At 30.1% G+C, this 72,089-nt stretch overlaps 1 protein-coding gene and 1 long non-coding RNA gene across 3 annotated transcripts; both read right to left on the reverse strand.

Moving 5' to 3' along the window:
* Positions 1 to 6,633: 6,633 nt before the first annotated feature.
* On the reverse strand, positions 6,634 to 19,268 carry LOC125077867 (transcriptional regulator ovo-like). 2 transcript variants are annotated; one of them, XM_047689963.1, is made up of 4 exons: positions 18,928 to 19,268; positions 9,235 to 10,901; positions 8,404 to 8,829; positions 6,634 to 8,294 (listed from the first exon to the last, which is right to left on the reverse strand). In XM_047689963.1, the coding sequence occupies exons 1-4, from the start codon at positions 19,085 to 19,087 to the stop codon at positions 8,109 to 8,111; spliced, it is 2,439 nt and encodes an 812-aa protein (XP_047545919.1). In that variant the 5' UTR covers positions 19,088 to 19,268; the 3' UTR covers positions 6,634 to 8,108. The 2 variants fall into 2 exon arrangements, with proteins under 2 accessions (XP_047545919.1, XP_047545918.1); XM_047689962.1 differs by having other exon boundaries at positions 9,178 to 10,901.
* Positions 6,634 to 33,621, reverse strand: LOC125077868. Its single transcript, XR_007120780.1, has 3 exons — positions 33,611 to 33,621; positions 29,261 to 29,265; positions 6,634 to 7,974 (listed from the first exon to the last, which is right to left on the reverse strand). It is a non-coding gene; the product is annotated as an uncharacterized LOC125077868 (long non-coding RNA).
* Between the last annotated feature and the right edge of the window lie 38,468 nt (positions 33,622 to 72,089).

Here is a 72,089-nt window from a genome sequence, read left to right on the forward strand (position 1 = left end):
TCTTTTAGCTTCGACTTTATACATAACAAAAACAAAATTGATCTCAGATTAAATTATTTGTAGTTTTTAGTTGTTTATGTGATCTCTGATTATTAAGTGTTTTTCTTTATAGTTTTTAATATGTTTAGTAAGATTTATTTTCTAAGTACGACTAAGGCGGTACAGGTGGTACGATTAAGGCAACTAGGTCCCTTAATCGTACCGAAGACATGTTTTTGAAAAACGTTAAGTACTTATTTTTATTAAAGATATTAAAATTTCTATGGTTGTTAATTAAAAGCCAATTAAATAAATGTTAAGTTTATATAGAAGATTTCATTTTATTTCAATTACAGTGAATTTTACAGTGTAATTTCCTTAGGGGGTACGACTTAAGCAACCTTCCCCTATTTGGCTTGTTTGCCTATCAACGCTATACCTATTTATAGTCTGTTACTCACTACTGATTTATGAAAATAAACAATCATATAACAATGTACAAATATTATATTTAACAATTATTAGGTAAGAGGTCATCACCTTCTATAGATATAGGCACGAATATACCTACTAACTATTTTTACATCAACCTTGAAACTAAGATGCTGGAGTCCCAGGTGCTTTTATTTAGTTGCACAGATCGTAAGGAATTGTCAAGTTATAATAAATACGAGTATATCTAACGTCACTTTGTGAATTCTTCCGTCGTAAAACCTATTATTTTATGTTTTTAATAAATTTTTATTAACAATGATCAAAACTTGTTATTGAACCGTAAAAACTTAAAAATAATCTAAACTTTTTAAATAAAATATTGACAGAATAGTTTATATTTAACTTGTATCTAGATAACCCATGTAAAATCAAGTCAAATATAAGAAATTTAGCATTAAATCTTAACGTTACGTAATAATCCCATTACGTTAATACCATTCCCACATCGTCGGTCTTTCTTTTAGCCACTGATATATTGAACAATCGTTATTGCTTGATCTAGTCTCACGGGAAATTCTTACAACTCCCTCGGGTATCATTATAAATGTCGAATTATGTACCTAATCAAACAATTAAATCGTCGTTTAAAGTCATGTTTAATTGCCCGTTTGTAGATACACGTTCATTACATCCATCTACAAACGGGAATCTATCATATGATAACGAAAGTCCAATTATTGTAATACAAGATCAACGATTTCTGATAGTTATTACTGATAACATTTAATGGAATATCTATATAATTATGAAAATATTATTTTTTATCCATATTTATTTTTTCTAAGTAAGGCTAGAAACGAGCGATGGTACAAATCTGAAAATCTCAGTCCTGTATTTATTCGTATTATATTGCCAGTATTGTAGAACCTACAAACTTCTTTGACTAATCTGTCATTTGACTTGGTTGCCTACTGTCTGCCTAATATCCTTTGGACAATGCTGGAACAGATATACATATCACCTGAAGTAACAAGAATATTAAATTTTTAAATGTGCTGTTATTTACATTACGAAACGACTATGAGTCAGCTAAGGCTTCACAGTTTCGGCGTGACGCATATTTGCAGGAGCGACCATCTATTTTTTTAATGTTAATTTCTCTATTTTTATTTAGTAGCAGTAACATTGTAATTGAGTAACTGTTACTTGGAGAAATAAGTTATTATTAAGAACACAAAAAACATCTCTTCATTTATTTCTATATCTTTTATATTCATATAAATCAATAATATTATTGTGTACATTTAATGTTAGCTTAGTTGTTCATATGTACGTATATTAGAATTTTAAGTAGTAGATGAAGTACCGTGTGTAGTTTTTTCTAAATATCTTTCTAGTCTATATTATATACTATGTAATCATGTATATGCTTTTACTCGTCTTTGAAAAGAATAATTGCTGTTTCATTTAAACTTTCGAATCTACAAAGGGTTTGGACACTTAGTGTATCTTTATCTTATTAAGACGAAGTTTGATGTCTTATTTCAAAACAGCTTTACAATCAATATTTAAGTATTATCCTATTTGAACCACCTTCTGTGGTGTTTCGTTTGTTATTTCTTTATTGTTTTGTGCAAGATAAAAATAATAGAAAAAAATAATTTTAGACACGAGTATTTAAAAAATAAAGAACATTATTAAACTATACAATAAAGGGAAAATTATTTATTAAACCAACAAGCATACAATAGTGTCCCAAATAGGTGTACCATTTAGCTTCCAAGTTGTGTATCAAAACTCAACACTGATTTTTCATTACTACCCTTTTTTAGTTGTGACGGGCTGCGTCAATTTAACTTTATTACACACATATATATATACATAACATTAATATATATACATTTACTTAAATATTAAAAAAGATCAAATAAATATAAAAAAAAATAAAAATATTTAAGGATCAAATAAAAACAGATGTCTTAGCCAATTATTTAATGAAATAGTTAGTTCGTAGTTTCACGATTAAATTCGTAAATGTGCACGCAGAGATCGCATTAGAGAATATAAGCGACTTTTGTAAATGCTAATGTTTATATTTAAGTTTTAGTTTCTGAGTGCAATAAAGACTACAAATAAATAATAGTGCAGCCGTTCAGTAGTTATAAGTAATAACTAAAAAATAAACGTCTGATTTGTTGTACTAATATTAAAGGTTAGCGGGTTATTTTTCGACGTAGATACTGAAATATGCAACTGTATGATAATGTAGATCATCATTGCTGTTATAAGTTTAATAAACATTCCGGCCGTGGCTTCGAACATTCCATATACAGAAATAATGGGACTTCTTGTTCTTATTGTCATGAGAATGCTTTCAGCAAGCTGTATAACATTCGCTGCAAACAATAATATATTAATTTATGAATAAGGTGTAAGGTAAACGATAGCAAAATATCAATTCATATTATTTGGACAGATTGTATTTAAAGAAATAAGGGGAGAGTCCACAGAGGTAAATGTAAACGAGGTTTAATGGTATGTATACTTTAAAACTTACGAGGTATCGAATTTTTTAATAATATGTATGTACATATAAGTTTAGTTCTCTCTATCTCTTCATAAAATATGTCTAATTGTATAAATCCAAAAGACGCATATAGCCAGCAAGTTATGACCCAGTACGGGGAGTATACATTGGATCCGTTTATCTCATTATCATTCTGCAATGTAAAAGTAAGAGTATAATTATTTGTTAAACTAACACATTGTATTTAAAAAATACACACACACACGCACAAAACATAAAACTAGTCTAAAACGATTTTTTTTGCATTTTATTGTTTTTTAATTCACAAATTAAAGATTAAATTAATTCAAAGTCCAAAATACTTTCAAAGTTACTTCAAACTATAATTCCAGGTTAAAAAGTCATATTGACAACAGATGATTGTTTTAGATGTTAGCATTTATTATATATTATTAAAATAAACTGATGAAGCATCTTAAAGCTTAAATCCTAACTTACCGTATACAAATAATGTTCAATTAAAGCCTGCACCATTATCAATGTAATTGTTATAATTGCCAATATACTTGCAAGTAACTATAAAAAACAGATTATTATAAATAAATATATATTAATTTATTAAATATATTATTTCCAGAAGCTGAAAACAGAATATCGAGCAAAATTATAATGCACAGAGCTTGAGTTTTGGAAAATAAAAATTAGGCAAGCGAAATTTGTATCGATCTTTTCTGGGCAATCATTTTACGGGCACTTGGCTTCTTGTTTTATATTACATTCTTTAATATTATTATTGGATAAATATATTACTAAAGTTATTTCGTGTAATGAATTTTACTAATAAGATTAACTCTACAAATAATCGTCAATCTCACATAGTATTATAAATGCGAAATTGAGTTATGAGAGACCGATTATCACCTAACCTCGGCCCCTCCTCATCTGTTGAATCTGAGGCCGGAAGTATTTTACATAACTGAATTACTAAAAATAAAAAAAAATCATGAAAGCAGTAAAAATACTCACAGGAAATCTCAAATATATTTCCGCAATGCGTAGTTGAATGAAAATTTTTTTTAAAGCGTCTGTGTAATATTTGTTTTCAACTCTTTTCTGAAATCTCACCCTCTTGTCTAACTTCTCAAACCAATATAATCCATCAAAGAAATTGTGCTTTGGAAAGTAACCAGGGTCTAATTTAGCTAATTTTATTATAGCAACATTGAGATACCGCACTCTCATCGATAGAGATATAATGATCAAAATAATTATACTGAAGTAGTGAAAAATTGAGGTTAAACTGATAAAACAAAATGCGGCAAACTTATTGAGCCAATCTATTATTAAAAACCAGACAAGAGTAGTAAATGTTGCACTCTGAACAAACACTGATAGAAAACAAGTGGCAATGTATGCTTTCGCTACAATGTCTCTCATAAATTTTGTTTCCTCTACGCTCAGAATAACATCAATATCAATTAAATGATCAAACATTTTTATTGCAATCTTTCGGTTTCGCACAGAAGTATTTATCAAAACCGAGTTCTGCGTTAGTATCAATACTAGTATTATCAAAGACTCAGAGACTTTGTAAGGCTGTAAGTTTAATGTATTAAAGTACAAATAAAAACCGACGAAGTTCCATACAATTAAGTATGAGGCGGTCCAAGATATGCTTGATATCTTTGTTGGAATTATTTTTCCATTTTCTGCGTGAAATCTTAATAATCCCGATATCTTCAACGGTGTTAAATATACGCTATTCATTTTATCTTTGTACTCCCTTTTAAGTTTTTCTTTTTGTTGGTTCATATTTTCGTATGTACTGATGGACTTGAACGATACATTAATACTACTCGGTATAATTATAAGGTTCTAGATAGGTATCAATATTAATGAATCCATAAAAGCCCCTTGGGACACAACTATTTCCATGAATATTATATTGTAATCGAATAAACCTTATGGTTCAAAATTAATCATAATTTTTTTTCTCACAAAAACGCTTTTGGTTTGGTCATTTATTAAATTTAAATGTAAAGTTACTACAAGTCCGAAATGTAAATTATAGTTAGGAGTACTATCAAGAAATTCAGTTGTAATTTTTTAATTTACTTAAGTATATTAATTATTAAATACTATTTATCTTGTATCAGATGTCGCTCCCGGTTTCGGTCACGTTTTAGGGTTTGGTCGTTAGGTGTTAGGTATAAAATAATAGGTTATGGGCTTGAAGTTTAAGCTTGCATCATACCAAATTCGATTCACAGTGGTTTGTCCGTTGTGAATTTAGCCTTTTTTACGTATCTAATAGTTAAACAAAAAATACTGTACAAAAGTTTAGTCTTTATTTAACAGAATCCTAAACAAACATCATCAATAATATTTGACATATTATTTGTTGAAAATACATGTTTTCTAAAATTTCTATATTTCAGTGTAAACTGAACTCTATTTTACAAAAAAAAAATAGTTGTAATTTATTTCTGTAAACTCTACATAAACGAGCAGATTACCTTCTATAGATGGTTTTAAAACAAAAAAAAAATATTCCTATATAATTTTTGAAAAAATGGAATGAAAACCTAGCTAAATGCACAACATTAAGCTTCAAACTTCATGTAATTTCTACAAAACTACTTCATGAACCGAATAAATACTTTGCCATTATAAAGTTTGAGTTGTAGTATGCACAATATAGTCGAGAAACAGAGATAATTTCGAGGTTTCTAAAGTGATGTCGTAAATAAACATTTTTTCGCCCTTACGTTGCAAGCGCTGCCTGAACCTTACAAGATAGATCAAAATAATGTACTATAGTATTATACACCTTATAAAGGTCTTCAAAGTGATGGTATCTGTCTATCTCTTAGGGATAACACACAATAACCATTTTTTATCCTTTACTTTTTACGAGAAATAAGAGCTTATTTTCGAAGCGATTTTAAGCAATATAGTATTAATCCTTATCAAATTAAGTACATTACGTACATTGTGCATTTAATATAGCTATGGCTGACTATGGCTTAATATAGTCTTTTACTGCATGTAATTTAAGTTAATATTTTCGAAGATATTACAGATTCAAAATGCAGGGCATAGCGGCTTGTATTGCCTTACGATCGAAAAATTGGACGTTGTAAGACATTCTGTAGTACATTTAGTATCAGTATTGCACCCGTGCAAAGTCGGGGCGACTCGCTAGTTATGATATAAAATATAACGTATCATCATAAATATGTTTAATACCTTTATTAAGTAGTTTGGTAATTAGTGTTATCTGGTTTATTTAGATTGTTACTGTTTTTGTAATAAGTGAATAAAAATGAAAAATTCAAATAAAACTGTTGAATATAAAATATTTTTCATATTACTTAGAATATGAATATCGCTTCATAAATATGGTGAAAAATGCATTGAAGCACCCCAGATGATAAATGACATTTTTAAATTAAGGTGTGTTTTATTATTTGATAAGTTTATTTGTTAACAGCAAAACTTATTAGACGAACGAACAAAGCATAATTCATCAAGAGATAGGGTTCTTCCTGCTCGGCCTAGGCCAAGCGGGGTACGGGCCTCGAGGCATGCCTTTAACATTAATTCTTTTTCATAAATTTTACATTAATTCTTTTTCATAAATGACATTAATCAGATTTATTTTGATTTAATGATGAAATAAAACAAAAAAAAATGTTTTAATTTGTATATATTGCTTATCAGTACAGAATAACAAGAGAGTTTCCAAAAAACATGAAACTACAACTTGAGATTGGACTCAAAATGCTAATAAATGCAAAAGACGTGTAGGTTAAACCAAGGCATTGCGCTATCACAATATCATGGAACAAAATCATACGATAAGCCGATATATTAAATAAACGTTCAGATCTCTCAATTCCTATCCAATCGTAAAAAATACTATAACAATTTTAACTTTTTTTAAAATCTCATATACACTAATTAGGTACTACTAAAGTATTTAGATAAAATTATTTTTACTAATTTTACTTCTATTCACTAATTTAGACATATTTACAATTTCTCATTGTACCCACAAGCTTCGCTGTGAAAGCGCAATTTAATCAAAAAATTGAGCATAGTAGTATTACACAAAATAAAAATTACTTTCAGAATAAAAGCGATTCACAATATTTACCTCGATGTTTAGTTATGCTGTAACAATCAACGCACATAATAACTTAATTAAACAATTATATAATTCTCAAACACACTCACAGCACAGACTGTATCCAAACAATTCTATAATTTAAATTATATAAATAAATCTAAAAATGCATTTAAACTTGGTACGACTTTTGGTTGCAACTCCTTGGAGGATATCGCAAAGTTTACAAAAAAATATCATCGTAAGTACCAACAAAGACAAAATATAACATTAAGTACATAACACATAAAACTTGTGACATGATTTGTGTTATTATTTTGAGAGACGATTAGAAGCTAATATCACTAAACGAGGAAAGAGATTCCTTATTCCTTATGTTGAGTTATTTCAAGACCTTATTGGCATTGATTTATTTATGATTTGGACAAAAACAGTCATCCGAATCATAATCGTTTCGTTTCAAGTCAGTGAAAATTTGAATACATATATTTAGCACCATCCGACAAGCCAATTAAATAAAATTAACGCTGATTTGAAATGAAACTCACAATAATTTTATTAACATTACAAATGTTTATCAACTTAAGTTAATCGTTACTACTAATATTATAACTAAACTTAAAATAAATCCCGTACCATCACCAAAGATTGCACATAATACCCGATACTTTGATTTCTACTTGCAGTCGCGCCTCCTTATTAAGGCTAGTGGATTTTCTTGACTGATAAAAAAAAGGTATTCTATTATGGAACGTAAGATCGGTGTTCCTCATTTGAACCTAAATCGCAGATGGGTTACAAATTGAGTTAATACCTACATTAAGTTTGGAAGACAGCGTATTCGATAAATAATAAAAATTATTTGTGTGAGTTAAAATTTCACACACACTGGGATTTTTAAATCCTTTCAAAATTGCTTTTTATGCGGACGGAATAAATTATTTTCTTTCCAAATTTTGTACCGAAGGTCAGTTTATAGTAATAGGTTAGTGAATACTCTTTCAAACGGTACAAAATAGGTTACAATAACCGATATTCTTAATTATGAACTGGCATAGGCAACTGGCCCAAAAGCTGATTGGCGAAGGATGCGTTTGTAAATTTGAAGTGTCTTTTATCGTAAAATTTTAGCAAAGCTGGAGAATAAGGGTGTTGCTTTTTAAGATGCATGTAGTGTTCTTCAGGTTCTGATGTAGTGTGACCGCATTCTTCACACACGTACATCTGAAAAACAAAATTACCATGTTACATGTGAATTTAATACGTAGTAGTGCGTCATTACATAACACAAATATATGCTTGAATTACTTTAAATAATACATATTGTAGTTACCTTAGTTCTTCTTTCTTTGTACGCATAGGTATGTTGAACTCCGTGCACTTTCAAACAGTGGGATTCTAAAGAACATCTTTGGGTAAAAGATTTTTCACACAAGTTGCATTTATATGGTCGGACTCCTGTATGTGTTCTAGTGTGCCTCTTAAGATCAAAAGTATCATTGAAACCTTTGCCACAAAAAGTGCATAGGTATCGTTTCACGTCAGAGTGGCATTTCATATGTCTATTTAAAAGTCTTTGCAGGCTGAAGTTCTTTGAGCATACTCGACAAACAAATTTGGTCGGGTCGTCTTCGCTAACTAGTACTTGCTTATTCTTTTCTTCTTCTCTTTGCCTAGCATTTGCTTCAGTTGCTAAAGGATTCTTAACACCATGCCCGCCATTAATAAATTCTAATGGCAGTTCAGCTGGCAGTCCTAACTGTAAAGAAAAAAAGAAATAAGTATTTTTTTTTCTCATAAAGGACAGCCAAGTTGAAAAACATAATAATATTAGCAGCAAAAACTAAATATTTTATGTGACAAGCTGAGCTTAATCAAAGGTAGCTGTCCTCTTCGACATTTGTATATTATTTATATATATATATTTAATTTTAAGTACAAGAACATGAAATTGCAATAGGTGAAAGCAAAAGTTGATTCAGGCTCAGCGTTATATGATAACGTTGTAAGTTTTATCTTCAGTGTCATCAATATTCTATAGTTCTTTATTAATGACAATGAAGGCAAATTGAATTGAAGCTTCGCCTTAAAATCAAATAATGCTTACCCGTTGCTGCAAGATTTGAATTTTGCTATCGTTGACAGAGCCATTCTTGAGACTTACAGCAGCAGCAGGGCTGAGAGCGGAGTTCTCGATGTGATTGTTGCCATCCAAAGAATTGTTTCCTCCCGGTGACGGCAGTGAAACTCCTGTTGGCGAATCCAGATCCAAAGCATGATTTGAGAATGGAAAGCCAGGCGAAATTATTTGTTGTCTTTGTTGAAGCTGAACATGAATTTGAAGCTGTTGCATTTGACCTTCATTGTGTTGAAGAAGAGCTGGATTTAACTGCATTAATAAGTCTGGTCGTTCCTTAGCGAAATTGTATGTAGAGCTTTGATCTTGGCTTGCAAATGCTAAGTAATTCGCTTTTTCATAATACTGTCTGCTAAGACTAACATGTTCTGCCAGCGATTCAATATCGACAGCATTATGAACGGAGTCGGGTGTTATTGAAGATGATTCTCTTAGCTCAGAATCCGTTATTGATTCCACATGATTATTAAGTAAACTCGCAAAATCTTCCGTTGAATCGGAAAGATTTCCCAATATTCCTTCATTTGGTGCAAAAGTCAATGTAGTGTAAAATTGATTATTATCTATAACATCTTCCCCCATATCTACAACCATAGAATCGTCAAAGTTACTACCATAATTGCCAATTGCACCAAGATTTTCTATTTTATTTTCATAATCAATCTCTTCATCTTTAAGGGCCAATCCATAATGAGCATTCTGCATTAAGGAATATTGCTTACTCTGTTCAGGGAAAGTGGTGTTTGTATTTTCAGTGTTTTCACAATCCATATTAAAACCATTGATAATATTAAATTCATTAGAGAAGTTACCATTAGCATTGTATGTGTTTTGACCATTTTTAGAGGAAGGTCCTAGGGTTTCATAAAATGGAGGAAGACTACCAGTTGGAGGACTGTTCGGACCGTAATTAGATCTACCGTCACGGCCATTGCCACCACTACCTGAACCGCCTCCTAAAGCTCCACCTCCGCCTGATGATGGGGCTGCACTACCTGTACCAGAACTGAAACTCCCTGAACCTCCACTGTTTTGTGAGTTGCCATTTGAACCATTTCCACCAGTAGATCGCCCGTGACCAGCAGCTGCATTAATAATTCCTGGTACTTTGTTCCCAGGACGATTTCGTAAAACTAATACGGGCCTAGCTAAAATGCCGTTTGCAATTTTAGAACTGCTTGTTCGTCTTTGCTCTCTAATTTTTTTTTCAGTTTCTTCATCTTCAGTTTCTCCTCTTTTTTTTGCAATAGCATAATCGATTGGTTGATCTTGTTCAGGTTCTGTAGTGGGTAATGTGGCTGGTAGTGTAACATTCGATAAATCTTTTTTATTATCACGAAATTGTGATTGTGACGGTGTCCTTTGTATAACAGAAACTTTTTGGCAGGTGACATTATTGTCAATACCAGGAGAAGGTGTTGATTCCGGGGACGGCGAGTTTCTGGAAGGAAGGACTACGGGTTCGCTCTCTAATAAATCTTTTTCCTCCTTAATTAAAGGTTTGCCATCAGATTTTTTATCATCGAGAAATACTGGTAAGTATTGCTTCCGTTCTGCTTGCGTAAGTACATGTCCCCTGTGGCTACCATATGGGATTTCTCCCCCTAAGATTGACGATATAAATCGCCTAGGTTCTTTTGTACGTCGTTCTTGAGCATTTTTTTCGCTATGATTTTCACCAAATACGTCACGATCTGAAACAGAAAATAAGCCACACGTTAATATAATATAATTGATGTATATTAACAAAATATTTAAGATATTCATGATTATTTTATATAAAACAAGTAACTGAGCAATGTCTATTCTTGTTCGTTTGTAACGTATTCGTGTAGCGTCGCAGGCGTAAGGCCTCGTTGACGTCACTGGTATGTGCCTCCATAACGGTAATACTCGCCTCCGCTTACACACCCACAACACTAATATATGTATGTGTGTGTAAGTGTCGCATTATTATAATTGACGCCCTAGTAGCTAATTCAAACTTCAGATTGATGGCTATTCATCACAAAGAGGAAAAATAGTTTATTTCGTTTTAAGTTAAACGCAACATTATTTGAATTCAGACTAAACGTATTTTTTAAAGTAAAAGCATAAATGGAACTTCAAATATTCGATTAGCGATTTATTTAGAATTGAACAAATCAGGAAGGAAGTCATCGAATATATTTTTTTCTAGTTACACCTAAATATGCGTAGGTAGCCAGTGAAAGTCCCAAGGTTGGTCAAAACGAGTTCCTTTGCCCTTTCTCGGCTTTTGTTAGGGATCCAAGGACGACGCCTGCATTGTTGCGCCTTCTTTTTTGTTTAATTCTCGTAATTGTATGCGTCTGAGCAGACGGGTGTGACAACATAAACTTCTATTATAGGACGTGCATACCAAGTGTTTACAACAATTTTAAAATAATCTTTAAAATGTAACTTAAGGTAATTAACAAGGTTGTAATCAATAAAATGTGTTTATTAAAAATTGCATTTAAATTAATACCCGTAAACGAAGAGAGTACTACGTTTATACAATGCTTGCATTAAATATAATCGAAAAATGCAAATTCATTGTACGACAAACACTGTTTCAGTTTGAATAGGTCGAGTAGATATATATATATGAAATTACTAATTATTTATAACGCGCGTCTTCGTAACCGTATGAAATATTTAATTAGCGGTTAATAATGTTAAATATTTATTTCAACAAGCATGACCTTTAAAATTAATCAGTTGTAGGTTCGATCGAATTCATAATAGAAGAAAAAGGCATTTAATGGATTCATACGTCCCTTTAGTCAGACAGACGACGCTAAGTCGCTCTTTTAGTATTAAAAATTTAAGATCGCTGTTTTTATATCACATTGGATTTTTGTTATTGGTGGCATTTGAATTTAAAATTATAATTATATTAGATCACTATATAAATAAAGAAATCTTAACCACATTTTAAATTGAATAATCAAAACAAAAACTACGTAAGTTATATATGAACAAATGTTAAAAAAAATAGATTGCCATAGGAGATACTTTATAAACATAGCATTGAAATCATTGTTCACGAGGCCTATTTAAATAGTGCTGTTTTTGTTCTAAAACGGTAAGTCAAGGCCCCGTAATTATCATGTCCATATCTATTCAGTTACTTGCCGTTTCCTGTAGAGAAACTGTATGGGCAACCTTGAATGCGAGCAGTCATTATTCGGCCATTACAGAACTAGCCTTCTTCGCTCACCACATTGGTTTTGGGAAATAATTATTCATACACGATTTGAAACACTTTAATTATTCTATGTATATGTTATTTTGAGCTGTATCACGCTTGGAATAAGGAATAAATTGTTATGACCTTATCTGCACAGTATACTATAATATGCATAAGAAAAGAAGCTATTTATATTTTTTTACTATTCAATTATATCTAAAATTTTAATTTTATATCAAACAGGTGAAGTTAACGTTAATTGAAAATGATTGAGTAATTTAGAAATTTAACATTATGTATTATTATGTATGTATATCACAATTTTACCGACAAATTAAAATATGAGTAATATGAGTAACCGCAGACATATCGATCACTGCTAATTAAAAGACTTTTTTATGTGAGAAAATGTTTCTTGTTCTGCTAATTGATGTTATATTGATATAATTGGCTAATTACTAATGAGATTTTAAGGATTGTGTTGTTGTCATACCTAAACGTGCCTATTATTAAAGTTATATTTTGGCTTTTAACATAAAACATTTATATTGATTCTTTTATTTGAATTCAAAGTGTACATACAAGCAGACTGTAAAACAGGTCATATAGGATAAAAAAACTAACGAGAAACAGCGGGCGGACTAGTATGTCCTTGCGCTCGGGGTTATCGGACGCTAGTAGCATTTAAAGTATTAAAAACGTAAGACAGCTATGAAGAACCGCTTCGGACGGAGCACATAAAATTCCGTTGAAGCCTTTTTTTCATAAACATAAGTACCGATAGCACACGGTACACCGGGAGCGCACTGGCCGCTAAGGATCGGTTGAAAGGTCGTTTGGAAGGACATTTTTTTTTGCTGTATTATTGATAACTAAACACAGCTACTTGACATCAGAATGTTTAATTTACTCGATGGTACGTGCTTATTTCTTGTATTAATAAATATTTTGAATTTTTTAAATATTATTTTACATGTAAAAAATATTTTTAATCATTAGATTTTTATTAGGTACATAAATCTTATGAACACCAAAATTGTACCTATGATTATATAGTGAACGAGCCTTCCGGATATTATCAACAGAGAACTGTACAAAAAACATCGCAGTATTACTTTTTGTCTCTAAACGAACGGCTACAAAAACTGTTCAACGTTTTATTATTACTTTGATCACAGCGTGAATCACAACCAGATTTGGCAAGGGTTAATGACCCAAATATGTTTGCCGAAGTGTTCAAGGCTAAAACCGACTAATTTGGTTTGCTAAACGAAAAAAATTCCAACATCTAAGACTGCCATCTATTATTTTAATACGTATATTCGTTAAACATTTAAGCTTGTAATAACTGTTATTTCAAGTAATACTTTAATTTATTACTCTACAATCCTATAGAATTTGTTATTTAGAAATGTTTTGATAGTGTTTTTAAACTTGTTTGTTGTAATATGTTACTTTACATGTTTTAAGTAGTGATAACGGCGAAAATAATTATGTTCTACGAATAATACATACTTTGAATTTGTTAAACAGGTTCTGTGTTTTGATACTATTCAATTGTTATGTAGAACGCCTGTACAATGTCCTCAAATCTAAGAGATCGTGGGTGGCGTTCAGTAAATCGCTCCGAAATACCTACACGGAATGATTATCTTTTTAAACATAATACAATAGTAGATATGACCTTACTTTAGCAATGATGTACTTTAAAGAATAAAAAAATGTCAAGTCACAAAAAAATATATGTGATTTATTTGAACACAATATGATTTTAGGAGCGATGAAATTACGAAACAGAAATATTTTATTTAAAAAACAGATTAAAATTTTTAAGTTACTATCTATACCACGAGGTGGTCTTTAATGCGTTTTGATAACAAAAACGGCTTAAATATCGATGGTAGCTATCAAATCTTAGAATGCACTTAAGGCACAAGACGACGGCTTTATCGGACAACCAACAGTTCTGTTGTCAGGTATATATAATATATATTTCTCTAGAAATTGTTCTCTAGGTAGAATTGGACATTATAATTTCGTTTGATTAATACTAAACTATGTATATTAAAACAGTCTACGATTGACGTGCGTTGTTTGAATGACGAATTATAATGAGTTACAATTAATACGGGATAAACAAACGAGTAATACTAATATTACCGTTTAGTTTAAACCACTAACCTTAATTATTACAGTAATCACTTTGCGATATATTTACTTGAGGTATACCGTTGTTTAGAGCAAGAAGACATAAAATATTTATAACACAACTTTATGTGTGTATGTATATTAGTTAATAATATCATTTATGTGGTTTTAATAGTTTCCGCAATAGCCTGTCTTATGTACATTGTACACACTTAAGTTTATATTGCAAGTATATATAACTGGGTTATAATTATTTTTGTGGTGCTTGTTTTAAGTATGAAATATTACTTATAATATTTTCTATACACACAAGCCGTTGTATCTAAGATAGCACTGACTCACTCACGTTTTCAAATGTAACACGAAAATGATAAAAAATATTGCAGTTTTACAATAACTGATCATTAAAATATGTCTACCATTAGTAAGAAAACCAAGTAGAAAGAAGACTTTTAAAGCTAGTCAGTTTTTAGGTAATATTAAAGTAAAATAAAAAAAATCATTTCATCAAACCGCTTCGATTGAAACGATAGCAAACGACTCGATAGTCTACTAAATGTTTGAATACATTTGAATCAATTTCAACGATCTGTAGCTATTTAGACAAATATTATACACGGTAAATTACAGACGGTCAAAGAATTTTTTTTTAAGTATAGACGGTCCAAGAAAATTTATCTATATACGTCTTACCCAGGTGCTTATAAACATTGAAGTCATCAAAAAATCTAGCATGTACAAATAAAGAAGCAGATGTGTTTCCTTTTAACTACAAAGCAATTAAAACTTGAGCCCGCATCTCGGCAACTTATTGCAGAACCGGTGAATTTGAATATTTTAACAAGACATGTGTGACCATTCCTAGAACAAACGCCGCATCACGTGCAACCCATCTTGCTGCGGACACGCAAAAAATATGCCCTTATACACGCTTTAAGTGGCATCGACTATTGACTTCTTTAAACGTGAGTCAAAACGTACCTATTACATTATAGAAACCGGTTACTGTAAAAATCTCTTAATAACAAAGCAATTATTTGACTACAATAATGCAATACTAATAGTAATTGAATTATAGTAAATGCTATACTAAATAAAATTTAAGGATACACATCCATATAGTTGATATATAGCGTAGTCTTTTAATTAATTATTATTATTACTTATTGAGTCGGGCTTTATTTGCATATAAGTTAAAAAGAATGATATAAGAAAATCTCTAAAGATTTCTTTGCAAAGATAAGATAACTGAGGAATTGAAAGAGCGTTACGATTAAGTGCAATTGTTCGGACCTAGTCGTTCCAAGAACGGTTTTACTCCATTATGAATGTATTTTTTATGATCGCAAATCTCTGAAAAGGTAAATCGTTAAAAAGCAACACAATAGACGGAGGATACAATAGCGAGCCGGCCACATGGTGAAATGTTTTTCTTTTTTGGTAATCAAAGATTACTTTGTTACTGTTCGTGTACTTAGCATATCTGAGATAAAGGGTTTTAGCGAGATTAAAATATCTACTTAATTTTTTTTATTATTTGTACTTTATACTTTAATATTATACTTATCGATCTGATCTGATGAAATTACGTTTAATGTTTTTAATATAAATCAAAATATTATTATTATTTTTTATTTTATCCTTTTTTTATTTTTTTATCTCATATGGAAATATTGCTTTAGCAATTGTCGATAATCCAATTATATGTATGTATTTCAAGACATTTTTTATACAAAAGGTGTGGCCGTGAAGAAGCTTTTAAACAATTCCTTGACCTTAATGTGAAATGTGTGAGTTTATAATTGATGGATGGATGCGTTCATATGTGTGAGATGTAATTATTGTAGTTTAACTGAGAGCCAAGTATTGTGTAGCTTTAAATGTTATTTTATTTCCCATTATTCTCGAAATAAGTCATTGTTTTACTTATTTCTATTCAGAATAGGAATCTATATATTTATAATATTACTGACTCGATATCTATCGATATATAAGATCTGTGAAAAGTAATTACATTTATTACAATTAAATATATATATGTATATACCGTATAAAATGATGATATATTTTTAATTATTTATTAATAACAAATAAAACTATTCTTAATATGAATAGTATACCTATCGACAGTAACGCGTTGAAATCTTTTGTATAAGGTTATGAAAGTATATTTATGTTAATGGAAATTCTTTACCTATAAAAAACTTTATAACATAAATTGGTTAAGTTACGAATATTAGACATAGTGTCCTGGATTATTGTTACGAGACCATTGCAAATAATAATTATAGATATAAAATTATGATGAACTAATACAATTTAATAATTGCCAAGCGGCAAAAAGGACTCGACTCCCCTTGCCCTTATTTTATATTGCACTTGTCCCCTGACCTTAACAACAATTTGCCTTCTTGTACAGGTGTGAGTTCACCTGGAATTACGATGTATTCTGTTTGCCCTTTATGCCAAACGTACCGATAATAGGAATGCGGGCTTTCCGTAACGGCGCGATCGATCAATATTTCTTTGTTTTTTTTTACCTTCATTAATTTAGTATTCCGTATGAAATGTTATGTGAACATCAAAAGAAAACTTTTATAGAAAAGGATATTTGCATCGATAATAACGTCCTATTTTCCATTTTTTTTTGCCTCTGACATAGCAAAATAAAAATTAGTTTTTGCCTTTGTGGTTTTAAGCAAACCATATTATTTATATTCAATGTCGACGTTCTTGATGGAAACGGTCAGCAGGCAAGAACAGTACGTTTAATGTAAAACCGTAATACGCATTGTAGTTATTATTGAAATGACAGAGATCGCGGCGAGTGACCTAAATACAAAGCGACGAGCGGAAACGCGCCATTGTGCTGCAATCATTGACACCTCACACCACGGTTCCTGCCATGACTCGACTTGCCCATTTAGAACTGCATATATTCGTATGGCTGATTGCTATCATATGATTCGGCGATAAGAGTTTTATAAAGCCAAGGATAGTTTGTATGAAGTTCATGGTCTCATTTATGTTTTAATTGATTAAAGAATCGTCTACGTTAACTGGAATTAAGTCATACAAATTATTAATTAATCACAAACCTATATACAATGTTGTCGAATTGATAGTTTTTGAACAAATCTAAATTAATATCAGTTATATGTATATCGTATCAGTGTCGTCTGTATATTACTCTGCTTAATGAAATTCAGTTCTCAATCAGTTTCCATAATGAAATTATCAGAACTGGGATTTTTACTGATTAATTTCGTGAATACCAGAAATGTTTTTTTTTTTATGTTCCTATTTATGTTATTTTTTATAAAAAATATTGATGTTCTTAATTATTACTAAATCTTTATTACTTTGAAAAAACTATTCGTTCTCGTCGTGTACAGCGTTCATTGAAAATAATTAAGTGTCAATGTACTGATGATGCCCTTGAGAACTTAAAAAAGATTGTATCAAACGGTGTTTGATTTGAAATTATGTAACTTGTATAATCTATACCAAAAATACAACATATCTGCTTCTGTTATTAGAATACTTTGACCTTTGGTGACTGCCCAATATTAGTGTTTTTTCCTCTACACAGGATAAGTCGCGATTAAATATTATACTAAGTCAAAATTTAACATTACTCCGCGATAATCTGTACAATACAGTCTGCGAAAAGACGCAAAAACATGACAGTTATATCTGTGATTCACGCGCCGTATCTACCTGACACCGTTAATATCCTTGGTGACGTTTTGTCCGGCTCGCTCATGCTCATGTGATTATAAATCTTTAAAAATAAAAACATATACATAATTTTACATTTACGTTGTCCCGGTACTGATGATCGTCTCCGACTATCGACATAGTCGTTTATTGTAATGGAAATTGTTGTCCGAATAAACCCACTTGTTACGTATATTTAAGAGCAACCAAAACATAAAATATTGGCAATAATGAGTATATATAAAAAGGTTGACAAAAGAAACAACACTCGAAGGATCACGCAAGACACACATGATCGCAGGTAGACGTTTGTTGGCTTAGCGTGGTCGAGAACAGGATTGTCCGTGTGAGTATCCTTTTTTTGTTAGTCGAGTAGCCGTTATGGAGGAAGTAAAAGAAAAAAGTATTTCATTTAAACCTCTAGTATATGATAACTGTTGATGGTTAGATCGACTTAAGACGATAGTAATGAAAAATAAAAAAAGGAGCTTATGTTATACATCATTAAATAAAGCTCGGATAAATGTTTTAAAACGAAAAATAAAACGGCATGAAAGAAGTCATTATTAATTTGACATGATGGCAGCAGAAGTGTTGGCAGAAATATATCTGAAGCAATGAATGGACTCATTATGTAAAATGATTGAATTGAAACTCACCGACGCATTCCTTATCCTTTTTGGAGAGGAGCGGTATAGGACCGTCATCGAGAGGAGAGCCAGGACAGAGTGGGTCACCTTTGCTTAGAAGCTCCTGACCCTCCTGTAGCTCTAGTTGCTGCTCATGCAGCCGCTTCTTTATAAGGAAAATCTTCGGCATTTTCAAATGCTAATTAACACTGCACTGGATCCTTCAGTTTGTTAAAAATCACAAGTTCTGTAAAAATCACCCCGTCCAATATCGGTAAACACAAGTTTGCATCATAACACTACACGGTAAGTTTCCTCGCGTCGCTGTTTACTTTGTGCGGAGCAGCTAGCGGCACATGCGGTACCGTTGGCCGCTGCGAAAGGACTGAGAGCTCGTAGGTGTGCGGTGCCCGCGACACCGTTGCCCGAACAGGTCCGCCCGCGCCCGCGCCGGCGCCGCCCGCCCGGCCCCGTGCGCCCGCGCCGCCGTCGCCATAAAACCGCCTCTACGCTATGCCATCACAAATACAGATTCCAGTAAAAGTGCAGGCACATAGACGTCCCTGTCGTAATACTAATAATACCGTAATTTTTTCATGAACTTGGACCACATTGGCTGAGATTTCAAAAATGTTACAAACTTGCCGCGTTACATAATTAAATACGATTAGAATACAACACAACGTTAGTTAGTCATTAAACATTGCCGAATATTAAATTACAAATAAATACAGTTTTTAGGATTAAAGTATATATCTACTCGAATACATGATAATAAACTCATAAAATTTACGAGAATAGACGAAGGACAGTAAACTATACAAAATACAATACAATACATTTGATTTATAAGTATAGGTTGAACTTATAAGATGATAATGAATCATACAATTTTCGGACTTGAAATTCAATTTGAGACGATGTGAGATGTGATGTATATTATATGTGGGTACTACTCAGTTACGAGTAAAATTAAAAATGACATAACTAAAGTAAATGCTTTGCAGGAATAATAGTAATGTTATAAATTATGATAAATTATATTAAATACTAATACTATGTCGGAGAAAGCTAATGGGGTTGTTGATTGTCATTATCCCTCACAACAATTTTAGTAATTCAGGTTTGATTATATTTCTTCTTCACTTTACAACATATATCACATAACGATAAAATCTTGCTACATTTTTTTAACGTAATATTAATCCATACGTTTAAAACGTAATTTTTGATGTCTTACTCAAAATAGCTCAAAAGCTTAAAAATATCAATCAGCATTAATACTCATTATTTTATTTATATATATTTCTAGCCTTAACATAATCAGAAATATAATCACACTTGACTCTGACTTGAGAAAGATAATTTTTGATAAGTTTATTTTCTGTATCTCGACTAGGACAGTTTATAGTGATTAGAATAGAATATATCATACCATACAATTTGAACATAGATTTAAGAAATATTTACATAACATAAAATAAACGTACTTTAATATTTTGCTCTAACGAAATTCCATATTTGTTTTATCTTGGGTCTCGATGGTAATTGGTCTTGCATATTCATAAGTTTAAGCAATTTCAAAACGGTTCAGGTATAAGTCTCACAATTGTTGGTGTCGGCGATCTTTCAAGTCAAAGACGGATTACTAGCAGTTGAAACCCCTCAAACTGAAGGCAATCAGTACTAGGCATTCATTAGTTTTAAATAAACGAACGGACTCTTACAAAACAAGTCATAAAATAAAAATAGGAACTTTTATGGCTGACTTCGCATCTGCAATGTTTCTAAACTTGAAATTATAACTGTATTGTTCTCTTATTGCTGCGATTGAAGATCCTTACCGATGCGCCAGTATTTACATGTTATGAAAGTTTCGTTTTTTCATTTTCTTTTTGATTCTAACCGACAATTGAATTTAAGAATGTCAGTTGAACACGGCTATCAGAAATCTTTGATGTTTCTATTCAAAGTACCGAAATGTCGGACAATGTCTTCAAGTTTGGTAAAAGCTTAATATTTCCGGCTTCATGTGATAAATTCTTAATTCATACTTCCGATTACTTTTTGAGCTATTTATAAAGATTCTATCGTATACATTTAAGTCGATACCAATATCTAAATGTTGGTGTCTTAAGAAGTCGCAATGAGGTCCTTTAGTTATAAGTAGGCTTAAAAAAAGAGCTTATTCCGTCTGAGATCATCACAAATAATTTCTAAAAGTAGATTCTAGCGAAAACGGTATTGTTTTTTTGTGGTGTATATTCATTGTTCGAAATTAACCTGGCTTGAGATTATCCGCACCTTAGTGTGCATATACACATCGAAATAGTGAATTTTAAGAATAGATGTTCTTTAAAATAGAAGATTAAAATAGTTTGCATTTTACCTATTTTGTATTTTTAGGGTGATTTTTGTAGTATTATTAGTCATAACTTCTATTTTATTAGTAATGCGGTTTTTTGTGTTATACTTAATAGGTATATATTTTAATATATGAATGTAAGTATATATAAATATCTTTGATATATATATATATATATATATATATATATACTTACATTCATTTTAACGTTAACGTAATAATAATAATAGCAGTATAAAAAATATGCAAAATGTTCAACTATACCAAAATGATATATCAGGCTGTCATGCTTTATACTCGCTTGCCAAATTATACCCATTTTAAATGACTATCTTCAACATTAGTACAAATTTCACGAAACATCAAAGGCATCTTACTGATTAGGTAAACTACAATAATACATTACTTAATTAAGTTAAAAATTGTATTTTCGAAATCGTTTTTTGTCATGTTTTAGAGACTTTTTTAAGAACACCATAAATATGTTTTTTTATTTTTTATTTTAATAATCTAGCTAAATCGTTAAAATGTTTCCCTGAGGTAAATAAAGTAAAGCATCGAGTTGCTACCGAATCGCTTGTTTACTTTTTGCCTCTAATAAAAAATGGACTTTATTTATTTCTGCACTAACCACGCTTAAGTTTTTTGTTCATGGTTTCTTAAAAAACGATTGCTTCGTTCATTGATATTTTGGTTTAGTTAAAAAAAGAATTAACGATTATGTCACGAAATTATTTACCCGAATATATTGTGCCAAATGTATTTGGAATTCCTATTTCTAGTTTTGAAAATATAATTATGTTTTTTCTATTATCACATCTCATGTCCTCTTTTCTATCCAAAGGCACTTTTCTGTTCTCTTGGTTTAGAGTTTTGTACACATAAAGAAACCTTTGCTTTTGGCGTATTGATAAATTGCTATCCTACATGCGATTTTGGAGTGAAATATTTAAAGTATAATGTCAGTTACATATATCAGTCCGACCTAACTTGTTAGTCAGAGATATAAGCTTATAAATTTCATAATCGTCATTGTAAATTGTGTTAACTTACGTAATGAATAAGTATATATATTGATTAATGTATTTTCATAATAGATTATTTAATAAAACCAATAGGGTATTTTATGCGAGCCTTATTTTCAGTTCAATTAACCATAATGTACACGGGAATAGATACAGAACGATGGAAAAATCTCTAACTTACTTCCTGTGTGATTATTTCAATTTTTATTTTCGTATGGTCATAGACATTCAAGTAAATTCTTACATCGCTGTGCGTGCGTAAATTGCGCAACTATTAGAGGCTTACGCCTGCGCCGGCCGGTTCCGCACCGTCGACTCCACTCAAGTTCTTGGCAACGTTAACCTCTTTCAAGTTTAGTTGCTAACTCGGTTGGTAATAATCAGACTTCTAGCATGACATACATAAACTTTAAACATATGTAAGTAGCAGTGGCAGTAAGTTAGACCCATTATTACCGAGCATTCCGTATGATTTTCCACAGTACTGAAAGCACATATAAAAATCCTTGAACTTCATAAAGTAAATTACAGAATATATTTTTATATTGACAATAGTAATATGTTATATACTTAAGAATTCAATACTTATATAACGTAACACAACCCAGCAAAACTATAAATATTTGATCGAAAACGATTTGTAATTTGTAAAATATTTAATTGTACTGTTTTTAAGATACCTTACTATTTTTTACACTTTGGACGTTACCAATAGGTTGATAGTTAATATAATGTTGAGGAATATATCTATTCATTGTTAATCAACAACAATAATCAAACAATATGTCAGAACATTCCTATTTTTTTAAATTAAGTTTATCACATTGATAATTGAATAATGTCTAAATTAAATTTCGTTTTGACACTGGAAATGTATAATTGCTACAAATAAGACAAATAAAACTAATAAAACCCGAGAACCAGTAATAAAAGACCGTGTGGTATATTCATGACGATTAAAAAGTTTTTAGTGGAGGTAATAAGATTATTTTTTAATTTAAGAAGCAGTTCAGATCGATACACGAAGCGAATCTAGAGCATGTTTGGGGAAAACCAGATCGCATTAAACGTATATATCCAAAGTTCTGATGCTTCATCAAGTGTGTCGCCGATACAGATCGTCGGACAACGGTAAACTTTATGCATTCACGATTGCGTTGAAGCACGCGCCATGCAGCATTTGTAACAACGCGAATAGATTGCAATTCTATTAATTCTTATAAACCGGTTGAATGGGTAACTGAGGGTTGATATTGTTTAATTGACTGAGGAATTATTCGTCATCTTCTTTCCGTACTTGCTAAACATGGAGCACACTGGATGTGCCTGAGTGTGTAAATATATCTTTACATCATACTCATCATTTAGCTAATCCATACTAGACATAGGCTTCTTTCAAGGTGCGCACAAAGTTTCTCCTCCTTCCGCAACCCGTCGGGGACTGTCACCTTCTTTAGGTTTTATGGAACCTATATGTATACTTATATTCTTAGTAGTTTTGATATGTTATGTCTTATATTTGTCGTATTACTATGACACCATGTTAGATAATGTACATAAAGATAAACGTGTAAGATTAATTAACTAACTCCTTATGCATATAGCGTTATTACCAATTAATTACTATTATGTTATTCGTTTAAAGTTTATGCAATAATTCGAATATTGCATAAAATAAAGTACTATAAAAATAATAATAATATCTTAACCAAAATAATAAAATATTAACATTGTAATTGTATTTACAAATTAAAAAACCTAGAACCAAAAACTTTTCTCTGTACTTAAAGCCATAACTGACATATCCATATAAACATATTTTTTATTTATACGATTCAATAGTTTTCATTTAACCTTATTTAATGTTAATTCAATCTAATTTTTATTATTCGTTCAAATTACTTTTGAACTTACTCATTATTGATTAAAGACATCAAAAGTAAAGTTACAACACTTCGTTACGTGAATTGGCTGTCAGAAAACTCTTAAATGTTCACATTCATGTTTACTATGTACCTATACCGGTTGTCAAAAGGCGAGGAGGTAAGAAGCGCGGGGGGCGCGAACTGGGTACAGCGACCGCAATAATGCTACTGCGGGATTAAACGACGTAAAACAACGACTGTATGTTTTGTAAAATATGCTTTAAATAGACGTCATTGAGTTGAATTTAAAATGCAGCTGATTTGAGATGCGTTTTCTTAGTTTAATAAGCTAGTAGCGTTGCCGTGCCGCAGCGCCCAGCCAGCATTACCCATTGCCAAGATCACGGACCGAGCAGCGAATGTCAGCCACATCACGATCGAGCTTTGTGCTAACGTTGAATAGATCTAATTTCAAGTGAGATGTATTAATTTATCACGATTTGGATAAATAATAAATGTATGAAACAAATTACACTAGGGAGTTTTACTAGTTACTAGTTGGTGTGGTAGTTTTTCTTTTTACAGAATGTAAATTAAAAATACCCAGAAAGATTAGATCATGTACATTGTACATACACGCAATGCCTTCTTCTCCTTATATTTACCAAAAGCATGCTATATTAACTACTTTATTTATGGTTTATATTTATTACTGTATTTTTTACGACGATATTTTTTGTATCTTGAATTATTTACGAGTAAAACTTTTAAAATTTTATATTAAATACATAAAAATATCTCTATTCTTAAAAAGTTTCTACTCAAATAAGACTTATCGTAATACAATTCGTATTATACCCGGATCCTTACTCAATAATTTATTTACAAATCACGCACTGACGCCGCCGTTCCCTAAATGTGTCGCTATTATGCAATCATCTCACATGAACGTTTTTTGCCCACACCTCCCCACGGTAAATAGAGCCTCAAGACTCCTAACGAGTTTTACCTCGCATCGTCTTCATATAATAGCCCTTGCCCTATCTTTATATGGGCCGAGCCGTAGTCTCCCGCAATCCTCATTCAATTCACGTAAGGTAGCGGCTCTAAGGACCGGGTTTTTGTAATAGTGCAACAGGTAGAAAGGAAAGGATTGCGAGCGTACCGCGAGTGAGACAGCAATATATCATCTTCGTTATCTATCTCGCTCTAGCCGGACGGGGCTCAGAGACGTGCAGCGCGAGCACAGGAATGCCGTACGATTTGTGCTTGCGCATGCGGACAGTTAATATAGAATGATATGTATATTGTGTAGCTTAGCGCTTCACCAACACACACTGCCCTAATGCGTATGGGTCATATAGCGGGATCACAGAGTTTAGTCAGTGAAATTAAATTGAAAGGGAGTCTGATAATTTTTATCCATTTTCGAGTATTGTTGTCACTGACCTTACATATTTTTTTTATTCAATATTATATTAAGTGTAAATATTTTGTTTATATAATTTTTAATAATTATGTAGCTGTTATTTAAACAATTCTCAATAAGATAATCACTGCAAATTCTTGAAATTTTAGGGTGTAAATTAAAAAAATATAATAATTGTATTATGCTGTATAAAACATTGTTAAAACTATAGATATTATAATAATTATTCGTTAATGGTTTTTAATCAATTTATTTGTACGAATAAAAACAAAATGTTTTTTTTTTATATTGAAGTGATTTTGTTTTTTAAATCAATATGATATATCCTACCTACAAATTTACTTACATCATATTATGAAGAAGATATATTGAGTAGTAATAAAGTATTTTGTCATATGTATTTAAAATCATTGAAATTATAAATAAGTTCTGCTTAAATATTTACCGCGTAGAATTATGACAAGAATACATTAGTAGTAAAGTTAAGTCGGACGGTTATTGTCGACCGCGGATCACGTAAAGCCTCCGCATTGTTGAACAGATTATTCTATACACGTCCATTTATATTTACAAGAGAACATAAGAATTTGTTGATAGATTGAAGTTATGTTCTAGTAATATTGGTTTCTTGTGTAAACATGACACTCAGTCGCCGGTCACATAAAAAGTTTCCTCCAAGATCCGGTCCCACTGGTCTGTAAGATCGACGACCTCAGTTCGCTGTTTGATTTAATGGAAATTGCTTTTCTTACTTCACTTATATGATAAGAATGAATTTGATTGGATAATAATCAAATCGGTTATTTCCGCTTTTAATTATGTTAAGACTTGTTTTAATGTTGCTAACGGGCTTTGTTTCCGCACTTGGATTTTTTGGAGGATGTATTTTATGAACTTCAAAGGTGTTCAGGTTAATTATCAAGATCCTGTCATATATCTAAAATTGAAGGGTTGAAGATATTTTATATTAGAATTTTCGATGTGTCGAGGTTTAAAGACATTTCATATAATCCATTCATCTGTTATAAGCATATTGAAGCAAAGTCAAGATACATAAGTCTTGGGAGACACTTTAGCAACAGCTTGCTAACAGCTATGAAATACCTATAAGATAATTCCTATATTCTTTATTCAAGAAGACTCAGAAAAGTACTTTTGAATCGTCATTTTACAGTGTTAAATTAAATGTATAGCTACCACAGGTTCTAAAATAAATAAATAAATCTAAAAATCAATTAATACTAAACCCACGTTTTTTTTATCTTTAGTATAATCTCGTATTGAGTAATATGCCTTGTTTATCATTGTTTTTTTGACATGAACTTTAAAATATTTTAATTGGCCAATTTTAAAGTAACTGTGGTATCTTATTATAGAAACGAACAGGAAGGATGTATTCACTTTGCGAAGTCGGAAACTAGGTGTTGTTAGTTTACCTTTCCTCCTCGTTTCCCCCATCTATACAATGATTGTTACGGTTTCTTTGCAAAAAGATCTTTTTTATTGTTAACATACATAATATTTATGTAAAAATATTGTAAAGCAAGCAGCAAAGTAAGTATATCCATATTATTAAAAACATTTTAATTTCGTTAATTTTAGTATTTAAGTAAGTTGGTTGCCACGTTTTCATGTATCATGGATATACTTACTCGAGCTAAAGTGTGCTTGTCAGCGACATACTTCAACTAAGCCGCCATCGCGTAGCGCTGCGCCTGCGTTGACTGCCAACCGTACTTACATCAGCGGCAATAACATTACGCGACTTACGATACCGGTTACGCCGACCACTTCTACAGTCGATATGACGGCTACGATCGCTGTGAAGACATTCGTTATAAAAAAAAATGGAATTGTCTTCCGGCACCAAATGCTCTGTTTCACTTATAAATACTTCTCTATTCATTCATATCTTTTTTCTTATTTATTTAAAATAATAATGGTTATTTTTTTTAACCTATACTAAATTATTTTATTCTTGAAATATTTTATTATGGAATGATTTTAATAGGAAAAAACAAAATATCTTTCACCAGGGATGGAACTGTGATGCGTATTTGTGAAGAGTTAAAATAAAACGTGTTACAATAGTGATGTTGCAATGCAAGTCGTGGGTTTAGCGGTCGCGCTCGGCGGTGCAGCACGATCTAGCGTTCCGCTTTGCGCCGGCGCACATCCACCCTCCCCTCCCCGTCGGAACTTACTCCCATTGCGCCCGCGCTAGCCCTGACCGAGACAGTTCGTGCCATTACAAAACTGTCTATCGAGAATTTTTTCTTGATCTTGACTTTGCTTGATGCTTGGAGGTATTTCAGAATAATACATAAGGTATTATAAATTAGAAGCTACAAGATTATAAGTTATGGGTTCAGACTAATAACAGAATAATGCTCATAATAATAATGCACAAATAAATTTTTAAATAACCCGATTGAATAATCACGAAAGACTAATATTTATGATGATGATATATGTGATTTTTTTAAAATAAATTATCTAGTTCATTGACCGAGCTACGCTCATTATATTGTGGTTTTATTTTATAATGTCCTACTTAAAGATGTTTAAACCAAACAAATATATTGCCAAAGTCAGTTAATAAAAAAAAAGGATCTCATTCCAAGATTTATTAAAAAAGCTATTTTGAAGAAATTCTATTATTAATTATTGTATAGTGTATACATAATCTTCTTATACACATTCAATCTTTTTTGGATTTTACAGCACAATGAACTCGTAAATATAATTTCTCTAACTAAGAATAATTGTTCAAAATTATTTTTGACGTTTAAAACACATAACACCTGCTAACTTATCTTACTGTTAAAAATATGTAATCACGTTAAAATACGAAGATTTGCATCTACTAGCATTATTTTTATAAGCAAACTACGTTTTCGTGATAATTTAACTCGTAACATTTTGCTTTATTGTCCTTATTTGCAGGTGCCAATGTTCAAAATAAATTTTGGCAACGTGCATCGGCCTAATAGCCTAATATTGCCTTGACATTCAAAGTTTTGCACCTGCTTATAATATTATTTTGTTTCAAGGTTTCCTTGTACTTATATTTATATCGTATAACACAGATCAAATTTTATAATAAGCTGTTGATGGTTATATATTTTTAAAAGTTGGACATAGCGATTAAATACCAAAAAATTGCTAATTAGCGTAACTATTCACTTTCTATCGTCAAAGTTACTAAAAAATAAAAATGTATTCTTTGCAATAACAGTCATATAAGGTTTCATTAAATTAAAATATATATAATTAAAGACTTCATTAGTGATGTCGTTAAAATTTAAAATTGATATTCTTGATTACTTGGGTATTATAATAAAAAATCTTATGAGCTTAAAACTCGAAAAGATTTTTTAACAAAATGGAACTTTAAAGTTATATCTAACCGGTTTATTGATTAAGTCTTGATGGCTCTATACTTATGGTCAGAAATTAAATTACAAAGTAGGTCATCTCCATCTCACTGTAATAACATAAGTATCACAGATGTAAAATGGAACAAGTTGTGAAACGGTGAGAGTATATAATTATGTATTATAACGCACAAATGTATATGTTACCTATATTGCTTTCATTGATTGAAGATATAGTATTGAAAATCTTCATTTTAAATATTTATTAATAATCAAATTATTAGTATATTTTCTTCTGGCACGGGAGCTCATGGCACTCAAAAGAAGTAGTCAACCTTTGTGATGTTACTGTATTTTGTTGGTTATTGATGAAATAAACATTATTATTATTATTATTTAAATCATGAATTAAACTTGATTGTTTTAATTGCTGTTTCTTAGTTTGATTTATATACGAATATATCTGTTCACGTATTATGTAATTTTATTATTACCAGATAATATTTGTTACAAAAATATTTCTGAAACTTTTGATAAAAATAATCAAAAATATGTATATGTCAAGTAATGACATCGATTTTCATATTTAAAATCTATAAAAACAGAAACGTTTCGTTAAATAGATGTAAGAGAGTTTTGTATAGATAAACAGTAAGTGTAACGAATGGACAGGGAGTTCAAGACGTTCGCCTGTTACAAACATTATGCATATTCATGTGCTCGCGTCCTCCTTACAAAATGTCGCGACTAACATTGTTCGCTCATCGTGACACGGTTCCGTTGTTAACTATTAGGAGACACTAATTTGTCATTACACGACATTGAAAAATATACATATCACTTAAAATATAACTGCAATACCACTTGGAGGTGCATTATCTAACTTTTTTTTATAAATATGTAGTTATATAATACTAGCGACCTGCCCCGGCTTCGCAAGGATGCAATACTGATACTAAATATACTATAGAATGTCATTATATACAAAGTTCATAGCTTTTTGTCAATAGACAATACAAATGCATTTTAAATCTGAAATATCTTCGAAAATATTTATTTAAATTACGTGCTGTAAAAGGCCATATTGATCCATATTAAATGCATATGTGTTTAAGGTACTTAATTGGATAAGGATTAATGCTGAATTACTTAAAATCGTTACGAAAATAAGCCATTATATCTCGTAAAAAGGAAAGGATAAAAAATGGTAATTATGGTTATAACTCTATCTATTAAAAAAAACTACATCAAAATCCGTTGTGTAATTTTAAAGATCTAAACATGTACATGATCTAAACTGTAATGAGTAATTTTTATTAAATGTACATGAGCTTTTGTTTTACTTGCGTAAATGTAAAAAACAAGATTTGAGTTTTATTGTTTTGATACCTAGATAAATCTTATCCAATTAAAATAAATATTTAATTTACAATCAATCGAATCGGTTGTAATAAATAAAACGAGAATACGTTTTTATTTTGTATTGTCTTACCGAAATAAACTAGACGATGCAACGAATTGCGAAGAAGGTTTCAGTACATAATACATTTATTTAAAGAGCAGCACTTCGCACCTTCTCTTTAATTTAGATTACGTGAGTTTCATGTTCTTTTCTTTACATAAAAATATATATAATAATAATTAAAATATATTCCAATATAACTGAAGAGAGAACAGTGAAAATAGAAACAGAGGAATAAAAATATTAAGTCTTAAATCGTAAATATTTTCGAAATTATGATAATGTGATGCTAAATTTTAAAACAATATCTAGTAATAAATATACTACCGTTGGTGACTCGTTATTGTGCGAGGTAAATGTACAGACTTTATCGACTTAATTTACTCAATGACGTAAATTTTTAAAGTGTTAAGTAAGGTCAAAATGGATGAATTGTTTTGAATTTAAATTATTGTCATTACGAAAACTGTATTAGGAAACGGTTAATTTAGACCTTTACAATGTACGCTATTTTAGTATCTCGTATGATTTGTATTTTGTTATCTAATAAATAAGGTCATATTAAGGAATAAGAACTTATTTTAAAGGTTCTATATACATTGGTTTAAATGACCAGGTAATTTTATATTAAGTTTTAAATGACCATATAACATCATAATTTTTAAAAAGTAAAAAAATCATTTTTGTAAGGAGATATGCGCAAAGTGCGCTGAGCTTTAATAAAGTATTTATTATAATTACTCTATCACGACTTAAATAAATAATTTATATAAAAACCAAAATTAAGAATAGATTTTGTTACAAATCGTGACCGCGTGGAATGTTGGCAAGAATGCTATTAACATTTCCTCTTAGAATCGGAATTCCGATTCCCTGGGCGAGAAATGAAACAGCCGTTCTATACCAATGCAGGTAAAACTGAATAATAATATAACAATACTATTTACTGAATATTTTAATATAATTGAGTATAATTATTTTTAAATAGTCTATGTGTCGAGTGAATTACTAATTTCTGTAAATTCTTGAAGTTTATTTACGCATTAAGAGTGAAATGTTTATAATCATTGAGATCTGAAATCAAATGTTCTTTATTGATGCAGTTTAAAGGCATGTCGATGTCGATGTCGATGATACAAAATTTAATTTAACCAAAAACTACCGCTTCCGATGTTTATTCCACCAAAAATAATATTGAAGAAAATCAGTTATTCTTTTTCTCAAATTAATACAAAGTCAACAAAAGTAGCTTAATAAATATTATCGTACATTAAAAAAAAAAAGAAAATCATCATGTGTCACAGTTATAATTTTATTAAATATATTTATTGAACTATTAACTACATTATATTAATTATTCTGCACTGATCTGTAAAATAATCTATTTATATTTTTATATCAATCAATTAAATAAAATGACGTAAATTAGATTCATTTTCTTTTCACTTTTGTTGTTAATATAAGGAAAGAACCTTTGAAAGCAAAAAAGATTCAAAAAAGCGTTGGAAACGAAATCAATAAAATTTTCAAAATAAGCCCTGAAATAAATTATATGTTTATCAAATTTTATTTAGTTTTATGTCAATTACAATCAGAGTCCGTTATTGCTCTGATTTTATATACAACATGATAATCATAGAAGCAGATAATATAATGATTGAGGACGTGACGATGCAAAAACAGATGAGCTTATATTGTCAATCTAGTATCCGAATGATGAAGCAGTGTTAAAATTCGCACCATATATGAAAAAAGACAAAAACGGTATCTGTGTCGACGACCTTTGAAAGGATGTTTCAAATGAAAGACGTCTGTTGGACGTGATTTTTCCAATATGAATAACTTCACGCAAGTGTGTTGATATAAAAGTATCTTGACGCGATTTAGTATCCAGATACAATATTAATTCTTTTCTACTTTTAGTCTGTTTCTTATTGTATATTAGTGAATCGACTAAATCTAAATAATACTCACATATATGTATATGTGCGCGTGTACACATAAACAAGTGTTCCGAAAATACAAAATGGAACTTCAAAAAACCTCATTAGATTGCGAATGATATCATAATGTTATAATAATAATGGAATCGTTAAGTATTGTCGGTAGAATAACTACTAAATTATAACGAAAACGTCTTAAAATATTTATATATTTTTTTAAATCCAACTCGCATGAGGACGTCGTAATAAATACCAAACATTCTCCTCGAACGGAGAGGAACGTTTTTGTCTTATCGTATTTTAAGTACAGTAAAATACATTATATAAAATAAAACTATTTCCTTATTTATATTACCTGTAATACATTTTATAATATTCATAACACCTAAATCTCCCACCTAAATCTTAATCAAACTGTATTTAGCTGTTAAATATCTATAAGTATGAAACGATAAATCAACTACATAGTAATGTTCTAAAATTTTAAGTAAGTAGTTAATCAAATTTAAATTTGTCTCATACAAAACCATTGTTATTCTATTCAAACAAACACCTTATCAGCACATGTTAACAAAAAAAACAAAGACCAGTCTATAGTCGGAAAGTCACCGTTTCAAACTAAAAATAGCGATACGTTAATGAGTGACGTAAAGTTGACTTCGCTGTCTCATATGGATACAAGATCTTAAGCAGTAAGAATAAAAAAAATACAAGCAAGTAATAAAAATTCTCAATCCTCAGTAGGATTTGCAAATGTCTTTAGAAGTTACTCACTATTTAATTTCAATTTCATGATGAAAAAAAAAATCTATATGTTTTGTAGTTTTGCTAAATATAATTTCATTGTAAATAATCTTACTTTTTTTATTTATTATTAAACAAGACACATCTTTAGTTTAGGGGCCAGCTTTTAGGGTTGCGGATACCTTGACCATAGCCATTTAAATCCCGATTCGGGCCTATAAAGGTTTTTTATATCAAAACATTCTCTGTAACAGCTTATAATATATTCTTATATCTTTGCCGAATAAAATGTGAACCGAAATAATAAAACTTATTATTTCGGATCCCGGCATAGAAATTTTTCAACACAGTGTTGAAAAAGGCCAAATGAAAGATTTGTCGATTTGATATAAATGATTTCATACATTTGTCTCTCGACTTATTATAAAATCAGAATTTTTATTTAAGCACTTTTAAAATCGGGACGTCTTGCTTAAATCGTAGCTGGTGTTGCTAGTGTAAACAGCGCACGTCTTGGCAACAATTGTGAGCGGATGGAGTCAGGCCAGCGTCCGGTCTTAGTATGGAGCAATCCCGCGACATGTTTTAATTATTGGTTTAACTGCTACGTGTCAAAATATGTCACCATATTTTTATATCGATATCTCATAAATGATACTATATTATGATAAATTCTCGCTCTAGATTATTTGTAGTTTTTATCAGAATTCGCTTTTTATTTAATAATAATTTATAAATCACTAATTTTCCTTGAACTTCAACTTACATGATTTTTAATATTATTGCGTTACACGGTTTCCGCACCTTAATCACCTACGCCGAGGTGGCCCAGTGGTTAGAACGCGTGCATCTTAACCGATGATTTCGGGTTCAAACCCAGGCAGGCACCACTGAATTTTCATGTGCTTAATTTGTGTTTATAATTCATCTCGTGCTCGGCGGTGAAGGAAAACATCGCGAAGACAATACCAGCTTTATGTCTAATTTCAACGAAATTCTGCCACAAGTGTATTCCGCCAACCCGCATTGGAACAGCGTTGTGGAATATTCTCCAAACCTTCTCCTCAAAGGGAGCGGAGGCCTTTAGCACAGCAGTAGGAAAATTTACAGGCTGCTAATACTAATGCTAATCACCTACGATTTATAGTTATCTCCACAAGAAGAAGAAATTTGAAGAAATTATCTATTCAAAGGTCATAAAGGTTAAACAGATTTTTTATTACATTGTTTTGTTTTTCCTGAAAGTACTGTACAATCTTTTGATAAATTAATCCTATATGTTCTGTAATATGAGCTAAGATAGACATTTCGTTACGTACATCTATCAGAATACACAAGAAACAATATAACATTAGGAAAATGTTTTCAGGAAGTTGTTATATAATAAAATAAATATATGTATCAATGAAATTTTATAATTTCAAATAATACATGTATTTGTATTATATCTAAAAAAGTATAATAAAAATACCATAAATATTTTACAAAGTCGGAAAGTAATAAGAATTGTATCTATAAATGTACGACAATGCGGGCGCCCACACGTATCGACGGAAGTAATGTGTATGCAGATATTAGAAGTAGGTGCAGATACTATTCGTATATATGTACATTGAACTGAATGAATACGTCGCTTGCATTCTAATTACAAGAATCGTGTTTAATTAGTTGTAAATAGTTTACTTATTAATCATAAAAAGCTCATGCTAAACGGTTGAACATAGTTATGTAAAGGTTGGAAGATCATAAGTTTTTTCTAAACTATGCAATAATCTTTTATTAAGAATGGAGGTTGATCGATTTTATTATATATTGCATAATGGTATACTCGTATATTTTCGTCGTAGTATCATCGTAGTAATTTTAATAATAGGTCGGTAGTCTATGCAATTGGTCACCTAAAGTTAGGGGTATACTGCCAATTAATATCGGCGCTATACGAAAAATTAAACATTCCTAATATTGATGATATGCCATCAACCTTGGAAATAAAGATGTCATACAGCTTATGCCTACAATTTATTGGTTCATTCGACCCTTAAACCGGCACATAACAATACTTGACTATTACTATTTATCGGTAGAATATGTCATGAGTAAGTGGTACCTATTCTCGCTTGCACTACACAAAGGTAAAGTCAAATAACGTTTTATTTTTCATGTGTACTCGTATATTATGATGTTTGTGATGTCGTCCTGACAGATTTTAGTCACAGCGGTCAATTACAAGATAGTCTAACCAACTACACAGGACATATTACAGAGTACAAGTGTTTACCCAAACACAGGTGTACCTCCTATTCCCTCCCTCTCATAATCCAGCAACTGCCAGATCTTAAGACAATATCATCAGACAATAGATAATATTATTCGCATCACTTATCAAAAAGAAATAAAAATTGATTGTTTTTTAATGATTTAGATAATATAAAACGTCCGGCCCATAAATGAGACTTCACTTTGGGGATTTTGTAAATTTATTCCCGTTAAAACTTGATACTATTGCAGGACAAACAAGTATAAATAGTACTGAGTATAAAATATTTTAATGTTTCGAATAGTGATAAAAATCTGAAGGAATATTATGTAGTTACTTTATTTCAGTATGTTACTTAAATCAAATATTATACAACAAAAAGTTTTCGATGAAATTTACCTCAAAAAATATTTATTTATTGTAATGTATCAAATATTAACAACAAAGTTAATTTATATATTCGAATTCAGTTTTCGTTTTGGAAAATATAGACTATCATACGCTCTAATTTACGAGAAATAATGAGTTTTATAAACAGCACTATAAATAAGTAAAATGTCATGTCAATCCAACCCTGTTGTAGAGAAGATAAGCGGTTATACAAAGTAATAATTCCCGTCACGGACCACTTATAGCGTAACTTGAGCTTGACTATTTGGCTAGAGCCTTATCGATGACATTTGTTATATTATGGCTATTGCTTTACAAAATGATTATAGTTTTACTATAGATATGCAATTTATCTTTATTTATTTAAAACAACGCATTCATATAAAATAAATAATCTAGTCCTTATTATTTAAAAGGATACCTATATAGTCACCTTTACCGTCTACATATGGTAACACGTCTTGCCGAATCTATGATTTTTACGTCTTTTTTTAAGCGTTTATTAAAATAGTTTGTGGAATCTTTAAAGTTTGGTAGCTCTCAGTAGCTTTCAAAAGTCTATTAGGATATACTTTTTTTACAATTTACATTTTTATATTTCTATTAGAACTAGAAAGGCTAGAAATGTCAAACGAAATGAACGTAAGATAAGTTAAATATAAAAAAGGTTATTGAGACCACTATAAAGTATAAAAATATGCTGTCTCTGGACTTATCCATAGTTATTTTTGAGTTCTACAAACCTGAAATAAAGCCGTCTTGTCTATGATTTGGCAGATTTCCGACAATATTCTCAGAAATTAATAATAAAAACAACAATATATAATAATATATCAGTTTTTAAATCAACAAGGTTATTTTTATTACTGAATTGTTCAAGAGACGAGACTTTCGTAGATGATGTCGAAATATCGATCTCCACCAAATAAAAATAAAATACATGGTAAATATGCCGTTTTAAATACTTGCAGTAATATATCAGTTGTTGACTGCTGAGTAAGATTTGCTTGAATCCCGAAAAAACTACGTAAAGTGACGTAAGCTGACGTAAGTAAATTTCGTGACGATGATTCGTAGTTCATCAACATTGCACGCGTAGCCGTCTTCCCTAATCAATTTCACAGAATTAAATATCTTGTAACTCGCCATAACTTGGCAACAACCCCAGTTAACTGTAAACCTGTCTTGGGCTGAACATTGTAAAAAGTTAATCGTTAACAACTGGAGCAAATCGGACGAACGCGCTAATTGTAAAACCAATTAAAACGATATTGTGCAATATTCGATACTGAGTTCGAGACAGTCACGGAAGTCTGTGAATAAGTCGTTACTCTGTGATAATGTTTAAAGTCAATGTCATAATATATTAGTTAATATTTGCAAATGCGCGCGCAAATATATTTTAAGTTCCGCGTCGATCCTCTTTGTAGTTTTTCTTTTTTCCTTTGAACATAATTATGATTTTTACCTACTTGCTAAGTTATTTTACCTACTTGCTATTAACCTACTTGCTAAGTTTCTATGTTCTGCTGACAAAATATGACAGAAATTTTCGAATGTATAATTTTAAGATATCTAACTTATAAATTAAACGCACAACTAACCACTTACCTGTTTAGAATAAACAAAAAACTTAAAAGCTTAATCTAAAAATAAAATTCTAAAGGTGTAAATAATTCTAAGCTTGAGTATAAGTTTGTCAGTTAATATTGTTACTCAGAAGTACGGCGACTGGCAGCAGCCGTGGGCAATGTGAAATGGTCGGATTGTTGCAAAAGAGGTCGCGAGGGAAGCGGGAGGGGGCGTACGATGACCGCGACAACCTTATTGCGTAGCAATGTCTAGGGTAAGGTCCTCAGCACCAAAGTGGAATAATGCTTTCGTCATTTGCTTAGTTCCGTGGGCGATTTTAACGCCACATTTTACAGCCATCCTCGTGTGTAGTTTCAATTTCTACTAAGTGATAGTGATACCCAGTTGCCAACACAATTGTTTCCTATTAATAGTAATCTTTATATATATTGAATTAAGGTGTAGTTTTCATACTCTCTGTTCTCTTTGACTGAATAATATGTTGCTTGAATTAATATTTATATTCTGTTATATTTTAATAATTAATTTTTATTTTGTTTTATCATAAGGAAAAGTAAATGATGAAAGGATTGCGATTTAGAAATATACAATATATTTTTGGTTCAAAGCTTTTCAATGTTGCCAGCAATAGCTAGTCCGCTCGCCTCCAAGCTAGGTGTTTTCGAGAGAAAGAGAGAGGGTAATGCCCTCTGAGGTTGTTTGTGGCAAAAAATGGGGACACAGAGACCGGCTCACTTATTTCGGTTGCGTTATGAATCAGCATGAGATAAACAATATACCTAACTAATTAATAAGGTACCCGCATTTGAAAGTCAAATAGGTCATGCCGAAGTTAATATGGAAACTCGAAAGGAAAACGTGTTCCTCCTAAAGTGCATGATTGTAAATTCGATTTAATAAGCCTCAATTAAAAATCAAAGGAAATAAAAAATGTGATAAAATGCCCAATATTGTATGCACTGATTTTTGGGGTACTAACATAATGTTTACTTGGTGGCTTTTTTGTAACGCTGTTTGTGGTCTTGATTGTAATTTTTTTAATACGTTTTATGATAAGAATTATTTTTGTTAGATAAATATTCAAGTTTATTCTAAATATTTAATGAACGATGAAAGTTAAATTTTATTGAGACAAAACTTTTTAAACCAGACAACTTATCTCGAAGTATATTTGTGTGCGTATTGTAAGCGCTATGCAAAATGTGTTATATGAAGATCGACCCATTTCTGTCACCAGCCATAAGACGTGAGATATTGACCTTTAAAATTATTCAGAACATAAACAAATTATTTGGGGTTAGCAGAAAGTGGTTTACTTAAGCATTCAGTATTATAAATAAGTTAAACTATCAGGAAAATGTAATATTTTCTTTATTTTTTATTTAATACCTTCATCTAAAAAAAACAAACTAATATAACTAAATGTTTTAAAATTGATATTTTAATTTAACATATCTAATTGAATTAATTAAAAGAGTAACTGATGAATTTCTTGCCAGTACTTCTAGGTAGAATTTATATTTCGAACAGTGAAGTGATTAATTATTATTTATAAATAACAAGCAAAACTATAGGCAGACGTTGTATGTCATGTATTATGTACTAGAACCTTCTCAGAAACGCGCATAATCTTCTCGTATAAATTTATGTACTTATATTGATTTAGTAGTTTTTCAGTTATGGAACAAAAAGAACGTTTCTCCATTTATTAATATAGATTAGTATTTATTTGTATTTAAACATAATGCATTGTACTCGTTATTTTTATTTAGCCTTATTTAAATCTCGGTCATGTAAGGATATAAACAATGTAATATATGATTATAAGTACGTTCATATTATGATGAATACAACACATAAGCACATAATAATGTATGATATATTAATTTAAGCTCTATTTATATAGGAATAATGTAGATATTCCACTGAAACGTGTAAATTGACATGTCTGACCATTACATTGAAAATTAATATTAGTACAGTCAGCAGTAAAGTTACTTTTTTTAGGTAATTAAAATTGCTAGCATTGGTTTCATTCAGAAACAAAATAACTAGTTTTTATTTTGGCATTAAAACTTCATGCGTTAAATAATAATGGTTTATTATTAACGAAAATTTATGAACTCCTTTTTTACAGATTTACCATTTAAAATTACGGACCATTTTTGAATCAGTGTATTACATATTTCAGCACCTCGATAATTAGAATTTTTACTTAATTATTTTGGCAACGTTACTATTTATAGATTTTCCTTTCCATGTGTTGAAGGCTCGGCGTGTGCAGGCTAACGGTTCGCTCACGTGTCTCTCAGAAGGCATCGACCCTCAGCGGCCTCCGCAATATTCTACGCGCAACTTCCATTCTCACTTTACAGAATGATCTAAAGCAACTTACCTCATTTTGAATTTGCACTTTATCCAAATACGTAATAAAACTCAACTTACGCTGCAGAATTAGGTCTTATAATCTATTTTGGAATAAATCATTTTTTACAGAAGTATAGGTAAATTCTTTGGTTTATTTGAAATTTAATTTTATTTCATCAGTGTTAGAGCTTATAATAAATTGTAGTCTATTTTCAATATTACCTAAGAATTAATTTGATTTGATGTGTCATTTATATATACAATTTATTTCAATAAAAATGTTATTGACACAGTGACGTCAATTATAAATGCAATTATATTACCTAAATATTAAATTTTCTTACATAAGAGGTTACGATATTGTTTGGGCGTTACTAAAATGTGCACTACCTTGGTAGAATAAGCTCAATCAATCATCTTCCGCCAAGTGAAAGGCCGAGGCAGAGCCCTCTGCTCAGCCTTGGGATATTTACAGACTGTTTCCAACTTAACTTGACTCTCTGTTAACGAATAAATCTGTACGGTTGGGTAGAGCCAGCGTCATGCGTAAAACTGTCTTTACACAGACTATATATATATGTCTATAAAAATTATTTATTACGTTGCGGTATACATATACATACTTATTTTTTATTTAATGTTTATATAAGAAAGTCACTAATTTTCATTGCAATTTATTTTTTCAATTTCAATTGACGAAAGAACAACAAAATCCTATATTGACTGTCTTACTTTGTCTCTATACATTTTTACTAGTCGGTACTCTATCGGAATCTATGATTTTCTACCTATATTATTATATGTACTAATAAGCCTTATAAATTGTACTTAATAGCCTTAAAAGCCTTATAGTCCAAAATATATTAGTTGAAAATTAGACTAACTATCGTATGCGTATGTTAACGATGTTTGAAATATTCTAGATTTGCCTGGAATTGGGTGCTTATACGCTATTATGGTAAATTGTCGTTTTATCTTCTTGCATTTTGTAACATCGTCCATCTTTTATTCAACTGCTATATAAGTATACCAGTTGAAATAAGTTTCAATATGAAATGGTGAAACTAATTTCAATTTATTTAATTTCATATTTTTTTGATAAATCGATCCATTATAATTAGAAAATTTATCGTTGTATTCGTTATTAAGTTAAAAATAAGGCTTAAAGTTTCTAGTATTGAAGGTAATGAATGTTAAAAGAATAGCATAAGTTTACCCAATGTCAATTTAATTATTAATAAAATGCTGCATTAAGACACACATCACACACGCATCGTTTAATGTCCTCTGGCGTTTAATTAATTTATCCCTTCGTTTCTATTTAATGTACTACATTTTTCCTTAACACCAACAACATGTGATTCGAGAATTTATTGGTACAGGTAAATATAAAATATAAAAATATTAATTAGTAATCTTGCCTAATTAATTTTATTACTCATAATTAGTTCACATTCTTCGTTTGCCAAAATAAGAATTTACTTGGGTCTTGGTTTTTCCTTACAACTTTAAAATCAATATAATAGTAATAATATTGCTGTTGGTTATAACTGTTATAAGTATACTTACATGTTTTGTTTTATTCGTCAATTTAATAATGTAAAAATAATAAAAAAAATTATGTGTCTAATTCGCTTCTTGGATTTGTTATTTTAGCTTATTAATCTTCAAATAAACAACACATTTAAACATATTTTCTAGGTTTTTATCTCGCCAATCAATAGATTCTCTTAATTTTTTTAATATAATAAAAAATAATAAATAATAAAAAAATTCTCTTAATTTAATTATTTTATTCGAATGATGTCTTAGATATCGTTTTCTCGTAGAATACTCCTGAGCAGAATACGACCCCTTAAACGAGTAGAGCTCACCATCCGTCTAATAAATAAGCTTAACTAAAGTTAACACCATTACCTCGGCTAAAGCATGTGTCATCTCTCACCCAAATGTTTGTTATATTGTCTTACTTAGGATATTTCGAAAACAATGCATGAAATATAAAGAGTAAGATTCAAGTTAATTTTTGTATGTGACGACAAATTCATCATTGCTTTGGAACATAATTACGGAAATAGATTTGAGGGGCTTTTTTTAAGCGATTATAAATATTAAATATCTATTATTAATATACTCTGTGTATCAGATAAGTCAATCCAACATTATATTTTAATTAAAACGTTTTTGATAACCTTTTTATTTTAAATGTGTCTTTTTGAATCAATGTTTACTACCTACATCCGTTTTTGATTGATATCAATAGTGATTATGTTAAAGCGAAGATTTATCATAAAGATTAAGGGCTAATTTAAACTATAAAACCTTGAGAACTATTCTATTAAATTTTGAAAAATTATTCATCATGAGATTATTGAAATAAGAAATAATTGGCAAATATAGTCTTGGCTTCTACGTATTTAATCTGTTAAAATTTATGTGATGTTTATCGGCAAATGTTTACCAATCGACGCAGATTCAACCGTATTTATTTTTTAAATTTCTACCCGGATTTTTTTATTTAATAACCAGCGAAGCAATCTTGTAAAATTTTGGTGTTTTACATTTTCAACGTATAGAAACGACTCCATTATTCCAAATATAATGGTTTTTCGAAATGTTTTAAAAATACCAAATACAATTTGAAATTAAAATATCTTGTATTTTTCTGAAACCATGAATAATTGAAACCTATTTGAAAGTAGAACAGTGTATTATTATTTGCGATAATGTTGAATAAACATCAAAATAAATCTTTCTAAATCATATTATTAGAATAAAAATGGCATAGCTAGTTTATATTTGCGCTTTTTTATTTATCAACATAATATACTATACAACTTATTACTATTAACAGAATATTAAAAGAAAAATGATAAAGCAATAAATATTCGTTAAAAAGATTTTTATTAGTTTTATAGGTTTTTTATCAGATAGAAATATAAACAGTTACAAAATATTTAATGAATAAAATTAATCGATGTTTTTTATACTCTACGCTATTAAAAACGGCGTAATTGGAATTTGATTTTCTGTTAAAGGCAGAAACTCAAACAGGCCAACTTAAGGTTACTGGTTTCCTTTGCCAGTCTATCACACCGACATTGTAAAATACATTAAAAAAAACTTGCAGCTTAAATTCCCTAACAGCGGGTTCTATTAGACGCTATGTCCTTGTAAGTTCTTAAAGGAAGAATGTATCGTTAAAAAAATTATTCAAATATAGATTTAAAAGTTTATGTGAGAATATTGATAGGTAAAGTTAATTTTCATTTGATTTACTTCTCTTTTGTTCGTAGATAATTTGGTAATCAGAAAGATAGTAATCAATTGCTTTTTGTTCAGAATCAAAAACTTCGAGATGAAACCGTTAATGCATGGATAATTCTCTGGTGAATTTCCATCTGGTTGAAAATCTACAAAACACACGTCACGTGGCACACGTGAATACTCAAGGACAATTTGACATCACTGAATAGTAAAGAGGAGATTGTAAAGAGATGAAAATATATAATTATAGATAAATAACTAATACACTTTGTGTTTACAGATATGGTTTATTAAATATATGGTTGTAATAAGAAAAAAAATCTTGTGCCACAATTTTATTATAATTTTATAACTCATCAAAGAGAGAAATGTTTTATCAAACAAATAGCGATACTCATTATATAATATTAATGTTACTAAATTTTAATTATAATATGTATATTTTGATGCCGTCAATTCCTATGCTAAAAATAATTTGTATATTTACGGTACTTGTGTATATAATACACTAGTACCGTAAATATACATACGTGAATGTGAAAATATGCTAAAAATAAGCTTCGTTTTTAATTTATTACTTATAATTTCATACCGGAATTTGATTCTTGTTAGCGACAACATCAGTTGTTTTAATAATACGTGTAGTGGTTTTTAGCCTTGAGACTCTTTTAGATATTATTAGTTATTGAGAACTTCTCCATCCACACCCAACTGCTCCATCAAAAATATTTTGTATATCATTATTTTATTTTCATATATATGTAATGTATATTGAATAATTCCTCCGCCTCTAAATTTTAAAACAAACTGATATAAAAATATCCAAATATATTGGCAAATTTGCAAGCACATTTTTTATGATAAAAAACTGCATAAACAGTGGTTGAACATTGTCATTGTCGTATGTGCGAAGTATGTGTGTAAGGAATTTTTTAGTAAGGATAAACTATATTTATTTTCTTTTAAAAAATAATATTTCCTAAAAATTCTAAAACGATAAAAAGTTATACGTTGTTTCGAACGATTTTTACTTCAGATTATATATATATCATGAATTGAGTTACTTTATCAGTATTTAGATATACATTTTAAGATTAAAGAATTAATTCATTTTTATACTGGTGATATAATATATTAAATACTTCACTGTTAACTCTTATCCCAGTGGCGTAGCTATGCTAATGCAAACAAAACGATTGCATGTGGCCCCTGATTCAAGAGGGCAACCCAATATAAACGATTCTTTTATTTATGATAGTATAATTCAAAATCTTGATTAGATTACACTTGACTGAACCCTGTGCAATTATTTAGAAGGGTGATAAATGACTGATAGGATTGACTGATTCCGAATTGATCGGGAGATCATATGATTCTATTTATAAAAAAATATATATTTGGTTGAATTATTATTCTTCATTACATGACTAATGGTCACGTGGACATTATGGTCACGATTTGAATCAATTTGACAACGAATAATTTTCTCTCGGGAACATAAAATGGCGTAGGAATTATGATTAGTTATTCTTTCCAGCAAATGATAATTCTATTAATAATATTAGGCATACCAATATGTTTAGTGAATAAGGTATTTTATATTTATGTGTTTAAGTATCATTTTTGAGGAATGTTTTTAAATTTACTTAGTGATATTTTGCTACATATATTGGTCGTAGAAAGACTTTAAAAACCACAGTACAGATTTATATTTTTTTTTGTATTTATGATCAATTTGAATGGTATTTTTTTTTTTAAATTAAATTACCTTTACGTGGTGATGTACTAAAATGTAGACAGTACCTATATTTTTGGAAGAATTTTAATAAACTGGACATTTTAGGTGCCCCTAAAGTTTGGATTTGACTTGCAGAATGCACGTGTTATTCAGGAGATACCGTAAGTTTCATGCGATGTTCGAATACTATTGCATCACCAACTGATCTGTAGTCAAAGTTATGTAACTCTTATTTGGTTATTATGATTTCACTTTTGAGTCCGAGGCCACATTTATAAGTCGGTCCTCTGAAATTGGTTACATCGATTTTCTACTCCATAAATAATGTTTCTATAAAATTTATTCACGTATTGTTATTATATTTTACAAATAATGTATCAATATAACATTATAGTTACATAATTATGTTTTAATATAATTCCTATTGGCTATTAATAAACATCATATATTTAAACATCACTAACCTATAAATTGCTGGCGTAAACTAATTTCAACTTTGATGTTTGTGTTTTAATAAAAATGTATATATATCTGCAATGGCAGCTGAGATGGTGTAGTGGATAGATCTGGTCTTTCACACATCTTTAATGAAGCTGGCGGGTCCAATTATGTGCAAGTTCCGCTGAGTTTCATGTAATTAATTTCTTTTCGACAGGAAGCCTAATGTAATTCAGCAAACACCAAATAAAATCAATAAGATTCACATGTGTATTCCCCAAAATTTCTTCGTCTTTCTCTTTAAATGGCTGCGCAATTCGTCTTAAGACTCTTTGACTTCAGGAGCCTCCATTTAGAACATCCTTGGCACATTTACTGGTAAAGTAAAATATCCTTTTATACATACAATTAAAAATGTGTGTCAAAATATTCTTTTTAGCATTTATTCGTCATTATTTTTTATACTGCCCAGATATTGAAGCCGTAGGAAACTTTAACCATTCCTTAAATCGCGAATGCGCGACTAACCTTGGGAACTAAGATGTTATGTCCTTTTTGCCCGTAGTTACACTGGTTCACTCGCCCTTCAAACCGGAACACAACAGTACCAAGTACAGCTGTTTGACGATAGAATATATGACGAGTGGGTGTACCTACCCAGACGGGCTTGCACCACCAAGTGATAGCAAGAAATTTATAGCGTAGGTACTATACCTACAGGCCATGATTTATTTTACCAAATTCAAGTAGCGTTAAATATAATAATTTCATAATATACATAATTGTAACACTTTGTATAATTCCATTTTGCGACGATTTTATTTGATATAATATATTTTTAAACGTAAACTTAAACAGTAGAATCTTATATATTAATAACGTAAGCCAAATTTTTCTTAATGAGTATGCAACGATAGCTGCACATAAAAAGTCAGTTATAGTCTCATTTTGAAGAGCTTCAGCCGTAGATGTGAAGAAAATCAAAGTGGATTCTTGATTGCAATTTACTAAATTGTTACAATTTACCAATAATTAATTTTAGAGTCTAGAGTGCGACTGATCCCCATCTCAATTGATTACACTGATGGCTGACTAACTTTTCGTCGAGATGTTGCATTCAGTATATTTGAAAATATTGATTTATTTTATAATTATATTTATTTATTGAAATAGTTACACCATCAACTTATCACTAAACATTTAGAATCAAAAACTTATATAGGTACTTAACATTCAAAGTGATCGTCTTTAAAGGTGTTAACAATATTGAATTTATGGTTCGTATTGTTGACTTGGCCATTCAAATAGTAACCAACCACATTTAATAATTGTATTTGTATATTTAATTGTAATTGTAGTATAATTTCATTCAATTAAATTATCAGAATTTTCAAAATATCTTTTATCATTTGAATAAAATTTTCACGTGTTTACATGGTATACTAAATATATACTTTTCGTTTCAAATGCATAAGTACATACATTTATTCTTACGAACAATAACTTTTCCTATTTTCCAATATTTTTGTAAACGTGTATTTAAATTAATTATCCGCTAGTTAGATAATTCACTACATACGCATATGACCTTCTATTGTCACAGAGTTCTCACAACTGTCTACATGATTTGTCATCAAAGCTGTTCCATTATATTTTAATGTAGGTATAACTGCCACCGCCTCCGCATCTTTGTTTCCTACAGGTGCCACATAGTTCGTTTTTCCATTCATTCGATCTATTCCCACGCTCGTAATACGTTCGTGAAGTATTGTGAACCACCCCTGTGATTCATAATAGCCTTACAAAAGGTTAGGGGTGAATCTTGCGCACAGGTAGCGTAGGTGTACAGATGAAAGCGAGGCAGTCATCTCGTAACGCATACAATTATATCCTTTATTTCTTATGCTATTAAATATAAAGTCGCTTGGTACTTTTTGATAGAGAACGTAAAGAAAGATTGTTATGAATTTAAAAAAAAAGGATCTCAATTGTCAGAAATACGTTATGACCGTTGGTTATACGTTGAAAGATTTTATTGAGAATAGTTGTTATTTTTTTTATACTTGTGAAGTATTTTATTTAAATTTCAGAATTAACATTATTTTGTAATTATTCTATCATATTGCATTTTTTAGGCAAATCTTTTACTAGTTTAATTAAAATATGTATATGATAAGTTTTAATAAATAAAATATTAAAGAAATCAAGAAAATTTTAAAAGCTAGAAGCTAATTTATACAATAATAGACTAAAGTCCGATAATACACTGTGAATACTAAGCAGGCATGGTTTTTTTTAGTTTTGATTGTCCGCATGTTGATATAAGGAAGTCGACGACAATGGCGAAGGAAACGGAAGTATATCGGGGCTCATGGCGGTTCTTGACTATGTAAAACGACTGATGATTGACCTCGAAAAAAAGCAATGGAAACTCCCATACGTATTAGGGTGTAATAGCTTTAAACAAGCTATAAGTAACTAAATTTATTACTAATCTGTATGAAAGAGATACTTAAAAACCTTCTTAATGAAAATAAAGTCATGGTCATAGGATAAGCAATGATAACGTGTTTTAAAAGAATAAAAGAGTGTTTTAAAACAACGTACTAATCAGACATTCTACCGCCAAAAGTTATACTTAACATTCTTGTGCTCTGATTTAAAGAATGACTGAGCCAGTGGAACTACAGGCACAAGGGATATAGCATTTTAGCTTCTGAGTTTGGTTACGCAATGACGACGTAATATGGCGCGATGGTTAATATTTCTTACATGATCAGTTTCTATGGGAGATGGTCTCCACTTACTATTAGGTGTCTAATTCGCTTGTCTGCTTACAGTATAGCTACTGAATCGTCCGCCTATCTATACTGAAAAAAACTGAAATTGTCATTACACACATTACCTTAACCTATTTCGAATCTACCATTCTCGTGACAGTAATCTTATAATCGTTAAAGAAAACATTATATTTTTTTTTTCAATCGACATTTTATCAGGAGACCAGAAACATTTAATTAAACACGAATACCTTAAGAAGTACCTTTTATATAGTCGCAAACTGAACGATAAATCTCTTCAATTACATTACGTTTGTTCGTCATAAATTTACATGTATCATAAATTTTAATTATTAAATTACGATCTCCATGATGCGGAAGTCATGAACTCGATCGAATGATTCGAACAGAACAATTGGTTCGGGTTATCGTACTGCAATACCATTTTGGCGAAGGTCCCTAGAACCGAGGCCACGGCTAGTTTTTCATGTCATGTGAAAAATAATGAATTTTACATATATATACAAAACAATATATTTTAAATCAAATTATAGGAAGCAAAAGTGATTGAAAATTTTTCCTTGTCTTCGCCAGTGATATAATTAATATTTAGAATGAATTTCAATCAAGCTAGTCGAAATAAATCCATACAAATTTGTTGCAATTGTGTTTATAATATTCTTATTTATGATAATGTATACCTTAAGTAAGTTTTGAATAGTAAACTTAATAAGAGATTGTATTTTAATCTTAAAATATTAGTAAGAGAAAAGCACTCTTGTCGTCATGTAAAAGTATAAAATTAAATTAAAAGCTATGACTTGCTTAGAATGTACATATATTATATTGAGAATAATTGGCAAGTAAGTCAATAGTTAATCCTTGCCATCAATTTATACTAATATATGAATATGGTGATAAAAGAATACAATTACATACATTATTATTGTTTAACTAGAATAAAATCAACTAATTTTAACTCCACCGTTTCTTATGATCTGATTATGATGAATGAGAATCCTTTAAAATATTTGTTTTTAATGTACATTAATTGAAAGGTCAAGTTCCAGAAGCTTATTAAAGAAACGAATACCCCAGGAAAGATGTACGTAATAATACTACACTCTTGTATTATATTTGTTACTTTTATATTACATGATTTTACTATGTATCTACTGTATGTAGATACATAAAAAGTTATGTTACTTATAAAACAGAAAAACATTTTTCTTTATAATTTAGTTTGAATCTTATTTATTTGGTTCAATAAATAATAATAAATACAGAGTTCGTTGAAAATATTAATTTTATGTGATATCTATTGATATTAATGTATAACTGACTTTTAAAATGTTTTATATTATTCACACAAATTATTATCATATTCCAACCATGTAATTAAATAAATATAAGATGTGTGTAACGACGATGAAGTTGTATGTATTCCATTGATATAAAATTTGCTATAATGTGGTTTAATATTTTATTGTACAACGCAATTTCAAAGTACTTACGACATAAAAAAACAACTCCTTTTACTTAAAAAGCGTTTTAAAATTGAATTGCCCCTACGTTAATCTCAGCGTGAAGTGTAAAAAAATTTATTGTTATGACTCGTAATTTAAGCGATGAATATCAAAGTAAGTACCTATGCTCAAACTTCTATGGGTTTCGGACCGCGGGAAAATTTCTCCTGAAGATAAAAACTTTGCATAGGTATATATTTTGTTAGAGTACTATTAATAAAACTGTTATTCTCTACTTATAGTCTGACGTAAATACAACATAATGAATAACTTTAAAATGATTTCAAAGTACGTGATATTAATCAAATTAAATACTTATAATGCTTATTACAAGCAATATATAAGTCTCATCGTGACGTGCCACTAATCATTTTTTAATAAGAAGATATAACAAAATGTCTGAACAACAGAAAATCGTTATAAAATTGCAATAACCATCGATAGAACCGCCATCTAGTACTGTTCTAATACCACAAGACGTATTAGCTACGCACACAAATACAGTCGCAATGAATGCGTGTGCACGTTCACTTCACGCACACAGATAGGATTGACATAGAAAAACGAACATTAACTCACACTAACATAGCATTACAGCCTCTTACGTGAAGAACGTAAGCGACTGCGGAACTCAAGATGGCTGACATTGGCAATGGTCGTTGACCCAGCGCGCTCAGCCTTCAAAGCTTAGATCTGACATTAGAGAGGTTGTTATTTTCCGTCAACATTCAGTTTTTTTTCTGTTTTATAAGTAACATAACAGATTTTGTACATATTTATATTATAATTTCGTTGAATGTAAAACGGTTATCTTGTTAGTTATTTAGTGTTTTAAATTACTGTATAATAATGAGGCATAAAACACTGCTGGAGACTAACTGATGACATTTTATAGCGTAGCAGAGAAGATAATTTTACCAGATCTTAGGCTTAATATAAAAACTATTATATTGTTCAAATTAGGATTTCAATTAAATTAATATAATTATTGCCCGGAAATCGCCATCTTATTTAGTTATTATTTTAATATTAAAGATTTATTACGACAGGAAGTATGATATTAAGTTATCGTTCATAGCGCTGTGGTGCCACCAAGCGGCTGTAGAAGACAACCGCGGAATGTAGCTCAAGCTAACGGTGCGCGTGCGCCGCGAAAAAACTCAAGTTCACTATCACGGAAGATTGCGCGCCGCCATTACGCGGTTACGTTGTCGCCGGTTTGGTATTATGATACCACGTTACTACTTATTATATAAGAACATTTTTATTGTTTTTTCTTCTAAAATCTGATACAAACTTATAAAAAAAAACTATCTTATATTTTTTCTTACCAATAACCATTAACTTACGTTTAAATTAAAAAAAAATTAACTTCAAATATTTTTAAATTAACTCACAGATTAATGTTACTATTACTACTTTTATTAATATTACTATCCAATCATTAAGTTCGTTTTCATTCAAGTTAAGCGTTTCATAAATTCAGCAACAATACAATAATTATTTTAAATTTATGTAAAGATCAACTGAGGATAAATTTGAAAATCATTTTTTTTTTTCAATATCGACTTTGTGATTAAACATCAACTTATGAAGTAAACTAAAACAGGAATATCATAAAATTTGAAATCAAATTTCAGAACGAATTGCTAATGCATTTTATACTTTATATAAGATAAACAAAAGCTAAAAACGAATCTATTATTGATTAGAGGAATTTTCGCAATTAGTCCTTTAAACAAATTTCAACTTTGTATTGACTTTCATTTGTATCTGCGTCACCGATTTAAAATTAAAATCTCCCATCATAAGACCTCAAAATTGTTACAATATTTGTAATGCGGTCTGATAAGTCTGATCATGACAGTTATTATGTGAGAGCACCATTGTTATAGATCAACTATCGTGGGGAAATTGCCTCTAACTCTTAAAATGTTAATTACGTGACTTGTATGTACGTATTTAATTATTTTTATATTCGTGCGAACATTGCCTATATAAGTGGTCCATGTGCATAATTACATGATTTCCGTGTAATCAACTCGAGTCTGCCGTAATATTGTAGTAATAAAGCGAAGAGAAATATCGTCATTAATTGATTTATGTTTATGGGAATGTCTGATACTGATTATATTTTGCTCCATATCATAACATCATATTATATGCTATTTGAAGTATCGTATATTCATGAATAGTTTTCATGAAGAAATATACAAAGAAAGAAAACTTCTTACAAATAAATACATAAGTCTCATAAAATCAGTTTAATATTTTACTTAAATTATTAAATTAAAAAATAAAGGATCGCTACTCGTATGATATAAAGTTGCGTTTGTGTCTTCAAAATAATGGCTTAATAATGATATACTCTTCTTTTCAATTCCGTCCTCATTTATAATAAGCCTAGCACCTGTTACGAACTATCAGAAATAATATTATCAATCTTTGTTTAGGACATTCGTTATTGACGATATATTTATAAAATGATATATTTAAGTCGATAAATTTTATAAAACGAATACAGGCAATAATGATATTTATCTATAAAATGATAAAGTTTATTTTCGTTATTGCTTTTTGTGACTTAACTATATCTGTAACAAGGCCGAAGAGGCAGCTGATCGAGAATGTGTTACTAAGGCCATAATTTTGATCGTTATTATAGGATATTGATTTTCTTTGTTTTGGGACGAAAAGGATTGCTGGAGGCACGGGATGCTAATAGAAACAATGTAGACATAAGTCAAAATATAATTATTCACCTGAAGAAAAGTAGTTATCACAGAAAAACAAAGATTACATTAATATGAATAATCAATAAATTTTGAGAATTACGTTTGTTTTGTTATCTTAGTTATCCCTAGTTTGTTGATATGAGTATTCATTTGTACCGTCTTAAAGTGTCTTATGTCTGCACTTGAGTTGAGATGAGATTTTGTATTAGACTTTTGCACCTTGTGATATCGAAATTTTTCATTGCCTATGAAAAAAAAGATTAAACACAGGTGTACATATGGTGGAACAGATTTTTCTTTCTTTTTATTTGTAATGATATGTGTGGTTTAATGAGCCGACTGCCATTATGCGCATATTAAATTGTATGAAGTACCTTTTAATTAAGTTTTCGGTTGAAGTAGCGTAGTACTTTTTAAAATATATATTTCGAAATATGTTTTTTTTTATGTTAAAATTTCAATTCGAATTAAATCGTTATATACTATATAGTAATATAATAAATAAGCTTTTATGTATAAAAAAAAAATATATATCTATATATAAACTTGTGTACCGATATCGTTTTACAGTATACACTTAATTAATACGGCTTTTAAATACATAAATAATTATAATTTAACCATTAACTTTAAATTTGATAAAACTCAATGTATAATAATTATGCGTACTTTCTACAATGTCAAAATCATAAATCAAGCGTAATTAATAATGCGTATTCATATCTTCACTCAAATGCACGTTTGTCGAATAGGAGAATTTGGATATTCACGCCATCATGTCGCTTTATCGTGAATTACGAAACGCACAAATACAAGCCAGAATTTCTTCGAAGACTCGCTTATTTCACACGATATTATCCTTTACCGTACAAAATGAATTGTTTTTAAAAATCATAAATTGGTTGTCTTCATTTTTAAATGTACGAATTTTAGTGGTTATTTAATTGCGAGCAATTATCAAAATATACAGTATAAGTCGTGCTACGAAAAAATAAAGTAACGAGTACATCATTGGAGTCAGCAATTATTATTTGTTAGACTACAAAACTCGAACGTGTATCGTTCAAGCGTTCACGTTTGATGGAACCTGGTATAAGAAATAGCTCAGTTGAACGCAATAATTTATTAATTATTTTTATACTATTTACAATGTAAGTAAGATGAGTCATAATATCATTAGTGAAACTAATTTATCTGGAAAAGAGTTCAACGCACTCCATTTTTCTTCGCTTATATTTTAAAAGATAAAACTTTTAATTTTTTAACTATTATGCTAACCAATCATTCAATACAATTTAATTTTTAAAAATTAAATTGAACAAGCTTTAAATATATATAAAAGTATTTCTGTAGTTAAAATTAATTGTTTTTCAAAAATGTAAATATATTTTGCTCACGACTTACCCCCGCCTAGATATTTATAACTAAGCATGACAATAAATAATCTTTCGAAAATTTGATATTCTAGTAAAATTATAATTTTGTATTTTGGCAAAAAAAAAGGTTTATAAGAATGTTAACAATACGACTGCGTTTAATTGACGATCTTCTGGACATGTGACATATTTGATAAAATCAATTAACTGATAAAATTCAGTAAAATATATATTTTTAAAGATAGAACGGTACAATAATATTGTACCTATATGTATTATCTATAACTTAAGTGTGCAAAATTTATATTTAATACGAAAAGATCAATGCATGTTCAAAACATAATATAAACCTAACGATTCCATCCATTACCAACTGTAGTTAAAACTACTTCAGAGGTTTTTTCTGCTGATTAATACAGAGTAATAAACAGTCGTAACTGTTAGGCATCTATGGGAAGTACATCTGCAGGCTTTGTAGGAAACGCTTGTTTTATATCACCGCACCTGCGGCGGTCTCCCACGCTAGTGAACTACTTGTACAGTACAGCACTCTGAATTTATTTACTATAAAACATCATTACCAAAATAAACCCTATACGAATAGGTGTAAAGACGTTTTACCTATATCCATGTTAGTTTTAGTTAATCTTTGCCTGTTTACTACCTGTACAGTAGACCAATAACCATATTACTTCAAATACAATTAATTATAAGCTTTATTTTGTATGCCATAAATCTAAATTTTGCATGATTACGTTCGAGCGCATGTTAACATCAATGTTATTTCTATATTGCACGCGTTACAGTGTATTACAGTAATATGTATATGTAATAGTAAAACGTGTTAGATGCCATGTGGTATTTCTTCTATTTTTAACTATGTTTATATATTTGTTTTAATATATTTTTTTTTATTTACTTACATATCACGCGAATGTTAGTATATTTACTTTTAAAATAATTAACCTAAACAGGCTTTTAAAATTAAAAAAAAAATGGTCGAGTGACGCAAATAATGTTTATCAGTGTTTTTGGCAGAAATAAAACTTTGACTGAAATAAATATTTTTTCACTATTACCTAATTCTGTAGTTTGTATTCGTTTATTGAAACATATTTGCTGAGTAAGTGATATTTTAAATCAGAAACAAATTAAATGAACCCTGTCTGCTTTCACTTCTAAAAAAAATATTCCCATGGGTTTTTTGCTTTCGATTAAATTTGAAAAAAATCCCTTTCGATTTCCGTCCACATCCGAGGCGCCATCTGCCTTCATCCTTGTCATGTGTTTGTTTGAATTTGTTTTTTGAGATTTCACCGGAAATCCCTAAGGGCTGTTAGTGAAGGTGGGTAAAATTAATTTTATGCATTGTAGGAAACACTGATTTGTCTTTTTTTGTTTGTGTTTTTTGTTTTGTTCGAAATCACAATTAGGTTCGGTATAAAAATTAAAGGTAATTTGGTGTTTTATTAAATTTTGTAACTGATCCTATGTATTAATCGCGTAAGCCGATATATATCCCAGTGATTATGGGACGATAGCTGCTCATAAAAAATCGGATATGGTCTCAAAAAAATATTTGTTTTTATTGTGAAGGTAGAATTCACGACGACGACGATTGATAAAATTGTTTTATATATCGATAAGCTTTATTTCATTATAGTGACAGATTTTATGAAACTGTTTCAATAAATATACCAACAATAACGTTTTGTAGTAAAATAATTAGAAAGACTTTTAAGTTCTTTTATCCACTATCATTTCAACGATAAGAAATGTACAAACATATAACTGACCTTTGTTACTTTCAGTATAACTTTTATTCTTTGAGACAAAAGAGGGTTATAAATAGAGCGCTAGTTACCCTTTGAAATTAACAGTTTACGGAGACAACATTGTGTAGAGCAACACTTGTGTTTTTTCTATTACGCTCTGCTCTTATTTTACGTAACAGGTAAGAGTATTTGTTTTCTTTCAAAAACCGCCAGCGGTATTCTACTTTCTCTCGGAATCGGAATCTTTGATCACTTTACCCAAAGAGATTTTTTTTTTTTTAAGTATAATCTTTTATTTTTCAAGGTGTAAAGAGTTTTTATCATTAGCCTTTATTATGTCCTAACAAATATACTCGTATCTATTTTAGTCACAAATGTTTGTATGTAAATTTTAATAGAAAGGTTACTATTGCCAGAATTGTTTGGGTAAAATGCCTAACCGGATTCCATCCGTCGAAGATTTCCATAATATTAATAAAAAAGATTAGGACTACTGAAGTATTCAGGTTGCTACTAACAGCTTGAATACTGTATCCGTTTGTATTTGCTGCCAAAACTAAATATTCCCACGTCATATGTCTAAAAGCCCGATAAAACCAATTATATAAGTGTTTAAAAAAAACTTGCGAAAACAATAATTTCTGGAATCACACAAGTATCGGTTAACCGGATGTGTCATATCGAAGTACCTTTTAAGGTTTATGTTTTTACTATTACTAGTTTCGAAATGAATAACGATTGCAGTTTGTAGTTTCCTGTTTTCTAATTCTATTGGTTGTTCAATTCTACGAACGGTAGCCATTATGTACGAATATCACGGATAAGCTATGTTTGTAATATTATATAAAACTTTACTCTAGTCATTTAAACAGTTAGAATTAAATAATAACGTTAAATTTATTTTGAGTTTTTTATAAGCAATATTGCAATACTTGAAATTATTTCATAGATAAAATAAAAAAAAATTGAGCACTAACAAAGTATGAAAACCACAAAATGAAATCCGCTTTCAGGGAATAATTAGGATAGAATGTTTCTATGTTATAGTTTAGAAATATAATATGATGTTAAAATGTCCTGGCTTATTTCAAACTATGGCAGTTGTATTCAAAGGATTTAGAAAAAAGGCATCTCTACTAGAAAAACATCTGCTGAGGTTCCCACGGATGGAAAGGATTGTGCCTTATGTGCATTCTCGCCGTTACCAGTAGGTTGTACTGATAGTTGCTCATACTTTTTTAAATACAATATATATGTACATATTTCAAAATATAATATGGATTATTACTGCTAGCCAAAAAGTATTGAGATTAATACAATTCAAAGAGCATAAAAATATCATTTTTAAAACCCCAAATCATTTATGTTTTGATATTAAGAGTCAATTTGAAGGATTTTTTACATCAAGAAGCTAATTCTAAGAAAAGACTTCAACGCGTGGTAATTCATGTTTAAACTAAGGAGATAAATATTATTAATCAATTTTATTACAGTCAGATTGATGTTTACGCTCTTCAATTTATTGAAAACTGTGCTTAAAAAATATTTAATATTATTTTTTTTAAATCATCTGCAAAATAGAAGGAGGCTTTTCGTATACATAATTATTGTAACACACAATTACTTTTAGTTCTATTTTTACGATTATATGCTTATTTGCATCTGTTTTTTAAATACCGGATGGCATGAAAAATTGCAGTAAAAATTGCCTTTATTACACATAAATACTATGGTTAGAGTGGTCAGCGCTTAGGAAACTAATGTCTGTGGTTCGCGGATCGGATATTTAGGAAAATTACAAGCAAGTTATTTGGAAGTCATCTGGTTGACTTTATGAAAGTCATGTTTAGTTGAAGGTTGCACATATGTCAATTTAAGTTCTGTAACGCGTGATTTTTGTGGTCAACCAAGGGACGTTGTACTTTAAAGAATAATAATATGCTGTATGTCAATTCGAAAAATGTTAGTTCATCTCTAAAATTATTCACATTTTCAATAGGATCTCAAATAAAATTTCATTATTTATTAGTGCAACAAATGCTGAAGGAACAAAAAAGATTATCGGCAATTCGTTTGATTTAAGGTACTTTTATTTACTCATATTCAAGACTTATCTTGCTTTACTTCACTTAGTATAAGCCGAACATGGAACGTAAGGATTTTCTCCCGTCTTGGTTACTTATATGCAATCCAATAAGCTAATTAAAAGGTCTCATCAAAAGGACAAACAGCAATACTTAGTATTGCTGAGTTCCGACTTAAAAAGTGAATGAGAAAGTGAAGGTCGTTGAAACACATTGGCAATGTAAGAAATATTAACCATTCCTTTAAATCGCCAATGCCCTACCAATCTTGCAAAATAAGATGTTATGTTCCTTGAGCCTGTTCTACATACCACTGGGTCAATGATACCCTGACCCACTGGGTCAAAACTATTGACTCGTTAGCTACAGGCTACCGTTGAGGTGAGGCCCGGGCAAGGAGATCTCAAAGCCTGTACTCCGCTTGACTTTACTTCCACTTGACCCTTGACTGTACTTCCACTAGCTCAAACACCCTTCTAACTGAAACACAAAAACACTAAGTATTGGTGGTGGGCGGTAAAGATCTGATGATTAAGCTTTTGACAACCCAGACGGGCTTGCACAAGTGCTTACCACCAAGTAAATATTAGTGATATTGGATTATGGGCAAATGTGTGTTGTGGTCTGGTATTCGGCTGCTTACCTGTAACTCTATTACGGAACTCCATCTTAGGATGTAGCTGCAAGTGCCTTGGATAAATATTGTAATCATCCTTTAGTTCCTTCCATGAGAACAATACAAGAGAAATATATGTACATGATAAATACACAAATTGAACGTGGTAAATACCTGATTTTACGCATTTTTTTTAAATTAAAATGCATTTATTTGCTTGTAAAAAAATCTTATTGTTTTGCTATTAAATCCAAATTAAAAAAAAAAAACACGTAACTAAAGATAAAATTTATTTCAAACAAAAATTTGTAAGAGATCTAGTACCTTATGAAAAAAAATATCAATAAAAAATATAATGAAGAAATTTTTAATAATCTATTTTATCAAAATTTAACAATTTTCAGAATAATAAATTTGAGTAATTAAAATTTATAATTAAAATTTAAATGATGATTTTCAATTTTAATTAAATACAATTTTAGATAAGCAGGTTTTTGTGTACAGTTGTTTTTGAATATTTTGCGAATTCTGATATATTATGTACATACTAATAACTAACGGGTTAAATTTATACCATAAAACTCCACGTACACGTGTTTTTTTTCAGCCGACAGATGATCTTGTTCAATACGCAATCGCGTGGCTTCAGATCTAGCAAATATTCCATGCACCCAGTATACTTCATTGTGATATATAAAGAGATTCCGCAATTTGCACTTACACATTGCGTTGCGTATATTTTGCATACAGTTGCACACAAGGTGTGTAATTGTGAATAGGCTTCGCGGTCATCTATCATAACGCATTGTATATCACAATACGACTTCTGTACACTAAAGGACCGATGTGTCTTCGTCAGCCGATGAACGTGACATAATAAAATATGTTAGTAAAAGTGCAATGTGCATATTTTAAATATTCCTTTCAATTATTTTCTATTTGATTAAGTTTTAGTAGTTTCAAAACATTATACAGTTTATAATGTCCTTCTTTTTTAAATGTTATGGTTTTCTATTTCAATTTACTTATTTTATTCGTTATTGTCATAACTGCTAAAACATCTAGTTAAAGTGAAATAACATGCAAAAGAAACACAAACAGGCAAATCACAATTGGGATTATCCCATGACTCATCAAACCTTTTTTTCAAATAGTAAATATTTTGAATGCTTCAACGAGTGTTTTTTATGCTTTATTATTCAAGTATAATACAAATTTAAAGTATTCAAATTATGTAGGTTATATATCGTCGACTTTAAATAATAATTTAATTGATAGAATAATAATTATTAAAATAATATGAATTGCTTATACAGCGATAATCAACTACGTGTATGTACCATCTCTTTAAAGGACTGTTGACGTTTGACGCAACTTTAGAGGATTTTATTAGTCACTCGTGCTAGAATGCAGACTCGGTAAAAGTGTTTACGCTCACAGGTTATATATTTATATAGATTTTTGGCTTATATTTAATATGACAAGACTGTATAGTCCTTAGATAATAAATATATAAAAATATATTGTATAATAGAATATATTCTTATTTTATTCTTTTTTTTATATCGTAACTACCATCAAGAAACTACGCGCTGCTGTAATATTTTATTGATGTCTTGTTTTTAAACGATTAAAGTATCAACCAATTTTTGTATGCGTACTTCGTCCAAGAGTTTGCCTCTCAAACAAGCAACTTCGACTGCTTAAAATTCCTGTTCGAACATTGGTGCATTAGTTATCTAAATGTCTTTTAGAACATTGTTTTAAAAGTTTATTTTAGGAAGGCAGACAAGCGATTCCGTCTCTGCTGGTTAATTCCTTTGCCCATAAAAACTGGCACTTACGAAATATAAACACTCCATTCACCATCAACGAACCGACAAGGGTTCAATGTGTTATGCCCTTGTGCGTGTCACGTGATTTTTTTTAATCCAATTTTTCACAACTGTTTCTAAGGTTGACTCGAAAGAATCAAGTCGCTCACTGCATACTTCAATCCTGCATCCGCCGTTGAAACGTACATGGTCGCCATAATAATAACGCGACTGTCGTTTTTGGTATGTCCTTTGAGTGAATACAAATTAATAAACTCTTTTTATTCCAACAAAAAAGTATACATATTATTTCAAGCTGCTGGTCTTATTAATAATTGCTGCTGCTGGTCTTATTATAATTTTACTTTTATAATTACTTACTATTAAAAAAAATCACTGAAAATAACGCTTTAAAAAAAAACAACGCATTCAAAAATATACAGTAGGTATACTTCAAAACGTTAAAGAAGTTCAACATCACACAATTGAGTTTTCGCAATATTGGAAAATATTCTTTCTAGGCGTTATTGAAAAAAAAATACATAAATTAATATTTTAGCTACTAACACTTGAAAGATAAGTCTTGTGACTTGAATAAAAAATCTGTTACTTATATACCGTCTATAATATGTTTCAATAATACTGAGTACTTCAATCTCCCGCTACGTTCATCTCAATCGTGTACATTAGAACCAATCACATAATGACACTCACTTACGAGGTTGAAGACCGACTGAATATTTGCATAGCCTTAATTACCGAACAAACACATCGCTGCACGGATCGCCTTGCGAAATGTTTGTCATGCGATGGCTGCAGCACTATTTGCCCAAGTTAACATCCTTGTTTTTTAGCGACGAAACATATAAGGGAGCATTACTTTTAATTTCATCGCATAAAATTTATTGATTACACATAATGTAATTAAATGTTAGTTTCAAGTTATCTCTATTAGAATTATAAAATTGGAATTAAATTTCGATAAAAAACTTGTCTAAATAATTATTTTACAGAATAATTTAGTTTTTGTCCACAATTATAATAATAATAATATTTTAAAACGATTGACTCACATACAACGCTAAGCTAAGCCAGTGGGCTACAAGAATTTAAAATTTTATGCAGGAATTCCTTACGAGACCTAAGGGATGTAATTCTTCTCATTAAGAGATGAAAGTTTGTATATAAATTTGTTATATATAAGTCATATTTGTTTGTTATTTAGGCTTCTGGTTATGACCAAAAGACAGATGTTAGAGCAATTCTGAAAATCACCCAATTAAAATTTATGATGGTAGTTCGTATTTTTTTGAGATTATCCATGTTACTCATCAGGTATCGGCCTACCTATATAATAATAAGGGCACGGTCCACACTTCTGTGTAGATCAGAAAGACAAACTAAATAAAAATATTGATTCTCGGTATAACTTTTTATTTTATCTAAATCACTTTAATTCATTATAATATTTAAAAATAGATTCTATTTATAAGTTAAAATTACATATATTTAATTATTTATTTACCGTAAGCGTCACATTTTTACATATGGCATTGCTATTTTAAAATTATTTCCGCATTATGAATATTTAAATGATATAATCATTAAAAAGCATAGTTTTGAACTGCTGAAATTTCACTTCCTGTATACAGAAAATATTATTGATAATAATTTATTTTAGTATAATATTACCTATAGACACTTTTAAAAAAAATCCTACAAATCTCATTTTTTTTTTTTTTTGTAGTTCAAATTAAATGTCAAGCTAGCACCGTTTCTATCGCAGGTTCGGAATGTAGATTTTACTGTGAAAAACCGGATGAATTCAGCATTTAAATTAATCAAATTACACAATATAGTCAAGCTGAATTACTGACTATATAATATGGTAAAGAATAATATGCATTCAAAAATGTTGTTTTAGCACACAAATTTAATTTATTAATCGATAAATTTAAAAATATATGCGCTATTTTATTATATCACCTAATACTTGCCTCAGGATGATTGACTTTGAGCAGCAGAAACTTGTCGTTACAAGTTCATACTGTGTTTGTCACTGTTGCTATTTAAATAGTCAATAAAATTATGCATACAAATAAAAAGCCTGGTTTCCGGCAGAATAGAACATATAACCAAACCATTTCAATCTCTAGGTATTATAGGAGCCGACTCAGGCTTTTATTTTTGTATTGATTGCATCCATAGTTTAATACTTCGGTTACTTAGCGCTTCATCAAGCTGCATGATGTCAGAAAGCCAACTCATCAACAAAATTGCCAGAGGGGATAAGTCTTATATTAGACTATTCTTGTAGTTTTATATAAAACACTATGGCGACCCCAAATCAATGGGATACGGATAAGCAAGGCTTAAACATATCATGCATATTGTTGATAAATAAATATATCTTGACGCTATTGTATCGTGACGTAGATGTTTCTGCTCTATTAGAAGTATCCCAAAGGGTGACTTGACCTCCAACTTTACCAACCTAAAAAGTCTATTTTAAATAATGTAGAACACGCAACTAAGAAGGAGAAACCAGTAAATTTGAAACTGTACGTATTCCTTCTCACAGCAAGTTTATTATTGTAATTCGTATATCATTTATTATATTATATTCGTATATAGCTTTATTGTACTTTTATTAACTTAGAACATAGAACTATTAAAAAAAATGAATGAATTAAAGTAAAGTACTTTAAGACTTTTAAAATATTTCATAGTTTAGTACGTAAGTAGATCACAAATTAAATTAAAATGAAGATTCTTCAGAGCGTTAAAACGCTGCAGCATACCTAACATTAACTTCAAACTATTTATAAAAGTAGCGTATTTGTTATTATTGTAAATATTTATTTTCTCTCTGATAGATCCCTGAGGTTCTCGATAGAGACAAGCGTAAGGTGAATGCCCTGTCTTGTCCTCTGCAAGAATTATAGATACCTCATAGAGGCCAGTCGCTAAAATTGTCTCTGCTGATTTTTGTTTACCTTAATTATTTACATTTACATACAGACGGAATTCGACACTATTTCACCAATTTGTTATTTTAACATTTTTGAAATTATTAAAATATTTAGTAGAAAAGCTTAAAAAGGAGGGAAAAATAAAAAAAAATATATTTTTCGGTATTTAGATTATGTGAAAGATATATATATACGAATAATAAAATTCCAATTACTTTCTTACCTCAACATGATTAAGCCATTTAACTGATCTCAATGAAATCAGATGCTCAATGACCTCAAGGACCTGGATAAAGACATAGGGATTACGGCATAATTAAATCGTCGGTAAAATAAGAACGCGTGCGGAGGGAACAGCTGGTTCATTATAAATTGTCAAAATAGATCATAAATCTTTTGAAGAATACATTTATGATTTAAACATTACACACCAGACGTTGAGACGTTATTAAGTATCAATAATTAATAATAAGTTGTATATTTCGTCATAATGTTGCAATATTTTATCAAAATTATTGTGGGGTCGATAACCTCATTAGTTCAGTGTCGTTAAGATTATAATTCAGAATTTAGACTAAAATATAAGTATTAAATTAATATATATAATGTATAGAGACTAATATAAGATAATTTCTAATTAGGTTTTAAAAAATTGTATGAATGTTTTAGTATTAGTATTCATTAAAAATATATTATTTACCTGTAATAATTAAATATAAGTAACAATATAACTCGTATGAATTTTTGTAAGAATATTATTTAAATAAACTTATACTGAAAATCTTTTAAATTAATAAAATATTTTTTTATATAAGTAAATATAATTAAAATATACCAAAACCTTGGTGTTGCTATTTATTGTGTAATATATTCTAAATACTATTTTTCTGTAAACTATGATAATGTTTCATGAAGAATCCGTTATAATGATAGTGAATATCAAATAATATTTTTAAATATTGTGGTTTTAGTTTAATGACACTGAAATATTCTTATAGTCATTGATGATGACGAAAGAGGAAAGGCCAGAACAGCCTGAACGAGTCTGGGCTTCCGACTCATGGCTGACCCACTGCCGGAGTATTGACCTCCGCTCGCTCTGTCACTTTTAATAATTGCGTGCTGTTGAAAAACCTTCAACGAACGCACCGTGAGACTTTTTTTAAGTAATTCGCTAACTATGTATATCAGATTGTATTCGTATGCTAGTTAATAATAGATTCATTAACGTACAATTTTTACCGTTAACTCTTATCTTATCTTTAATTCTTTTGTTATTATAATTTACCTTCATTTAGGAAAATATTAATAATATAACATCAAAACATATATATTTTTATATTAAAGCATAATATACCTTACGAAACTCGTTAGTGTATAGATATATAAATCTTAAAAGCTCTTACAAGTACTCTTGAATCGTCAAATGTTAATGTTATTCAATAATGTAAATTAATTGTAATACTAACAATGATTCGAGGTGTACATTCTACCAAGAATAATCATCAAGGAACTCAGTAGTTACTCTTTTAGAATCATTCAAATAGTCTTTTAACGATAAGCTATTTTCTTGAGATTTAATCGATCAAATTCATACATATATATCTATTTTAAAACTAGTAGTACAGTCCTATATTGCTTTGTTTAAACATAAAGCAACAAATAATGTTATTAATGTTAGTAAATATGTATTTATATTGAATATAATTAAATCTTTAGAAGATATAACACTCAAATATATTTTTAACTCACTAGAACTCATAGTCAGCGGTCGAATGGTACTCTCAATTCGCTTTTAACAATGGTTAATGAAAAAGTTTTGATCGCAGGGCCTTCACTGGCCCACATTTTAGAGTATTGACCCCAGAAACGCCATAAAACCGACAATTATTTGTACAACCTAAGCGAAAAATCATCTAATTAACTTTTTTAATAGATAGTCACTATTTTTAATGAAGTATTTTGTAATTCTATTAAGAAAATCTTATAACGGTTGTTTATGTATATTTAGATAACATTGGAATGTGTAATATTTTTGCATAAAATTTATATAATTATTGAGTTACAATAATTTAATATGTCTCGTTCATAATTATTTTTAACTTATCATACGCTGATAGTGATATAATATAAATAATAAATAAATAAGCAGCATGTATTATATCGTAAAAATAAGGAGGAAACAAACTCGATTCTAGATACCGTTTTTATATAGCTATGTAATATTGTATCTCATTCGTCTCATAGTTCAAACAACCGAAGTGGCATGTCACGTCGACTTGGCTTGGCTTAAAGAATTTAGCACATTTTATTTTCTGTTGTCGTGACGTTGTGGTTCTAACGCTTTGCTTTCCATTAGAGCGTTACATTTTCATGTTTCAAATAACATTTATACATATGACATTCATATAATATGTTTGTTGTACTCGCAACTAAATGCCCCAGTTACTTGCTTAATTCGTAATTATTTGCAATAAATATATTAGGTCCTTACATATGAAATTAGCGTTATGTCGTACTGACAACTTTGATCTATAAAATATCTCCTCTTTGGTTAAGAATTCTAAATTAAAATTTATAAAATCATTTAGCAGATACATTTGAGTTTTGAAAACAGTCATTCATTTGTTATGTCCTCATTATTTTTTTCCTTATCGTCGCTTATTACCGCACAATGAAATACATGAAATATCGGTATATTTACGAGTACGAGTTCTACCGTGGCAACAGTTCTGCAGAAACAGCTCGATAATGATGTGTACGCCGCGCCGGTGTCGCAAAAGAAAGCACGCTACGTTTTTGGTTTCAACGTTTTCGTTCTGGGAATTTTGACCTTCAGAACCAACCCCGTGGACGGCCGGAGACCAAAGTGGGAATATAATAAAGAACTAAAGGCTATTGTGGAAGCGGACCCATCACAAAGCACTTCAGAGATAGCTGCAGGCTTCGGGGTAAGTGATAAAACTGTATTTATCCATTTGAAGCAAATCGGAAAGGTAAAAATACTTGAAAGATAAGAAAACACGCGTCGACTGCTGTGTTACTTTGCTCACCCGATACAATAATGAAGGGATTTTAAATCGAATTATTACTTGTGATGAAAAGTGGATACTGTACAATAATCCAAATCCTGCCCTAAACGAAAATTGACTTAGAAAATGTTACTTGTAAGTATTTCGTGGATTAGCGCCGTTGTCGTTCACTATAACTTTCTAAAATCTGGCCATAAGATTACGGCAGATATCTATTGTCAGCAACCGCAAACCATGAAGGAAGAACTAGCTGCTAAACAACAGAGATTGTTCAATCGCTCTAGGCCACTGCTGCTTTACAACAACGCAAGACCACACACTGCACAACAAACAACCACTAAGTTAGAGCTACAATTTGAATGTCTGCGACATCCACCGCACTCCTCGGATCTTGCTCCAATAGATTACCATTTTTTCCGGAATTTGGACAACTTCTAACAAGGAAAAAAATTAAACTCCGATGCGACAGTCCAAGCCGCCTTCAAAGAGTTTATTGATTGTCGCCCCATGGTTTGTTTAGTATAGGGATTACAATGGTGCATACTTTGATTAATTAAATATATTTTACAAAAATAAAAAGGACTTTATATTCCTACCGTACAAAACGCCAATTTCATATGTAAGGACCTAATAATATGGTTGCATAGTTGGTTGTTGATGTCTTTATGTTTTTCGACCTCATTTTATTTCTACAAAGAATGTCATATTGAGTCATACTTATAAAATTCCGTAAATATTTATTCCAAGTATCTCAAGACAATGGCTCATCCGTATTCATTGAATTAAATACACGAAAGTACAAGCAAATAAATAAATCGTAGCTCTTGAAAATACAATTTATTCGGTGATGGTGGGTGATATCGTTACATTAAATGAATCCGTAGAAATGTATATGCACTTCATATGTAATTATTAGAAAATAAATTTTGTATAATATATCATTATAAAAATACTGTTATCATTATCATCATTATATTATAATTTTCAAATAAAAACAAATTAAACATTAATATAAAAATTTTAAAACTTGTTTATTTAATTCAAAAATGTATACATATTACATGAGCGCATACAAACTTCTAAAGAAACAGCTCTTTCAAATGCTTTTATGTATCTTAAGAATGTTTTTCTTATTACAGCATATCTATAAATAATGCCCATACAACTTATGAAAACATCTTGAGATATACAGAAACAGCCCACACGATTGTAGCGCAGACATGTAACAAGTATCAATAGACCACGTTTTTCTTTTAACTTCAATTAACTCTGCGATGGTTGATAAACGACTTGGCATTTGCGAGTGCCCAGTCCGGCAATGCTGTGTTACTTGTTCCCAGCACGGGGAAGCAGGATGCAAACCGGTCTCCGATAAAAACCAACATCCAGAATTGAACTTTGTTACTCTTGTATATGAAGTATATAATGGATAAAGAGTATAATTTTTTAATATTTTTTTAATTAAACTTTATTCAAATGGGGTATACATGTACTTGTGATACGACAACATAACAAATTGACACTAATTCAATGTACCGATTGTACGGTATTTCATGTATCGTATTTTCTGCCTAAGAATCAACAAATACTAATTCTTTCTTAATCATTTATATTTTTTCTCCATAAAATATGCTTTATATATGAATGCTATTACTATAGGTTTTAACTTACATATACAGCACAGATATCAAAAATGTCTGTGTGATTTCATTATAGAGTTGATTGCCCCAGGTAGAATGTACAAATTTAATGAAGTTAAAATACTTGGTGTAATAACTTTATCAATGTTCCATGAAATACTCAGGTGATTTTTTATACATCAATAATATACAAGCAGATGTAATAACATGACACGTTACTTAATTCAGTGCGATGTATAGCCTAAAAGTAGTAGGTCATTAATATTTGTCGCTTTAAAATCGTAAAACACAGTACGGAGTTTACTATAAAGGCCTTGAATATAATAGTTGTTCGTTGATTTAAGCGCAAGATATACATTAAATTGTTAGAAATAAATATATGTAACATTTGTGTGGGATATAGTTTTTTGTATGTTTTTCTTTTTAGTATCCACATCCCTGACGAATATTAGCATTGTATATAATGGACTTGTTTTTAAATACATACACTAAAACGTATATGAAATCATTTTGTATTTTAAAAGATAATCATAATTGAATGTATTCGTTGTAAATAACAAATTCTTCTGATTGACAATAAAAAAAAATGTAGAGTCTTCGATCGGTACGAATACTTTTGTTGTAGTTTTCATTGAAATTGATGAATAAATACTCCATTCACGAGACCATAATGTTGCTTAAGTAAAATATTGGACGGATTGTCACCTTTACAACAAAATGAACGTTGGCACATTTATAGCCCATGAAATTGAGTATGAACAACCTGATATATAATGTTAAAAGTCGATTTATTGTAGAACGTGATAGTTCGTTACTTTTTTGAATAATGTAATAAATATAAAACAATTAACTTTGAAATAAATATATCTGTAGCTATTTATTTTATTATTTCGACGCAATCGAAGAGAAATTCGGGGCACTTTTCGAGCGCTATCAAAACAGAACGATAATTTCAGGTACTGGACACGCGTTACTTACCTTTATCAAAATAACATATCATTTTTGTACATTTTATTCGTAAGAATTACTTTCAACACTTTGCTCTTTGCTCATTTATGCTTTCGGGGATTAGAGAATGATTGAAAAACCAAATGTTTGACTGTTAAAAAAAACTCGGTAACTGCCTTTGTCTGAGTAATTCATATGATTTATCGAAACAAACAAAATGAGCTCAAATTCGAGGTGCTTAATAGAAGCTATTAAAGAATTTTTATCTATTCACTCACTAGTTCCATCATAAGGTCGGCATCCTACGATCGTTGTCATTCGGTAACATCAACCAAATGACAGTATCGTATTATAATATAATCTATTATTTCATTATATTTTAATAAGGATCATTAAGGAAAAGCTCTAATTTTACTCGTGAAAAGCAAACGTAGTGTCGTACGTACCGATAAGTAATATGAGCACACAAAACACCGCATGTATTAATAATTTTGTAAATTTATTATCGACGTATCTTAAGAATTCAATAAGTAACTAGTCTTTATTAAAACTCCAATAATATATAACAGCTTTATATTCGAGAATAAAAACTCAGCTACAAATTCATTAAAAGTAATCCAGGATTTGCCTTGTGCATGATTGTGCGTATGTCTGACCAGATAAGATGTTTTGACAGGGCATTGCAAATACTGTTGCCACCTTTAAAGTTTTACATGTACGTATCTTTTATAAACATATTTGAATGGAAATTGGTAAGCATCCAGAACCTGTCTCGCAATAAGTACAATTGTTTCTCCTTTTCACGATGAAATTATTTTACAACAATCGCAAGTACATTCAGATCTTATCTCTACCTACGTAAGTTATGTTGCTCAATATATTTTAGCCGTACGATGTACATTGGAGATATGGGGTTGATATAGCAGCTTATTTTTAACTTGATAGTTTTTACACACCTTACAAAAATGTGCTGTAGGATCAACTTCAGAATCGTAGTACCCATAACTATTAAAATACTTTTGTGGGCAAACAAAGATCTTTACAACTATGTTTTCTTTACTTTTGATATGGTTCTGAATACAATATACATTTCCTTGATCAATAAATAAATTATAGGCATCATTTTATTAAATTACAGATATCAATAAAGTTAGAAATAAGATTACAGTGTCGGCACACTGCTAGTTAGAATGATAAAGCTTTATAATACTTGATTATGCTGCATTACACAAGCGACAGTAATAATTCAACAAGGTAAATTGCGGCCAAGTGCGCTCCACGCGTCTTGCCAATGGATCAAAGACTCATAATGAAACAAACATAACTATTAAATTTATATAAACTGACATGTTTTTAAATAGTCTATTTAAACTTAAAAAACTCTTGTAATAATAGAACATGAGGCCCAAAGTCCTTCTGAATAAAGAAAGTGAATAAATTCAAACAAAGTATTAATTAAAACAACCACTAATTTAAAATGATCTTAAGCTATTTAATAATAATATTTTGTTTACAATTCTCACAATTAAAATGTTAAAATTAACAAAAATGCCTAATTTGATCAAGATAAACCAACAAGAAAGGTAGAAACTAATACGTATTTTGTTAGAGACGTCCACTTCATCTGTTATGAACTCAATGAGGCAAATATGTGATCGGTATGATGTATTTATAGTGCGAATGTTTATTCTTTGCGAAATGAAAGAGGCGGCAAAGGCGCGGAGGTAGAGGCGCGGCGCGGGAGTGGAGCGCACCGCTGCGCAGTCACGGTCAAGGTCTGAATTAGCGGCGATGCCAACACTTTGATTATGCTCGTTGCATGTCTGCTAACTTACGGTTATGTATTCGTTTGTTTATATATTGTGCAACACGTAACTTGATATTTGATTTTCGTCGGATAAAAAATACCCCACGACTATTCTAAAATAAAAGCCGGTTGAATTTATTGAATATATCTTTTATCTTTTGTTGATCGAAGCGATGAAATAATTTAAAATGAATATTTTCGTAGTCGGTATAATATTGTGCAATCGCTACAAAGTATAGATATGTGACTTTGAATCCATTTGAACAATATTGATTTTGTCGCAGTTGTCCGTTTAATGATTTTATTCTTATATCATAAAAATACACTTTTTTAATACTTACACGGATCATGCATCTAAACTAATATTATCAATGCGAATGTAACTCTGTCTGTCTGTTGCTCTTTCACGGCCGAAGAACTGGACAGAATTTGATGAAGTTTGGTCTAAAGCAAGTTTGAATTCCAAGGACGGACTTAGGCTTTTTAAGTCTAACAGCTGGCGACCCACCCCTAAAGCGCGAACTAAGCCAGGGGCGACAACTACTTTGTATCTGAATCAAATATTTTATTTATAGTTAACCCATTTAATCTAACCAAATGATTTAAGCAAATTTAATTAATTAAAATAACATAAGTATTTACCAATATTAAATGGATCAATTATTCTATATACTACTATCCACGATATTTAACTTCAACTTCTTCTTAAATTGTATTTAATTATGACATAATTAAAAAGTGCAGGCAGTTTTTTACGAGAGTGCACCCTCGCATACTATTTTTGTTAGCATAGGTGAGTATGTGACTGCCAAATATGTTTTGTTTATGCATTTAAAAATTTTCAATAGTTCTTGGCGTCAATTTTAGAAATGATGACGAGAAAGTACAGCTTTAGTTGTAATTTTTTTATAAGTAGATGCAATGTGCTGTATTATAATTATTTTATATTTTCATACTCATTTTTATTTTTTATCAACTATCGATAGTATTATAATATGTTAAATGTTTCTTTTTCTTTGTCTGTCAATCACGTGAAAAGTACTGAACGTCTCGGCTTGAGACACGGATTCATCCATAGAAGGCTATTATTTTTGAATATTGGTTGTTCACCTTTGATGTTGATTGAAGCGGGTGGATAACAGCTAATGAATGGTAGATTTTAAAATCCCCAGCAGTATTTATTAAGACTAATTGGCTAAAATTTACTTGGCATTTTTAAACATTGGGCATCCCAGAGAAATTTTTGTACAATCATCGATATCTTTCACATGAATAATTCATGTGAAGATGCGTAAAAATTAACTACACTTCTACTCTCTATTGTCAATCTGATTATGTTGTCCTGAAAGAAAATATCTACATATTTTGTATAAAGATATTCTGTAATTGTGGACAATTAAAAACATTTATAAACTAAGATAATAAACAATAATGATAGAAAGATAGACAGATAGCCCTTACATTTAATTTCATTATTGGGTTGAATCAATCTACCTTTCTATCTACTTTGAAATGTAATAAAATTTACAGGCGAATTAAAATACGATTATTATCTATTTAAATTTAAAGATTTCTTTGATTATTTTCCATTATTATAATCGCTCACACATTTATAATGTTCACGTAAATAATATCAACGCAAATACGCTAACGATCTGTACACCTGCCATACGTTGCTTCTTGACATTCGCGTCGTCATTTTTTTACAATATAAACAATATTATTTTTTTTTGGGTGAAAATATTTAGTATAATTATGTACTCTCATTGTTTTAACTTACAAAAATAAATTTACATCAAACAAGAATAGCTGGAAGTTCTGGAAGAA

Source organism: Vanessa atalanta, chromosome 4 (genome assembly GCF_905147765.1).
Source record: "Vanessa atalanta chromosome 4, ilVanAtal1.2, whole genome shotgun sequence".
In the NCBI taxonomy this organism is placed as follows: Eukaryota; Metazoa; Arthropoda; class Insecta; order Lepidoptera; family Nymphalidae; genus Vanessa; species Vanessa atalanta.

Bases quoted from the DNA above. Each gene is read 5' to 3' on its own strand.
- LOC125077867 (XM_047689962.1), bottom strand. From the start codon at position 19,087: ATGCCGAAGATTTTCCTTATAAAGAAGCGGCTGCATGAGCAGCAACTA. The intron at 8,830-9,177 runs GTAAGCATTATT...TTTTCTTTACAG, and splicing joins TTCAAATCTTGCAGCAACGG to TTAGGACTGCCAGCTGAACT. The intron at 8,295-8,403 runs GTAACTACAATA...TTTGTTTTTCAG, and splicing joins ACAAAGAAAGAAGAACTAAG to ATGTACGTGTGTGAAGAATG.